General features: G+C 41.3%; 1 protein-coding gene across 1 annotated transcript; it reads left to right on the top strand.

Annotated features, from left to right (window-relative positions):
* The first annotated feature begins 26,310 nt into the window (after positions 1-26,310).
* Eif4e (eukaryotic translation initiation factor 4E) lies at positions 26,311-56,438 on the top strand. Its single transcript, XM_028760396.1, has 7 exons — positions 26,311-26,372; positions 46,105-46,211; positions 47,446-47,541; positions 49,998-50,061; positions 50,632-50,745; positions 52,556-52,695; positions 54,627-56,438. The coding sequence occupies exons 1-7, from the start codon at positions 26,355-26,357 to the stop codon at positions 54,739-54,741; spliced, it is 654 nt and encodes a 217-aa protein (XP_028616229.1). The 5' UTR covers positions 26,311-26,354; the 3' UTR covers positions 54,742-56,438.
* Positions 56,439-72,089: the final 15,651 nt, after the last annotated feature.

Below are 72,089 nucleotides of genomic sequence, written 5' to 3'. Positions count from 1 at the left end.
CCTACTTCTGTGGGATTCTGGTGTACTGAAAACCAGCTGAGACATCTGGCTTCATGCACTGAGCTATAGAGAAATACATATATGTTTTTAAAAGAAAGTCCCAAATGTTCATTTTTACCAAAAAAAAAAAAAAAAAAAAAAGGACTTGGGGCCAGACACTGTGGTGAAAGCCTGCTAGCTCAGAGAGGCAGAGAAATCACCCAGCTGACCTTCCTCCTCAACCATCCTCCCAGAAGGAAGGGGCCAGTTCTCCTTCACAGTGACCCCAAAACCCTTCCAACCAAATGTCTCTCCTTTCTACTTCCAGTTCATCTCTCTATCCATCCTCCTGACTTCCTCTCATTCTCTGTGTTTTTTTCCTACGTTCACTCCCTGTCAACTGTTTGGTTGTTCCGCATCTTGACCTACGATTGACTTTATTCCATCTTGTCTACAATAAACAGAAAAATTTCAGATGAAAGGGGTGTGCTAGGGCTGAGCAACACCACAACTAGGAATGGGTTTTTCCAGTACACAATCTCACAGTGTGATAAAATATCTTGCAACACTCTTGAATTAAAGTGAGAGGACTGAATTAGCCAGAGCCAGGCTGACTTCATGACAGGCTGCAAACTGGCAGTTTGGGAGATTAGGCCTAAGTTTCTGTTTCCCAGAAATGAGAACCTGGATCCAGGAACCTGTGGTAAACCAACCACAGCCTCAGGCAGCCAATCCAAGAACACCTTGTCATTTGGCCTGAAGTAAGAACAGGTAGCTAGAATGAGTAAGCAACCCTCTGGCAAATCTCCAGAGCCTAACCAATTGAAGAGTTAGACCCTGGAAATAGAGCTAACCAATCAAAGTAAAATCAAGGTAAAAACATACCCTCCCAGGAAATTTATTGTCCCCCTAGCTGACAATAAAAGCTAAGCATACAAGTCCACCAGCAGTCTCCATTCCCAAATGGGAAGACCCCTGCATGCAGGAAATTCAGCTGAATAAATGCACTTTGCTTTTACATACTACTTGAGTCTGGTTGTCATTCTTGGACCCTAATAAAAAAAAAAGTGTGCTAGAGCTGAGACATAACACAACTAGACACAGGTTTTTCCAGTATATAATCTTGGGGGTTCACAGTGTGATCAAATATACATATGCATCATATACATGTATTCATTCTATCAGTTCTGATCTTCTAGAGAACCCTAACTAATACAGAGGGACCCTCACATACCAAGCCAGCAATAGATTCTGGAGCAGCAAATGCCAGCTGGGTGTCCTCTCATCTGACTCAGTTCTGACACTGTATTGGGAAAGTGGCAGATGGTACAGTAAAAGAAACCAGTCCCCAAGATGTGCCCTCCCCACAACTTCCAAGGCCAATCACAGCCCTGGGCTTTGTTACTTGTGCTTCTGGCAGATCATAAATTGGGGTCCCTTGAACATCAAATTGTTTCCTCAAGTGTCTCACAGAACAGAGGAAAACACTTAACATCTATAGGTTTATTATACAAGATAATTACAAGTAGAATAGAAGAATTTCATAGGGCCGGGTGGTTGCAGGAGAGTGTTTCCTCCACAAGATCTCTGGGCACATCACCCTGGCACGTTGCTCTGTGTATTAGCAGTCTGCAAAGTCTCAGTCCTGACTGAACGAAGCGCAAACAACTGTGTAGAAGATGACCAAACACAGAGGTATGAGCTCTTATGATCTGACCCCTCCCCCAGAATAGCTGTAGTCAGTTTGTTCCATGCCTGCAAGCTATTTCATATTCTTGCTGTAACAGGCCTGCCAGTCACTGACACAGAGAAGTGACTTGGCTCAAGGACACGCTGGCCACATTCCCTGTTTTGTTCTGTATGTTCTGAATGTTCTGTTTGAGATTTGCTAATCTTAAGAAATTCCACAAAGCTTTTCATATGATCATCAAATCAACGGTCAATATGAACTGGTATGTCTAAAATATCTTGAGTCAGAGCTGACCACCAGGCAGCCCTTCCTGCACCTGCATATGAGCTCACTGTTGTTTTTGTGGCTGACACTGAAGAATGCTATGAATAAGCCAAAAAGTTATGATCATAGCACTCACGCTCTTTTATCCTAATGTTCTGAAATTCCCCTGTCCATCACCCATCCACCAACCCCCTAACCTTACTCAGGACCAATCAGCTGATAAGTACCAGGTTAGCTGATACTTTGCCTAGTAAGCCAACTGTTCCTCAGGACAGGCATTTTATATGAGAAACCAGGTTCAAAAGTTTAAAGGGCAAGGAGGGGAACAGGTGCCACAATTAGGTTTTTTCTTCTTGTGGTCCTGGACATCCAGTATTATGGTGTGCATTCAATACATTATTCTTGCTTAACAAAGATTGGTGTACTTATGGTTTGTGTGGCGATTTCCTGAACCCCATAAAGCGAATGCTGACAAGACTGAGTGGCCTAGCAAGGTTTGCCTGCTCAGATTCTCCCATATGCCTTCTTTCCTGCTTCTGAAATATCAGCGTTTCTCCTTGTAGCCCTGGATCCTGGAGTTTGCTCTGTAGACCAAGCTGGCCTCAAACTCAGAAATACACCTGACGTTGCCTCCCAAGTGCTGGGATTAAAGGTGTGTGGCACCACTGCCCAGCTTTCTTTCTTTCTTTCTTTCTTTCTTTCTTTCTTTCTTTCTTTCTTTCTGTCTGTCTGTCTGTCTGTCTTTCTTTCTTTCTTTCTTTCTTTCTTTCTTTCTTTCTTTCTTTCTATTTCAACAGATTTATTTATATGAGTACACTATAGCTCTCTCCAGACACACCAGAAGAGGGCGTCAGATCCCATTACAGATGGTTGTGAGCCACCATGTGGTTGCTAGGAATCCAACTCAGGACCCCTGGAAGAACAGTCTTAACCACTGGGACATCGCTCCAGCCCTCTGCCGCCCAGCTTTCAAATGAAGCTTTTAATGTCTACTATCAAAATAGTTATAGGGCCGATCGTGGTAGTGCATCCTTTCAGTCAGGAAGGAGAGGATAGAGGATCAAGAGCTCAAAGCCATCCCTAGCTACATAATGAGTTTTGGGACATCCTGGGCTACATGAGACCATCTGTCTCTAACACCTAAGAAAATATTATAAAATATGTTTACCTTGACATGGGGCAGAAGCCTGCAATCCCGTCATTCAGATGCCAGAGGCAAGGAACAAACACTCAAGTTTTAGTTTATCCTGTGTTCTTTTTTTTTTTTATTGCAACCCTTTTTTAAAATTTATTTATTATACATAAGTACACTGTAGCTGTCTTCAGACACCCCACAAGAGGGCATCAGATATCATTACAGATGGTTGTTAGCCACCATGTGGTTGCTGGGATTTGAACTCGTGACCTCTGGAAGTGCAGTCAGTACTCTTAACCACTGAGCCATCTCACCAGCCCTTATCCTGTGTTCTTTAGTGAGTTTCAGGCCAACCAGAGCTGCACGGTGAGACCTTGGTGGTGGAGACAGGGGAGGAGGGGGAGGAGGAAGAGGAGGAGAAGGAGGAGGAGGAAGAGGAGGAGGAGGAAGAAGAGGAGGAGGGGGAGGAGGAGGAAAAGGAGGAAGAAAAGGAGGAGGGAGAGAAGGAAAAGGAGAGGCTAGAGAAAGAAATTCCATTTTTCCCCCTAGGGAAACTTCATTACAGGAGAGAAGATTATAGCTTATATGGTCTGCTTTGAGGAAAAAAATTCTAATTTATTCTGCCTTGAGGAGTGAATTACAGTCAAGACCCAGAGACAAACCCACATATCTAGCTGGTGTATGATGTCACAGTTTGCTTTCTAAAATGTCTGTAAGATTTAAAAAATGTTCCAGATCACTTTTTAAAATATTTATTTATTTTATCTTATGTGTGATATAAGTGTTTTTATCTGCATGTATATTCCCCACAAGCATGCCTGGTGTCCACATAGGGCAGAAGAGGGTATCTGGTCCTACAGAACTGGAATTACAGAGGGTGATGAGCTACCATGTGGATGCTGGGAACTGAACCCAGGTCCCTACAAGAGCAGAAGAGTACTTTTAATAGTATGAGTGTCCCAAAGGAACAAATAGGTGACCAGCATGACCAGCGCGTGTGAACAGAATGTAGACCTCACAGATTTTGATTAGTGTTTCAAGGTAGTGTGACAAAGTGGCTAGACTCTCCTTCAGGCCCAGCTTGGCTTCTGCCCTTGGGGTATGCAGGCACCTTTGTTTGGCTGGACCTGAAGGGTCTGGCCGAATGACAGCGCCACAGGCGGGAGGGGAAGGGGTGTGAGGGGGATGGGGGAGTAGAAGGCGTGTTTAAGGGGAGCGGAGTGAAACCGCTCTTCTAGACGGTATTCAGTGAAACTGCTCTTGTTTGTTCGTGGTGAATAGGGACTAGGTAAACCTTGGGGAGTAGGTAGGGGTTTCCAGGGACCGTGTACACTATTAGTTGTGGCTGAGGTGCTGGGAACGCTTTGTTTGCAGAGGAATTCCAGGTCCATCAGGTGGTGGAGGAGGAGGTAGAGTGCCCTCGGGCTACATGAGTGCAGACCTACAACAGGGAGGGAGTGATCCTTCCCCTTCCTCCTTCCGGTCTCAAGATGAGATTTTCCAGGCTTGGACACATCTCCACTCTTACTCCAGGCCCATCCGTGTGTGTCGTGCCCCTCTCAACACACTTACCCCAAAGCACCTACAGACACGGATTATCTGTGTTCAAGTCATATCTTCGCACATGTCGGCAGTGTAGGCGTACACAGTGCGCTTACCTCTCTGTGCCTCAGTTTTCCTATCTGAAAATGTGACCTATACTGTTACCCCATAGGGCTGTGGTGAGGATATTGGACAGAATTTTTCATTCAAAGACCCTAGCAAATTGCCTAATAATAAAACATAAATGATCACTACCATGCTTTTCATTTTAGTTTATTTGAGGCAGGGTCTCACTATTTTCTATGAGACAGGGCCTCCAGGCTGGCCTGGAACTCAGACAGTCTCTGCTTCCTGAGTGCTGGGATCAAAGGTGTGCATCTCTACAGCTAGTCTGACATGCTTTTACTTTTGTATGAATAATCCCAAAGTTAAAAAAAAAAGTTTAAAGGATTTTTAGACTTTCAAAATTATCTATGATTAGCTTATTTTATTTAGAACTACACGTACATGAAAGCACTCCTGTAGAGGTCAAAGGTTAACCGGAGGAGTAAGTTCTCTGCTTCTACCATGCAAGTTCCTTGGACTGAACTCAGGCTATCAGGCTTGGCACCAAGTGCCTTTACCTGATAAGCCATCATGCCACCCTTGAACACAATTTGAAAAAACTTTAAATGTAAAACTGTCATGCATACTGAAGAGAAAAGGTACCCACAAATGTGAGCTTAGAATGAGAGAGTTCCAGGATTTGGGGGACATCCTTGTGGCAAAACATGGTACTGACGGACCTGCCACAAAATCGCAAACTCCTAAAGAAAACCTAAACCAAATACTATGAGGAGACACATCACCTGTCTTCTTATTCCTTCTTCACATCACCACCACCATCACCACCACCATCATCACCACCACCACCACCACCATCACCACCACCACCACCACCACCATTATTAATTACTGAGTGATTGATTCCACTTAAATGGATCTTGAAAGCACACACTTAAGACGTCTCACACCATATCCTTTGGGCCTGATTGTTACCCTAAGGGTGATACACAGATATGCACAAGCTACAACCCACCTCTCATGAGGACTTCTGTCAGTATCATGTTTCTAAATGCAGATAATTGTTCTGGCATTAAACACATCTCTACAGTCTCGAGAGCTTTCCCACACAAATATTCTTGTAAAATGTCACCTATTCACGTCTTTAATCTCAGCACTTGGGAGGCAGAGGCAGGCGGATTTCTGAGTTTGAGGCCAGCCTGGTCTACAGAGTGAGTTCCAGGACAGCCAGGGCTATACAGAGAAACCCTGTCTCGAAAAAACAAAACAAAACAAAAAAAAGTCACCTATTATAGTTGTTCTATGTTTTTGGCTCAGAAAACGTACGTCCTTTGAGGGCTGGAGAGAAAGCTCATGGTTAAGAGTACTTGTTGCATCAAAACGTGGTGGTGCACGCCTTTAATCTTAGTACATAGGGGGAAGAGGCAGGTAAACCTCTGTGAGTTTGAGGCCGGGTCAGGTCAAGTTCCAGAACAGCCAGGAATGTTACACAGAGAAACTCTGTCTCAAAAATAAACAAACCAACCAACCAAAAGACAAAAAGAAACCCCTTGTTCTTACAGAAGACCCTCGTTTGGTTCCAAGCATCCACACGGTGGCTCCAACCATCCGTTACTCCCCCTTCTGAATTCCATGGGCACAGTATGCATGTAGTGCCCATACATACACGTAGGCAAAACATTCATATTCATAACTTTAAGTAAATAAGTTTAAAAAGAAAATTTAAAAAGTGTGTCATGGAATTTCTTTTGGCCAGCTCTAATGGGAAATGGAAAGTTACAGTTTGTTTGTTTGTTTGTTTTTGTCTGCTTATATAGCCTTGGCTGTCTTGGAACTTACTATGTAGATCAGGCTAACTTTTATCTCATAGAGATCTACCTGCCTTCCCCAGCCCCAACCCCCAAATGTTGGGATTAATTAGGTGTGCACCATCATATCTGGAACAAGGTAACAGTTTCCACGACCTGCTTCAGAAACAGAACTTCTAATTTTTATGATCTGCCTTGAGGAGGGAATTATGAACAAGAAACCACTGGTAAAAAATCATATCACATTCTAAATACCATAATAGCATTCTAAATACCTACCCTTACATCTACATATTAATGGTTTGTTTGTTTGGTTTGGTTTTTGGTTTCGGTTTTTTAAAGATAGGGTTTCTCAGTGTAGCTTTGGCTGTCCTGGAACTCACTCCCTAGACCTGGTTGGCCTCAAAACTCACAGAGATCCGACTGACTCTGCCTCCTGAATGCTTTGATTAAAGGAGTGGATTACCACCACCTGGCTCAGAAGCTTGTTTTTACTGCAGAGGGAGCCTCCCACAGAAATCCACAACTGACCAAACTAGAGAGAACAATGTATCGTTTTTAAATTGTTTTTAGTTTTTGAAACAAGGTCTCATTGGAAATTCAAAGGTAGATTAGCCGAGGGTGTTTGGTTTCAGACCCTGGAGACAAGCAGCTGAGGTACATATCTTACATACCAGAGCACAGCTGGCCTTCTGGTTCTCCCAGCGTTCCTCAGTGCCTACCTGGCATACTCTGTCCCCAACCCTCTTTCCCCAGAGGCTCTTTCCTATATAATCCAGATATTTTGCACCCTATCTCCTCCCCACCTCGCACATGCTCTTTCTCTCTTTCTCTTCCCCCTCTCTTCTCTTCTCCCTTCCCATGGTGACTTCCCTGACCCAGTCCCTGGGGCCAGTGAATGCGCTCAGGAGCAGCTTCCCAATAAATCTGTGTTTAATATAATCTAATTTGGCTTGAATTGGCTTATTTTACTGGCGGAGAAATAACTTATCAAAGGGGAGGGAGATAAGACACTATAACTTCCCCTACCCAAAAAGGTGACTCTCCCTCTCCCAAGAACTATCAACTACCAAGTTAAAAGAACATTTTTAAAAAGATTTTTAAAAAAATCTATTACATATATATATATATATATATATATATATATATGTCTTCTGTCTTCATGCACACCAAGGGAGTGATCAAATCCCATTACAGTTTGGTGTGAGACACCATGTAGTTGCTGGTAATTGAACTCAGGACTTCTGGAAGAGCATGCTGGAATTTGTAACTGGCTTGCTCTTGAGTGGGTCTTGGGCAGGTAGCCACAGCTGCTGGGAGGTCGTGTGTAACAGCCATGTCCTGTCCAGAGGACAACATTCCACAGCACTGTCCTCATCATCTGGCTCTCAGTTCTTCTCAGCCTTCTCCCATGGTGCTCCCTGAACCATGACAAGGTGGGGGTATGATACAGACAGTCCTACCACATGCTAATATTCTCAATATTCTCAACACTTTGAACAGGTATGAGTCTACATTATCCATTACTACTGTAGCAATAAGAAGCATCTCGGATCAATATCAAGAGCAGCAGAAATCTACTACTACATTTTTTAAAAGATTTATTTATTTATTTATTTTATGTAAGTACACTGTAGTTGTCTTCCAGACGCACCAGAAGAGGAGTCAGATGGTTGTGAGCCACCATGTGGTTGCTGGGAATTGAACTCAGGACCTTTAGAAAAGCAGTCAGTGCTCTTAACCACTGAGCCATCTCTCCAACCCTACTACTACATTTTAGAGAGAAGCTATGTTTTAAAAACACAATATGGCTTCGCTTGGATTCTTTCCAAGCACTGGGTCTCCTTCACACCACATAACTTTCAGTATTTCTTTTTATTTTCTCCTCTCAGTCCTGCACTCATAAGTTTAGCTTTCTCCCATTACAGCAATTCTTATCTTTTGAGGACTCGCTCCCCTCCTATTCTCACCACGGGGTCTTCTCACAGTATCCTTACCCCGGCCTCGGACAGAGAGAACCTCAGGTTCAGGGTTAGGAAAGTAGAAAGGGAAGCGTCAGTGACACCGTGGGCACAGAGAACTGGCCTTATGCCACTCAATGTCATCCTAATCACAGTGGATGATGACCCAGCGGGGGCTGCTCACCAAATGATCAGCAAGTTGGTGGCATTTGGATGTAGGGACTGAGCTAGCTGTACATAGTAGGGTGTTTAATAGAATCTCTGTGCTCCATTCAGCAGATGCCAGGCACACCCTTTCCCTGAGTTCTAACAGCTGATGGAATCTCCACCTACTGTTGATTACTCTCTAGAGAGGACAAAAATCAAACAAAAGCAAAACCCACCCCAGGTTGAAACTTACTAGTCTGGTAATACTTTGGGTAATCTTCCTTCTATTGTGGTGAATTTAAGACTGAACAGTTCCGAGTAGCCTTAAGGGGATGTCCACTAGAGGGCCACTGGGAAGGATCCCTTATTCCAAGAGAAGAACTGAAGCAAGAGCATCCTTTTCCGACTAGCAGTTGTCTGTATGTAACTATGTAACTGTTGCGGCCAGCGTATGTATACAAGCTTCAGGATGGAGAGTATGGAATGGGGGGGGGAATGGAGAAATGCAGCATGTAAGGTGGGAGACACAGGAGTGTGTATTCTTTACACACCGAAGTGAGGGTCTTGCATGCACCTATAGCAATGTGCACTAACTGCTCTGTGTGTGTGTGTGTGTGTGTGTGTGTGTGTGTGTGTGGGTATCCAGTATATACATGTACTCAAATATACTGTTTACATTTTAGGTAGTATTGCTATTTGCATAATATTTATAAGAGATAACACCAAATACTGTGAGCTGCCTTCTTTAAAATCTTTATTTATTTTACATCTTTACTCTATTTATTATGTGCATATTTAGTATGTAGAGGTCAGACAGCAGCTCATGAGAGTCAGTTCTCTCCTTGCACCATGTGGGTCCCGAGAGTCAGGTCAGGTCGTCAGGTTTGATAGGGATGGCCTTTGCACACTGAGCCATCTTGCCAGCTGAGAACTATCTCACTTTTGTATTAACTACAAATAATTCTGTTTTGTAGATGAAGAATAATTTATGATCAGTACTTTGGAGTCTTCAATGTGCTTAAGAAAACATTTTTTAAGCCGGGCAGTGGTGGCTTGTGCTTTTAATTCCAACACTTGGGGGGGGCCAGAGGCAGGGGGATCTCCAAATTCAAGATCTCCCTAGTCTACAGAGCAAGTTCCAGGACAGCCAGGCCTACAGAGAGAAACTCTGTCTCAAAAACACAAAACCAAACAAACAAACAACAAAAACAAAAGAAGGAAAGGAAGGAAAGGAGGGAGGGAGGGAGGGAGGGAGGGAGGGAGGGAGGGAGGGAGAGAAAGGAAACATTTTTAATGGGTAGAATGGGTACATATGTCATCTTACACATAGGTCTGTTGAATAGATTCCATAAGAACACTTGTTAGATAAAAGTATTTGTGTGCATATAATTTTCAGAGACTGTAAAACACCCTGGGCAGATACTGTACCTATCAGTACACTCCCTATGGCTCCATTCTCAGGCAAACACAGTTAGGTCTCAGCCTCTTCATACTGCAGTAATTTCATGAAATAATGTCATTTTAGCCTTTGTATTTTTGATGGATGAGGTTCAGTCCTTCCCAGTGTTTAAGACTGTGTAATTTCTCCCCTCCCCGGGGGTCTTATTTTCTCTTTCTCTCCATGTCTCAGTCTAGTTTTTAAAATTACATTCATTTATCTATTTTCTGTATGTGTGCATTGTGGTGCCACAGCGTCCAAAAGTAGGTCGTCAGGTAACTTTCCGGAGTTGGTTCTTTCCTTCTGTCCGGTGGGTCCCAGGGACCAAACTCAGGTCCTAAGGATTAGAAGCAAGCCCCTCCCCCATGGAGTCATCTCGCCAACCCAAGGTTATTCTATTTACGTTTGAGTATTTCATTTCTTTGCCTATTTTTCTTTTTTTTCTTTTCTTTTTTTTTTTTTTTTTGGTTTTTCGAGACAGGGTTTCTCTATGTAGCCCTGGCTGTCCTGGAACTCACTCTGTAGACCAGGCTGGCCTTGAACTCAGAAATCTGCCTGCCTCTGCCTCCCAAGTGCTGGGATTAAAGGTGTGGGATTAAAGTTTTTTTTTTAAAAAAAAACTTTGATTTGTTGATTCTGCAGGTTGTTGGTGAGTGCCACAGTGTTATGTGGTGGTCAAAGGACAATTTGAAGGAACCAATTCTCTCTCTGTTCTGGGCATCAGACTTGGTTTTGATGCATCTATGGACAATTCTGTACAAGTCTGAGTTTTGTAACCCACCCTCCAATATTGCTGGTGAATTCTTGACTTGCCACTGTCTCTTCTTGTTCCATGATATCAAGAATAGATGCTTTCTTTCTCATAATGGCCACTGAAGCATATTGCAACATATGGTGCACAAAACCAACTTCTAAAACCAGAATGTCCAGTTATTCTGTTACCTGTTAGTTGTATGCCCTTGGGCTTTTTAATGTCTCTGTATGGCTCAGTTTCCTTATCTGTAAAGTGAGCCTGTTAGGATTAAATGAGTTAATCCTTGTAGCAGGCAGACAGTGGAGCTTGACACTCAGCTAAGGCTCTGAATCCACAGGGCCAAGGCTCGGCCACCGTGGGCTATTAGCATAATTGCCTCTGGAAGAGACTAAAAGAGACAGAGCGATGAGACACTGGTCCATTTGACAATTCTGTAGGCCTTGACATGTAATTTAGAAGTCCTCTCAGACAGTCTTGCTTAGAGATTGGATTCACAACCTCTAATGCTTTTGCTTGCTTTTTCTCCAGTTTAGTCTATATTTGAGAAATATTTTAAAAGTTAAAAATATTATTTTTAATGTGGAAATTTATCTAAATATAAAAGTGCATATAAAACAACAATAAGTCATATTTACCATACCCCAGTGGTTACCTATTATATTCTGATGTCAAGCAACAGTTTTTTGAAGAGTGTTTGGCCTCTATGGATACGTGCTCGATATGTGCACTTGCCTGATGCTGCAGGTCAGATGAGCACATCAGATACCCTGGAACTAGAACTACGGATGGTAATGAGCCTCCATGTATGTGCTGGGAACCAAACCCAGCTGCTTTGTAAGAGCAGCAAGGGATCTTAACTTCTGAGCCATCTCTTTGGTCCCTGTTTTTATTATTTTAAAATGGTGTGTGTGTGTGTGTGTGTGTGTGCCCATGCACGTACGCTCTTGAGTTCGGGTGTCTGTGGACTCCAGAAAAAGGCATCAGATCCGCTGTAGCTGGAATTTCTGTGAGCCTCCTGGTGTAGGCAGTGGGAACCCAACTCTGGTTCTCTAGAAGGACAGTTTCTACTCTAACCTCCAGTCGCCTCTCCAGCCCTTCCTTCATAGCCCTTGGAGAAGGTTGATGAGATCCCCAGAAAGCAAGAGAAGGGAGGTCTGGGGCCAGCACTGTGCGTTCTGGAGTCCCTGCACCCCTGAAGCAGCTCCCGGGCTGTTCTGACTCAGCTTTTTATTGCAGCAATAACAGCCTGTGATATCTGCCCTGTCCTCTTTATTTCTTTTCTAATTGTACTTTGGGATCTTCATCACTTTGTTCATCTAAATTATAGCAACAGCAGCCTAATTGGCCTTCCTGCGTTCAGTCCTGCCTCCACACTGCTGGGAGTGTGTTCTTATATCACAAGCCTAATTATGACACTCTTCATGGCTTAGCGATTGCTCTCCATTGACGATAGAATAAAATTCAAATTGCCTATATCCTACAGAATCCAAGGTAGGTTTTTCTCACTAGAGTATCTTTTACTACATGCTAGATGCCACTGCTACATGCTAGATGCTAGAGATGAACATAATATTGGCTTAACATGCAATTTTGGATCAGGGACCAAGAGACAGGATGGAACCTACGAATATGAAAAAAATACATTGTGATTTCATAATTATTAAACTGTAAATCTATATTACCGGATGCTCACAGTCACTACTACAGTATCAGGGTAACAAGAACCAGATGGAATGGTAACCTGAATAATTAGGGTAGATGGTAATATAAGGAGAGGATTTACAGACATGAGCAAAGCTTAGCAAGCAAGCTGTGAGGCTGGCTTTGCAGAAAGTTGGGGAGTATTACAGCTTCTGTGTCCCAGAGGGAGGAGAGAGGTGAATCTGGTTCTTTTGTCATTGTTGTAATAAACTACCCAGCAAAACTCACTTAGGGTAGGAAAGGTTTACTTTGTCTCACCAGTTACATTGGAGGTTCTCAACTGCAACTGTGGGTTGTGACCCCTTTGAAAGTAGCATATCAGATATTTCTATTACAATGTATATAATAGTAGCAAAATGACAGTTATAAAGTAACAAGGGAAAATATTCTTATCATGGGGGGGCCATCAGCACAACATGAGGAACTCTAAGGAAGGCTGAAAACAACAGATTTACATGTATACAGTCCATCAGGATAGGGAAGGTGTGGTGGTTCGAATATGCTTGGTCCAGAGAGTGGCACTATCAGGAGGTGTAGCCTGATTATAGTAGGTGTGGTCTTGTTGGAGGAAGTGTGCCATTGTGGGGGTGTGCTTTGAGACCCTCCTGCTAGCCACGTGGGAGCCAGTCTTCCCCTGTTTGCCTTCTGACCGAGATGTAGATCTCTCAGCTCCGCCAGCATCATTCCTGCCTAGACGCTGCCATATGATGGCATACACCTTTAATCCCAGCACTTGGGAGGCAGAGGCAGGTGGATTTCTGAGTTCGAGGCCAGCCTGGTCTACAGAGTGAGTTCCAGGACAGCCAGGGCTACACAGAGAAACCCTGTCTCGAGAAAAAAAAAAAAAAAGAGTAAAAACACTGGTGAGACGACCCAGTCTGTCTATACAGGCATTTGCCACCAACACTAAACTTGGTGATCTGAGCTTCATCCCTGTGACCCAAATGGACAAATGTCCTCTGATCTTCCCCCCCCCCCTTCTCTCGTTCTTATATTTAAGTACTCTTTCTTGCTCGTTGACAATTAGAAGAAAGACCTTCACTGTTGGAATGACAAGAATTTTTTAGAAATAAAATGTGGTTTGAATCTTAGGTTTAAAAAAATCACAAAGATAAATAAATAAATAAATAAATAAACAAAAAAAACCAAAAAACAAAAAACCCCAAAAAACTAAAAAACAAAAAAATCACAATTCAATTGTGCCTACCAAAAATTCTAGTTATTAGGGGCTGGAGAGATGGCTCAGTGGTTAAGAGCACTGACTGTTGCTCTTCCAGAGGTCCTGAGTTCAATTCCTAGCAACCACATGGTGGCTCACAGCCATCTGTAATGTCTTCTGGTGTGTCTGAAGACAACAACAGTGTACTCACATATATAGAATAAATAAATCTTTTTAAAAAATTGCAGTTATTTTTAACTGAATTTTGGTAATTCCTACTTATTACTAGGGAGGAGGCTTTTAAGAAAATTTCCCATAAATTATTGAAAGACTACAGACTTACCAATACAAGAAGTGCTACTTTTTTTGAAAAAAAAATTAAAAATTTATTTATTTATTTATTTTATATGAGTACACACTACAGCAGCTATCTTCAGACACAAAAAGAGTGCATCAAATCACATTAGTGATGGTTCTGAGCCACCATGTGGTTGCTGGGAATTGAACTCAGGACCTCTGGCAGAGCAGTCAGTGCTCTTAACCACTGAGCCATCTCTCCAGCCCGAGATGCTGCTTTAACTCCAGGATATTCGCTGCTCCGAGAGAACTGGGGAAGTAGAGCCATTCAGTAGCACCCAAGACTGTTGTCTGCCTCTGCGCCAGATCAGTCTTGCCATCCTGAGAGATATGGGGCCCTAAAGCTGTAGCATTCTGACTTATATCGGGGAACAAATCCCCAAAGGCAAGTAAGATGTGAAGTGGTGGACGGCTTTTGGACCTCGGAGTGCTAAATCACTCAGCCTTGCCACGCCTCTCCGGCTGTTTCTTAGCGGTGAATTCCTGTGGATTTACTGCTCTCTTCTGCCCCATCACATCCTTTAGGCCCATCCAATCAGATAGATCTAATAAATTGGAATTTCCAGAAAGGAAGGGTCAAGGTCTTGGTTCCTTTTCACCCAGGGGTCTCCGTGCTTTCTATAACATTTGCATGCGGGGAGATACCAGGAGGAGCAGTCTTTGCCAGACACATAATAAGGAGCAAGGGGAGCCCACTCACTTAATGAAAGGCAATCACTTTAGTGATTCTTAGGAAAAAGGAAGGAGGGAGCCACCCTGGAATGAAATTTTGTCTTAGGTTGGAGTAGCAACTGACAGGCTGGCTACAAGCTTGTAAAACAAAGGTCATTTCCTAGTAACCAGGCAACACAGTTCCTTATGCGACCCTGTCTCTTCGCAACATGCCTTGTTCTGTAGCTCTGTAAATGCTACATCTTCGCCCTCAACATTTCCGTGGCAATGACTTAAATTATTTGTTATAGGTCTATCTCAAGAACAGGGCCATAGTAATATTATTACAGGCTGGAGAGATGAAGACTCAGTGGTTAAAGAGCCCTAACTGCACTTCCTGAGGACCTCGGCTCAATTCCCAGCATCCACATGGAAGCTCACAACTGTCTGTAACTCCAGATCCAAAACTTTCTCACAAACATACATGCAGGCAAAACACCAATGCATGTAAAATAAAAAATGAATAAATCATTAAAAGAAAAGAAATAGTTTTACTGTTTCCTCGTCAAAATTTTTATTGACTGGAATTCCTCTCATTGTATATTTTTCTCTCAGACAGATCACATAGAGCCACTTTACTTATGGTATCTGCTTGGATGTTATTTGTGTGTTCTCTTCTTTAATGAGTAGAACCCCCCCACTCCCCCACCCCCCACACACCTCAATTTCAAAGACTTAGAATGCATGACATTACATTCTGTAGATTCTGGTGTGCTGTTCATTACATGTGACATTTGCTCTATTCTCAGGACACTATGTTCCCATTACTGCTGCTTACAAAACTTTGAAAGAAATTTGAGCCTTGCTGTTTACTTGTCTTGATACACTACAAATGCATATATCCACATATTTCTAAAAGTTTCAAACACCGATAGAAACATAAAATGTCAGCATCCTTCCGTGGCCTGCTCGTTTCTCAGACATTATTGTTGCTGATACGTTGATGTGTATCTTTCCTGGGTTCTCACATTACCCCCGGAAAACAGCCGTCTGTTACGCCCTGTTGTCCGAGATCATTCATTTTACAATGTCTTATTGGGTCGTTCTGGCTAGTTACTCCTCTCTGCACGATGTTAAGCGCTTGTCTGGGGTCATCTTTTGTAGCAGACACTACTTTGCTGACAATGTGTCACTCCTCCGCTTTCCTGTAACCGGCTCCTCCCTCCTCCAACTCTCTGACTCAGAGAGAAGGCTTTCTGTTAGTGCAAATGTCGGGTCTCACTTTCAGCCGGGAGTTGACTGGGACAAAAGTTTGGGGGGTCCTCACACCCATTTCTGCCACCCGTCATTGATTGGTCCAGGTGTGAGCACTCTGAGCTATTCCTTTCTCTGGATGGCTCTAAGGATTTACTGTAATGTGAATCAGCATAAACGTGGTGGCAAGTTATCAAGATGGAAGCGAGGTTCAGAATCCTTGGCGGTCATGACTTCTTCCAGTTTGGAGAAACTCAGTTTTCAGTGAGAGAAAGAAACCCAGGGAAGAGGGGAAGTTGCGTAGCCATTCGAGTTCTCTGTCTTTGATTATACCATTGTCTTTTTTTTTGTTGTTGTTATTCCCACTAAGAGACTCTGAGTAATTCGTCTTCTGCTTATGCTGTACCTCTGAAGAACAAATCTTCAGTTAAGGGAGACTATCGAACGCCTCTCATCTTTGACACATTGCTTTTCTTAGTCATGGTAACAAGATATTTATATTTGTATTATTTTATGCTGTTGCAGGAATCTTTCTGTAATAAGCATTTTCAACACTATTGGAAGAGAGAAGATGTCACCAGCGGAGCTGTGTCAGGAGCCAGGACAGCTCCTGAAAGGCTTCCACCCTGGGTCCAGTTTATATTCCAACATTATACTCTAAAACTATAAGGTTGGGATTAGGGGGAAGAGAGAATTTACAGAGGCTTCCCCGGACCTCAGCAGGTTGTTAGGGGCAACTATCCATTGTTTCAACTAGTTCTCCAGGTCATTGTGTTCCAGGTAGCAAGTGAAGCCATGCTTGGCAAACAGGCAGTGCAGGCAGTGCTTTGAGTGAATCACTAAATAAATAAATAAATAAATAAATAAATCAGTAACTAAGGACTTTCTACCTTCTACTTCAGTGTGTGTATGTGCACATGTGTGTGTGCTCACATCCCAGTGTGTACATGTGAGGGACAGAAAACCACTTTTGGATGTCAGTTCTCTCCTCCATCCTTGTTAAGGAATACCTTCTGTTTCTGTGACTTTGTGTATGGCCAGACAGCTTTGGGCCATTCTCTTATCTCTGGCTCCCATCCCTCCAAAGGAATGCTAGAACTGCAGATGTAACCTACCAAATCTGGCTTTCTGTGGGTCCAAGGATCCAACCCAGCTTGCACAACATGTGCTTTTATCGGCTCAGCCACGTTGCTGGACCAGTGACAAAAAATTGTGTGGTATGTGGTTCAGTTTCCATAACTGCCCAGAGCTTTGTTTTTCCCACTTGACCCTCAAAATCTGTAAACCCAGAGTGGGGCTTATTCAGAGGCTACTCATGCACGATCAGGAGGGTTAGACCCAAACAAGGAAACAAGGCTAATACACAGTGTGCAGGGAACAGAGTCACAACCAGAAGATCTTGTCATTTGGGTCAGAAGTAAACAACATTGGCTTTAAAATGTTCTATTTTCAATGAAAAAGAGTAACACATAGTCCCTCCTTCTTGTATGATGGCCATATTTTTTTTGTTTTTTTGTTTTTTTTGAGACAGGATTTCTCTGTGTAGCCTTGGCTGTCCTGGAACTCACTCTGTAGACTAGGCTGGCCTTAAACTCAGAAATCTGCCTGCCTCTGCCTCCCAAGTGCTGGAATTAAAAGTGTGTGCCACCACTGCCCAGCTGATAGCCGTATTTTTATAGCTTAAGATACATCTTTCATCAATTCTGCTTGCATTCTCTTGGTAAACTCCAAGTCAAATTATTTAATATCCAGAGTATTAATTTTGGTTTTACTCAAAAAAAATTCTAAGAAACTATCTCAACATTAATTTCTTTTTTGTTTATTTTTTGAGATATCCTCAAAAAATACAACCTTGCTATGTTGTATGTAAGCTGGCCTTGAATTTCTGATTCTTCTGACTCCTAAATTGGGATTATAGGTGTACATCATCCTGCCCAGCTGTACTACTTCTGAAAAGCTCTAACCATTATGTCTCTGAAACACACAGGGCCATATCAGTAGGTTTTGAGTATTATCTTAGTTTTTAAAGAGATGTTATGAATACATAATAAAAGGTAGTGACTCTCAAACCCTGAAATTAAGGATATAGGCACTCATTGTGATGGATAGTTTCACTTGTCAGCTTGACATATTCTAGAATCACCTGGGAAGAGTCTCAATGAGGGATTTTCTATATCTGGTTGGTCTCCAGGCATGTCTGTGGGGGGTTGCCTCGATTACTAAAGTCAAAATGGGACACCCCAGTCCACTGTGGGCAGCACTACTCCCTAAGCAGGGAATTTGGACTGTATAATGGTAGAGAGGGGTTGAACATGCACACCTCCTTCTCATCCTGCTTTTGACTGTGGACATGACTAGTTGCTTCAAGTTCTTTTCTTAAATTCAGCACATGACTAGTACCGAGAATCAAGAATCATAAGCCAAGTGAATCGATTCTTCCTTCAAGTTGCTTTTGTTAGGGCATTTCATCATCACAATAGAAATGAAACATGGACACTTGTGAAGCAAACATTAATACAATTCAACAGGAGTCATCGAGCAAATTTTAGTAGTTTAACATAATTATTATACATGTGTTACTTTTTTTCTAGATAACATCAACATTGAATTCTTTCAAAAAGGTCTTATGCCAGGCAGTGGTGGCATGGCACACCTTTAAATCCTAGCACTCGGGAGGCAGAGGCAGGTTCATCTCTGTGAGTTAGAGGCCAGCCTGGACTACAGAGCAAGTTCCAGGACAGCTAAGGCTACACAGAGAAACCCTGTCTTGAGAAACCAAAAAGAAAAAAAAAGAGGTTTTTATGTATATGAGTGTTTTATTTACATGTATGTAAGTACGCTACATGTATGCCTTGTACTTTCAGTGGCCAGAAGAGGGCATCCATCCCCCAAATGCTTGTAAACCACCACACAGTTACAGGGAACTGTATCTAGATCTTCCAGAACAGCAAATGTTCTTAAGTGCTGAACCATCTCTCCAACCCTTGGCTTCCTTTTTAATAATAAAACTTCCTATGAAATAAAACCATTTGACATGGTATTTCAAAACAAAAATGACAGAAAACAAAAGCTGTCTTCTGTCCCCCACATGTACACACTGGGATGTGAACACACACACATGGTGCACATACACACACTGAAGTAGAAGGTAGAAAGCCCTTAGTTACTGGTTTATTCGTTTAGTGATTCACTCAAAGCACTGCCTGCACTGCCTGTTTGCCAACTAACTCATGGGTGTCTACTGAAAAACCCAGAGTAGACAGTATAGCATATAGCAAGTCCTGGTAAAGCATGATAACCACCCAGACAATTCCCCCAGGATGGTGTTTCCTCAGGGAGTCATCCCAGTCTTGGGGTACAGAGGACACATAGTCCAATGGGAAGCCTTTCTTCAACCTCTCCCACAGAAGAACAATTACAAGCAGATAATCCCAGAAGCCAAGTACCCTTTTAGAAAGTGACAAAAAAAAAAAACCCTCAACTACTGTTGTGTGTATATTTGATTTTCCTGATGAGCCCTACATTCAAATAAATGTGGGAATATAGGTTTATCATCATGGCTGCTAAACAAGTCGAAAACAACAAGGTGAATTAGTTGGGTCCTGAGACAGTATCTCCAAGGACTGGATTTCTGTTTCCACACCAGGAGAACTTGTCTCTGGAACAGTTAGACACAGACGAAGTATTGCCAGTCTACACTTCATATGGATGTCGGGCAGCTGCTCCTAATGAACACGCGTCCAGTTTGAGTGCTGTGTTGTGAAGGCAGTGGGTGAAGCAATGGAGACTTGTGTCTCCCTCACCCAGATCTCGGATTAAATTGTGGGTACATGAGATGAAAATTAAAGAAGGCCATTGTTTTGGACCAAGTCCCTCCACTGGACCTCAGTGACTGTTCCACATCACCGTAATGAAACTAAGCTGCTTAACCTCTGGAGAAATCAGGACCAGAGAGATGAGAGCCCCAGTTTCCGAAAGACCAGACTGAGGTCGTACAATAGTGAGATCTTTCTACTTTAAGCCTACCACTGAAATGGACTGATGCTTGTCAATTCCTATTACCACTTCCTGCCTCACGTGGAAGATGACTCTGAATGACCAGTCTGCCTCTGCTTCGCTTCTGTTTACGTCAGCCCATGCCTACGGATCCAACCTCCTTTGCTTGGCTCATGAGAGCACTCCTGGTTTGTAGAGCGAACTGTTATCTGACGCTAGCATTGAAAAGGGACTCAATTAAGACCCTGAAGTTCAACTTTTGTATTTTGTCCCTTGACAAGTGTTTACAATCTTGATTTCTTTCCTAAGGTTACTGATTTTATCCCATGCGTTTTTATTCCTTCCAGGTTTCAGTCGTATAAATTACATTTATTTAACCTTATTGCCAGGCTAATATAGTACTTACGTGATTTTTTTTCCCCCGTTACCCAGAGATTATTTCTTTTCTCATTATTTTGGAGTGTGGTCATCATTATGCAGTACAGTTATACTCTGGTCAATCTCATAGGCTGGTTATCTATTGCCCTATATGTCATCTATCTCTCACAGCTCTCCCTCAACTGAAAACCAGACATGCGCACCTCAGACTGCTGTTTTGAATGAGGTATTCAAGTCCACACAAATGCATTAGCATAACAGCTAGCATACATAGTAGGATTTTTCTGATATTTTTTATTAATCATTTAATTTGTTTACATTTCAAATGATATCCCTCTTCCTGGTTACCCCTCCACAACCCCCCATCCCATTTGCCCACCCCTATGCCTCTATGAAGGTGCTCCTCCACCCACCCACCCACCCACTCACCCACTCCCACCTCACTGCTCTAGCACCTCCCTATGCTGGTTGGTGGTTTAGTCTCTGGGAGCTCTGGATGGTCCAGTTAGTTGATATTGTTCTTCCTATGGGGTTGCAATCCCCTTCAGTTCCTTCAGTCCTTCCCCTAGCTCTTCCATTGGGATGGTTGGCTGTATCTGCATCTGTATTGTGCTGGTAAAACCCCATGATGATGCGAGGCATCCAGATGATGAGTGACACAGTCACGTAATTGCTTCCCTCATTTCATTCAAGCCTCTGTCCTGTGTCATGGAGAGATGCCCGCCTTGCTCACCCCTGTAAACTAGCTTCCCCATTGCTCTGTCCCACCCCTGTTTTATGTTGCACTTACTTTAAGCTTGACATCATACCAAACATTCTTTAACTGTTGATCACCCCTGCTCCAAAGACACTAGCTTTTAATGATCTGTGGGTATAGTGTAATACTTAGAGTAAACCCAAAAGTCATTTTTCTTAAAAAGCTTAGCCTTGGGGCTAATTAAGTAACTATCAGATGCCAAGAATCGCATGCTGACAGGAGCCTGGTATGGCTGTTCCCTAAGAGGCTCAGGGCTAGAACACTTGCTTAGCATATTGTGAGGCTGGAGAGCTGTGGAACTCGAGGAGGCAACCCAGAGCAGGAGTTGGTGGCTGAGTTGTGTCTAAACCTAGAAGTCCTGTGTCAAGAGTGATAGGAGTAAGACCACTCCCTCCCTTGCCGCACACCTTTGCCACACCAGAGGTCACATAGTGGCAGACAGGTTAAACTACCCCTCTCCATGTAAGGTCATGTCCACTAAGCACCTGGACTGCTTCCTTATGCAAATGAGTCATCCTCAGCCAGCACCGTGGCCCTGACCAATGGTGTACACCTGCCCTGATAGCCCCTACTCATCTCTAAAGGTTTACAAAGCCTTTGTCCGCCGCCCCTCCCCCACCTCTGCCCCCAATTAAATGAGCTGTCTCAATTGCAGCCTGTCTCTGGTACCTCACTTACCGAAGGTCTGATTAACCCCGATGACCCCCACCTCACTCTCTCTGCCTTACTCTTCCTGTCAAGTCATCAGTCCTTTTCCCGACACGATATTATGGGTGGGCAAGCGAAGCAGAAACAACAGCATATCACAAAGAAAATTAAATGAAAAAAGTTTATACCAACGTAATATTTTATCACTCTAATGATCAGTATGTTGAATGTCCTGTTTGAAAATCTATTCCAAACACGCTACATGAAACAGTCAGTATTCTTCACTGTAACCAAATAAAACAATGTTATTTCCTTATCTAACTCATGAGAAAACCAAAGCATAAACTGACTAAAACATCTGGCCAAGATAGTAAGCAGCAGATTTGTAGAACGAGAACTGACACCACCTAGACGTTCTTAGCTGTAGAAGTAATTTCTAAGGCTATTTTTTATGTAGAAGATACTATCTTGAATCTTTCCTAAAGGAAAATTACCATAATAAAAGTAGAAGATAAATTACAGTACAGGCAGTCATGTCTCAGGGAGAGTGAGCAAAGAGATGTGACTAGAAGTTGGTTTAGATTATTTTTAGATACTATTCAGCTTATAATATTGAGGTCATTTATTTGATTATACAACTTTGTATCTTGTATCTCAAAGTCTGCTTAGGACTTATGAGGAGCTATGGCTGTCTAAAGTTTTGAAGCTCGCTTAAGTAAAAACAACGAAAACCCTAGACAGCAGGCAGAAGTATATTTATATAGACCATAGCAGGCATGATCATTTCCAACCATAGTTGAAAAGTCTAGCAAAGCAATCACTTCAGTAATCTAAATCAGGGAAGTAGAACTCCAAAGATAAAGTATACGATAGAAACAACTGGCGTGTTCTGTCAAATTATTTGAAGTCTTAACATGAGTTAAAACTATAAAGAATGGTAACGTACCCGTCTGAGGTATGTATTATATTGAGAAACTATCCTCATTATTTACTAAAGCTTAGTAACATTCAATCAGGTCATAAGGAATAGTTACAGTGACACTACGCTGGGCCAAAGTTGTTGTGTGTAACCTAGACAACACCATCCTACAGGCCAGCATTACAGCATCTCTCATTCATTCATTCGCCTGATTTTAAATTACACTTTTGTTTTCTTTTTCTTTTGGCATGAGATCAGGTTTCTCTAGCCTGATATTTTTGTTTGTTTTTGTTTTTGTTTTGTTTTTTTTTGAGACAGGGTTTCTCTGTGTAGCCTTGGCTGTCCTGGAACTCACTCTGTAGACCAGGCTGGCCTCAAACTCAGAAATCCGCCTGCCTCTGCCTCCCAAGTGCTAGGATTTTAAAGGTGTTCGTCACCACTGCCCGGCTCTAAAACTTATTTCAAGCTATAGCTGGGTGGTCGTGACCAACACCTTTAATCTCAGCACTTAGGAGGCAGAGAAAGATAGATGTATCTCTGAGTTTGTTGTTGTTTGTTTTTTTCTGAGTCAGGGTTTTTCTGTATAGCCCGGGCTGTCCTGGAACTCACTCTGCAGACCAGGCTGGCCTTGAACTCAGAAATCCGCCTGCCTCTGCCTCCCAAGTACTGGAATTAAAGGCATGCGCCACCACTGCCTGGCCTCTAACCTGATTTTTAAAATAAACTTTTTTCTTTTCTTTTTTTTTAATTAAAAAAATTATTTTTTTATTATTTTATTTTGGCTTTTTGAAATCAGGTTTCTCTGTGTAACAGCGCCTTGGTAGTCCTGGACTTGATTTGTAGACTGGGCTGGCCTCAAACTCACAGAGATCTACCTGCCTTTGCCTCCTGAGTGCTGGGACTAAAGGCATATGCCGCCATGTATACATGCATGGATTGGTAGTAAGGTGATGGCTGGGCACAGCTGCCTATGCCTTTAGTTCCAGCTGCTTTGTAAGACTAGGTGGGAATATCCTTTGAGTGTATGAGTTCTAGACCACCTTGGACAACATAGAAAGGCTTTGGCTTACAAATAAATGAATAAATAAGTAAAATGAAAGTGACTACATACATACAGACATAACATATGAAATCTAGCCTTCATATATTTGACAAGATGAAATCTTAAGTGTTGACACTAGGCAAACACATGTGAAATGTTAAAAAATCCAATAAATAATATATAGATATAGAGACCAACTAAAATATAAAGAATGGGGCATATATATGAACTGTAAAAGCATAAGTCTTTTTGCAGGGGCACAGGGGTACTGGGAATTGCATCCAGAGTCTTAAAAAGCTAGGCAAACATTCTACCCCTGAGTTACACTCCTAGCCCAAAATATGAGTCTTCACTGACAGTAGAGAAGGAAAGTTGAAAAAATAAAACAATACAATTGAGTGTTATTTAAAACAAAAATTTTATATTGGTGGCTTTCAGGCCCGTCAGGATATTTTCTTACCAATGGATTGGTTTTTGTTGTAATCTTACAGCTCCAAACAGGATATTTATGCTGTTTTTTTCTTTCTTTGGAGAGAGATTCTTTTTTTTTTCTTTTTTCTTGTTTGGCCTGGAACTTGCCATGTCACTGAATTTAAACATTTAAACTCCCGATCCTCCAGCACGCTGGTTTTATGTTGTGTTGGGGGAATCTAAAACAGGACTTCAGGCTGGGTGAGCACTTTATCAACTGAGCTACAACCTAGCACCCTATCAACCTAGCACCCTAATGCTGTCTTTTCATAAAAACTAACCAGACATCACTTTACAGACAACAGAAAATAAGGGTCAATTGTAATTACTTTGGTTAGTGTAACAGATTTGTACATAGAAATTCACCCATGTGTTTACTTTGTGTCTACTTTAGACTCTACGCGCTGACTAAACAGAAGCTTTCATTTAAATCACTTCTGCCATCCTGGTAAACAAAAACAGGATCAGGCACTGGCTTTGAGTTCTTACCCAGCCTCAATTATGTGTTAGTCAACCCAAGCATCCATTATGTACTCAATAATAGCTATGACACAGTTCTGGACAACAGCAACACCATGGCAGGCGCAGAGACAGCCTACATACACTGCTTTTCCTGGTGGTAGCCTTCTTAAGCTGAGTGGAAACAGCAACGAGGTCTTCATTAGAACCTTTACTCAGCATTGTCTTGAGATGTCCCAGTAACTTAGAAGAAAATGTAGCGTGCCAGTGTAGGGCACATAAATAACATAAACATAAATAACATAAATAATTTCATGAACACGAAGTTTCTGTTGAGAGCGGCTACATTCGTAAAGGAAAAAAAAAAGTCTTGAAACTTTAAAACTGCATTGGTGTACGTAACAAAGTAAACAAAAGAAAAATTGAAAACGTTGTTAAGGCGTGGGGATATAGCTCAGTTGGTAGAGTGCTTGCCTAGCACCCAGGAAGTCCTGAGTTCCATCCCTATCTCAGCAAAAAAGCTCTCTCCCTACCCCCTACTCCCAGCATGAGCCAGTAAACTTTGTGGCAGGAGGTGGAGGCAGGAGGACCAACAGTTCAAGGACACTCTCCCCTACATATTAAGTTCAAGGCCACCCTGAGCTACAGGAGACCCGGGTTCAAGAAAAAAAAATTGTTAAAACAGCAGCGGAGGCAGCTGGTCCTTAGGAAGGCACGCGCTTGCTTCTAGATTCCGAAGCGTTTTCAAAGCTGGTTACAGTCCTTACCACAGCACACCCTTGTGAGGTAAGTGTATTATCATCTTTGGTTCATAAATGAAAAAGTTGAGGCACTGAGCGATTAAGTCACTCGCCTAAGGAGTATGAGTCAACGTCAAGAGTCATAGTTGACCCGGTTTAACGACTCCTGACCTTCAGTCCAGGGCTGAGTCAGCGGAGCCCCGAGTGGCTTCCCTGGCTGGCACCTGGACGTAGGCTATTTCCGTTCACGTCCAAGCAGAATACTGGAACCGATTGGACAGAACTTCCAAACTTTTACGTCCAGCAAGATTCACCCCTGACTCCTTCATCTCAGGGCTGGGAACAGGAAAAGCCGACGCGTGCACTCCCCTTCCCCAAGCGTGTGAGTGGGTACCGTGGGCAAGCCCGCCCACCCGCTTGGGCAGCGATGGCAGCAAGGGACCACCGGCGTTAGTGGATCGGGGACGGGGGAACGCAGACCGCATCAACGACTCTCCATCGCCGCCTCTTTCTGAAACCAAGAGAAAATGGTGGGAGGCGAAAAGAAAACTAAATAAAAACACAAGCAACTTGTCTTAGGACCTCAGCTAAGCAAATGAAGCCTTCTTGCGTGTGCTGAGCCTGCAGTTCTCAACCTTCTAGGAAAGATGGGAGGACTGGGTGACAGAGGGCACAGCAGGAATGCCCCGCAGTGAGTGCAACCGGAGCTCTGCCCGCTGCACCGCAGAGGCCTAAAACCTACTCTGCAAGGAAGCGCCCGCGGCGCCGGGAGCCGCGCACCCTCGCCAGCGACCACGTGATCACTTTTTTTTTTTTTTTTTGGGGAGAAAAAAAAAAAACTTCTTTGCCTTAAGAAAAAAAAAAAGACTCCACTTCCCAGAAGCCTCTCTTTCCCCAAGCAGCTGTAGTCTTGCGCAGGCGCCGCCAGGGCCAAACGGACACGTCCGTCACGTGGGCAGGAGCTGGCCAATCCGGTTTGAATCTCATTTTTTTCCTCTCGCCCCCCCTTCAGGAGCGGTTGTGCGATCAGATCGATCTAAGATGGCGACTGTGGAACCGGTGAGTATTGCCTTCGGCCCCCACCCCCGAGGTCCCCGCGCTCTGCCTTCCTCCGCTCAGGGACTCCGGCAGGACGGCGTTCTCGGCGCGCACGGCGCCTCCGGACCCGTCCGGCCCCTGTCCCCCCCGGCCTGACCTTCTGCGGGCAGCCTCGGCGCCGGGAGGCTGGCGGCGGCAGCGTGGAGCGCACACGCTGTGTGGGGGCCCGGGCACCGGGGCGGTGGGGGAGGGGCGCCGCGCGGCCCCGCGGTGTGGCCGGCGGAGGGAGGCTCGGGCCGGCGGCGCGGGGATCGGCCTGGGGTCCCGGGGGGCGTGGGGCGGGCGGTTCCTAGCGGGCACCGTGGTTGGCGGGGCGGGTGGGCGGCGAGCCGGCCTGAAAGAGCCGGAGAGAGCCTGGGGCAGCGGCATCTCGCCGTCGCCCGCGCCCCGCCGCCGGGGTCCTCGTGCCGGCCGCGCTCTCGAGCTGTGGAGGAGGGTGGGCTTGGGGGAGCCGGTGGGCGCGCGGGGCCGGGCGGGCAGGCGGGCGGGGCGCGGCAAGAGGGCGAGCGCGTCCCGTGGGGAGCCGAGAAGCTGGAGGCTGTGGCGTTGAGTGGGGAGCACGCCCAGGGATCGTGTCGCGCACCTCCCGGGGCCGGGGAAGGGGGCCTGCTGAGGTGGTGATCACTTTGTCCTGGCCCCTCCACGCCGGGACTGGGCTGTCATGGAGGAGGGAAGGGGGAGGAGCGAGGCCTACAGATCGCGGCCGCGGGTCGGCTGGCCGTAGACCTGTATTTCACACGCGCCGGGCTTCCATTCATTCATCCTCCGGGGCGCAGCGCGCACGCCTCCGAGGACCGCGTAGATTCTTCTGCTCTTAGGCGACGAGATCGGCAGGGAGATATCTAACAAACACTAATTTTGGAAATAGGAACTTTCAAGATTATCTTTTTTTAAACTAAAAGAAAAAAAATTAAGCATGGGGCCAGCGGCAGGAGCCACGTCTTGTGTGTGCGGTCATAGGACCGCTTTTGGAGTCCCGAGAATCGAAATTCAGGCGGTTTTTCCGAACCATCACTTGCTTTTCCATTTGATGTTTCCTCCTCACTGCTTCCCTCTTAATTAAAGTGCTATTTTGAAATTAATTGAAGCAAGATGCACATAGAGCACCACGTTGGTAACTCCGGTAGCCAGAAAGTGGTGATTTTTTTTTTTTTGTCATGGTTTGGGTTTACAAGCAGCTGCCTCACTGGTCATCTATCCCAGGTTTTTTAACGAATGTCACACCTGTGTGATAAAGTCTCAGGTGCATAAAGGCATAGAGTAGCAACCAGAAACCTTTTTAGGCCACCTTTGCCAGCTATTTTTAAAACTCACCCAGAGACTGAACAACTTTGATTAGTTTGCAAAACGGTCATATCTTGGCAAAATTCAAGACAACTTTTGGGGGGGGGGGTGTGGAGGCCTGATTTACTTGTTCTTTATTAACATGGCATTTATTTCCTGGCATTTTGCAAAATTGCCTCATAAGTTGTTAGTGAAATTAACTAACTTTAGAATATCAATGTAAGAACCAGTGTAAACTCTTGACAAGTTCTGCTGTCTCCTTCTGACTGAATCTTCTACCTTTCTCTAGTGGTGTTAGAGGAAATATTACAGGTAATGATAGAGGCAAAACTGAAGAGGCTAAGCAATAAAACAGCAATGTGTTCTATGATATCTCAGTTCCATTTAAGACTTGGGCTGTGCTAAAGCCGCAATGTAGTCATTGGATTTTGTTCTGAGTCAGTAAGTTGCTGATAGTTTCAGATGGGCACCAAGTGGTATTTAGGATACAAAGTTATGTAAAATGTGGTCTGTGCTTTGTTCATTGTGAGCTCTTAGGGAGCCTAACTGCCAGTGTCCAGGCCAGGTGAACTACTCTTCCTAGTGCTGACCCCGTTGATGTCGATACTGTTTGTAAATTTAAGGACAAGAGAAAGCTAGAAACCTAAAATGTGGGAAGGATGAAACTTGGATTGAAACTAGTTGGAGACAGTATGCAAAATGGCGTTGAGGTGCTCATTTTCTTTTCACTGTTAGTACACCCTTGCTTATAGGCAATCATATAGTATTCTTTTTAATATTTGTAAGATTTATTTTTGGAGCTGGTGGTGGCTGTGGGCTTCTTTAGTCCCAGCACTCAGGAGTAGAGTCAGCAGTATTTCTTTTGAGTTTGAGCCCAAACTACAGAGCTAGTTCCAGGATCTCCTCCAAACTAAAAGATTTGGTTTGGGTGCTTGATTTTGGTTCAGGGCCTGGTGCATTTACTAAGTTCATTCTACACTAAGTTTATACTAGTACTTTTTCAGTTTTAAGTAATTTAAAAAACATGATTTATTCTACTATTGGATTACAATTGAAGCTTGTAAAAATTAAAAATCTTATTTGGTCATTGCTATTTTCATTTAGCTTGTGAGCTTTTGTTTGTTTGTTTTCGTGTGCCTAATTGTAAACACGTATAGCAGTGGTTCTCAACCTGTGGGGGGTGACCCTTTTGGGATCTAAGGACCCTTTAACAAGAGCTGCCTAAGGCCATCAGAAACACAGATGTTTACGTTATGATTCATAGCAATAGCAAAATTAGGAAGTAGCAATGCAAATGATTTTATGGTAAGGGGCCACCACAACATGAGGAGATGCAATAAAGGGTCCCAGCGTAGGAAGGTTGAGAACCGCTGACTTTGAGAGTCATGAGCTGTTGGTTTTTCTCCCCCTACATATCCAACCTTTTATAAGTACGTGCCAGATTTAGTCTATGGAATTTTCATAAAGTCATTTACAATTTGATACCACATGGTTTTAAGTATTTGAGCTTAGTTATATAAGTAATGGCTTACAAATATAAATTGAGAAGTTCAAAGGGGAACATTAAGGGAAGTGTATTGTTTCACCGAACTTGTGGACAAAGGCTACTGTCCTGTTAAGCTTGGAATTGTGGCAAGGTCAAAATTAGACTCAGCAAAGATGGCAAGACAGTGTCCTCCACCATGTTTCTAGTGCTTTGTGCTTTTCTTTAGATAGCTTGCTTTTCTTTTGCTCTGTTGTTTTCTTGTTGTTAGAGAATACTTTTTTTTTAAACTTTATTTATTTATTTATTTATTACAAATACACTGTAGCTGTCTTCAGACACCCCACAAGAGGGCATCAGATCTCATTGCAGATGGTTGTGAGCCACCGTGTGGTTGCTGGGATTTGAACTCATGACTTCTGGAAGAGCAGTCAGTGCTGTTAACCACTGAGCCATCTCACCAGCCCCTAGAGAATACTTTCATTAGAGAATAATTTCTTGAAGTTTTCATTTTTGGTTTTTTGTAGCCATCGGTGGTTTGGAATTTATTATTTAGACCAGACTGGTTATCCAAAAACTTGAGGTGGGGGTGGGAGTTCTTCTTGTCTTCCCAGTGTTGGGATTTACAGGTGTACACCACCATACCTAGTCCAGTTCCTTTGTTTATGCTTAGAAACCTGCTTTTAAAATAAGACTTAAAAACACAGGAGAAGCCTGCCGTGGTAGTATATGTCTGTAATTCGAGCACCCAGAAGTGGAGACAACAGAATTTTGAATTTAGCTTGGCCTACGTGTCAAGACCTTGTCTCAAGGCAAAATAAAATCCAAGAAAAAAGGGTCCAGTGAGATGGCCTAGGGGTAAAGATGCTTGTTCCCAAGCCTGAGGGTCTGAGTGCTGAACCCTCATGGTGCAAACTCTCTGACCTCCAGGTCTACACCAAGGCAAGCACACACACATAGAAAAATGAGTAAATAAATATACATTTAAAAAGCTTTTTTTTTGTTTGTTTGTTTTTTGTTTTTAGAGACAGAGTTTCTCTGTGTAGCCCTGGCTGTCCTGGAACTCAGTCTGTAGACCAGGCTGGCCTCGAACTCAGAAATCCGCCTGCCTCTGCCTCCCAAGTGCTGGGATTTCAAAGGCATGCGTCACCACTGCCTGGCTTAAAAAGCTTTAAAAGGGGCTAGAAAGGTGGCTCATCAGTTAAAAGCAACTCTAGAGGACTCGAGTTCAATTCCCAGCACCCATGTAGCAGCTCACAACTGTCTGACCCATGTTCCAGCTTGAGTTCCAGGAGCTCCATCATGCCAGGCGTTTGTGTGTTGTGCATATCTGTGCTTGCAGGCAAACTGCCCATACACAAGGGAGAAAAACGCTTTGAAAGAAAATAGTAAAAGAGCTAAATGCTATAAAATGTAATGTGTTTATCAATGAAAAGCTGATGGTTTGGTATGCAGATTTTGATGATTTTTTTTTCTTTAGTGAGGAACCCATTTCTTATTTTATTACTAAACCAAATTTCGTTTGGGTATTTATTTCAAATTTTACTTCACTTTATACTCTGAATTTGTATAATTATGTGTCTTAGCGAAATTAAACCTGAATGTACAGTTTACACAGTTATCTAGAATCATGTAAGATGAGTCGGCTTAATCCATATTGAACATAGAAAGTCCTGAGCAAATAACACTTTCATGAAACACTTAATTTCTAGAACAGCAGTTCTCAAACTGGGGGTTGAACACAACCTTTCATAGAGGTCCTAAGGCCATTGGAAAACACATTTACATTATTTATAACAGCAAAATTACAGTTATGAGGTAGCAAGGAAATAATGTTATAGTGGGGGGGTCACAACAATATGAGGAACTGTATTAAAGGGGTCATGGTATTAGGAAGGCTGAGAGCCACTGTAGAAGGTTAAGGATATACAGTTGAGCTGAAGTACCAGCAGCCCTGGACTTACAGGGCATGTGCAGTAGCTGTTCTGGCCTTTTTCCATGCTCACCACACTTGGGATGGATCTTCTCTGACACTGTGAGTTGTTCCGTCTTTCTCAGGGAGATGGCTGAGAGGTGGAAATGAGCTCGGCTTATATAGTCTCCTTTACATTTCCCTGTGATGGAGAACAGTGACATTTCTCAGTCCTGAAAAATAGAAATCAAATGTCCTAAAATGATCCTGATTTTTAAATGTAGTATTTACAGATGATACTTTTCACTTGTGTGGACCTAATGTTTTTTATATTCAATCAAGGTTCTGCAAAATAGGCACTTCTGCATACACTGATCTTTTCTGCTGGAAAATTCATGACTCTTGTAAGTCGTTGGTTAATAGTAAGCAATGGGAAGCTTGTGATCACAGCCTCAGGTACTGTCTCCTTTCCTGTCCTTACCATAAAAATCACTTCTAAAGAGTCCAGTCACATCTAGAGGAGAAAAGATTGCTTTTCATCTCAAAAATAATCATTTTTGTCTTATAGTCAGAAGCAAGTAGTTGTCCATGTGTTTGTGTGTTTGTCTGTGCCTCTTCTCCGCCTATATTGTAATTTTAAAAAAAAAAATGCATATTCCATGGAAATTGGTGGGAAGCTGAGTTACATTGTGTTGAGTGAATTTACATGTAATCATGACAAGCCAGACTATTTCCAGGAATGTGCATTTAGTGTTTGGTGCAAGTAACTTAAAGGGGAAGGGGGTAACTACTGTTTGTAACAACTGTTTACTTTTGTCGTGGCTTTTTAATGTAGGCAGCTCTTTATTAGTTGCTAACATAGTGTGTGTCATGCATCCCAGCAGGTACTATATTCATTTTAATTTAGTTCTATAAGATAAGTGGAAGTGTTTGTGTTTCACAGATGAGGGAACCAAGGGATCAGAATGACTTGACTTTAAGGCAGCCACTTCCTGGTGTGTGTGTGTGTGTGTGTGTGTGTCTCCTTCCTTAAGTATCCCACCACCATCTGTCTCCTGGGGGTGCAGGGTAACTTCAGAAAGGGAGCTTGATAACAACAAACTTACAGGGACTTTGCTACAGCTCTAAACTGAAAGTTGTGTAGCCAACACTTTTTTGATTCAACATGTTGAATCAAAGCATAGAATTTTAAGAAAATAGCTGGAGACAGGCCTCATACGGTCGAGTAACTGCACGTAACCTGCATACCCTGTTGTATACTTGGGATACTAGCCAATACAATACAAATGGCACAGGAAGATATGTCCTGTGTTAAAATAATGGCAACAGTCATGTACAATTTCAGAATGGGTTTTACCTTCAGCGTCTTCTGTTTGAAGTCTGTTGAATTGGTTGCTAATAAACCCACAAATATGAAAGAGAGAGAGAGAGAGAGAGAGAGAGAGAGAGAGGGAGAGGGAGAGGGAGAGGGAGGGGGAGGGAGCGCGAGCGCAAAAGAGCGCAAGAGAGAGGTGGGGGGAGAGCTCCTTGTATAGTAGTCATGCTTTATTTAGTCCTTGGTTGTCTTCTCCTGGCTTCTTGTTTGCCTCTTAGGATATTTTACTAGTGGAACCAATTTCAGTGAATTATAAAAAAAGAAAACAACCCACAAACTGGAATTTACATGCTGTAGACTAAGCAATTTTAATGAGAGGTTCGATAGGGTGAAACAGTTATATTTGGGAAAGTTTCAGCCGTAGTGCATATTAGCATTTATTTAAGCTTGTTATTGCAACGTACTTAGCAGAAATTAGCTATAATGCTCTTTGCTTTTACAGTGGAAGATTTTAATGCTTTGTCAATGTACTAGTATTGTCCATATGAATTCTTAGGGACAGTCACATGCCACTGTAATGTCTGTTCAAGTGTCACAGAAGGAAAGAATATCTAATTCCTTAATAGAAAGGTGAAAAGTACATATTTTTCTCCTTATATTTTAGATAGGTTAAGAAGTTTGTAGGTAAGGAATTTACATTTTTGTAAATTTTATTTTACCAAGGTTATATAGATGATAATTGAGTTAGGACTCACACCAAAGCAAAACTTGTATATTAAGGATAAAATTGATGCTCAGGTCATCATTAAACATGAATATGTTAATACAAAATTATTCCTCTGGAAGTCTCTACCATGTAGTTTGAATGGTAGGGTTATGAACTATATATACATCTAATGCATTTAATGCATATGCTACATATAGACAGATATACACAAGAATATATTTTTTGAACTTGTATAGTTTTTTATCATTCTGGCTTGTGAACTATGTAGTAGTGTTTAGCTTTTATTTTGCTTTTATGCTTTTTCTTAAATTACTAATCCATGCTCATGGTCCAAAATTCAAATAAATTCCTTTAGCATTCTGATGAAATTTGTCATATTCCCTAGATTTTTTTTTTTGCTTTGCTCTATTATGGATATAATCCATCTCAATATTTTTAAATGCATTATATAAAATACACACAGTTACAGAAAAAATACCAATTATTTCACTGTATAAGTTGCTGTAAAATGCCTAGGAGTATAGGGAGAAAAACCCAATTATACCGACGTATGTTGGTTGAGTTAATGTGAAACATTAAATATATTGACTGTCACAGCCTAAGTGCTGTCTTTTGTATCATTATTACTTTGATTTTTATTTTATTTATACTTTGTGCATGTATCTGTGAATGTATGCCATATATATGTGGGTGCCTATGGAGGTCAGAAGGTGTTAGAATCTCTGTAACCAGGGTTAGAGATGGTTGTGTGCCACTGTGTGGGTGGCCTTCTACAAGAGCAACAAGTACTAAGATATCCCTCTAGCAAGCACCCCTACCCCACGCACATTTTTGTTGTTCTTTTGGTTTTGTTTTTGTTTTTTCCAAGATATGGTTTCTCTTCGCAGCCCTAGCTGCCCTAGAACTCAGGTTGGTCTTGATCGCAGAGATCCACCTGCCTCTGCATCCTAAATGATTAAAGCTGTGCACCACTACTTCGAGGCCTTACTTCTGTTATTGAGACAAGGAAGGTCTCACTGTATCTCTGATGACCCAGAACTCAAGACATCCACCTGCCTTTGCCTCTAAGTGCTGAGATTAAAACTGTGGAAGATTATCATTTAGTGCTGTATGAAATTGATATTGTCCTCTGACTTAATATTTTTCTTCTTCTTTTAACTAAATGGGCAGTTAAAAATCCAGATTTTGTACAGGGATGTAAAGTGGAATATCAAATTGAGTTGGAGTTAATCCATTCCATTCTGAACTGGTTTGGATGCTTACAAACCAGTACAATATCTTTAATAGATGTTAGCCATGCACACTCTTCTGGCCTATTATTTTTTTTGTGTAGTAGTTATTGTGAAAGTTTTATTACATCATATTTATTACATTGCATATTTATTACATCATATAGCTTTAAATTATTTTTGTATTGATCAACACTGAGGCTCTTTCCAACTATTTATGATTTCTAATATTGCTGTGATGAGTAACTTCCCTATTATGAGGTTTTATGTAAAGTACATGTTTTAACGACAAATTGAAAAGTTAAAAATGGTGTTGGCCAAGTGCTCTCTATTATAGTTGGTTGTTACCTAAAAATCATTCAGCTCACCTTTAAAAAGTGTAATGCTTAACCTGGAGACTAAGGGTAAGAGAGGTAGCTCAGTGCTTAAGAGCACTTGCTGTTTCTGCAGAGGACCTGAATGGGATGTCTTCATTAAAGCCTTCTTTCATTAAAGGCCCAGGGATCTATGTGGAAGAGGCAGAAAGACTGTAAGAGCCAGAGGTGAAGACACTCCAAAAGTGTCTTCAGCAGGATTGATGCATGTATGAACTCAAGGAGATTGTGGCAGCATGTACTAGGCCTGCACAGGCTCAAGCTGGACGGGGTGCCTCCAGCACTGAGATGGAGAAGCAGACATTGGCTCCTACCACTAACCAAGAAGCTATCTGCAATTGATACTGGTTGGCAATGGGAAAATCAGTTTTCTCCAAATGAATGTCAAGAAGGATGGATGGATATTCAGTCATATATATATATATATATATATATACATATACATATACACATACATATACATATTCCACGCTCCAGGGCAAGAATAAGTGACCAACACAAAACAAACACAGTAATTTTAATTAATTTTTTGTGTGCTTTAGACATTTTTTTTGTTTGTTTTATAGGTCAGTCTTGTTTTGATTTTCATTTTAGTTGAGTTTTTGAAAGAGGAAAGAGATGTAGTGTGGGCAGGGAAGTGAGGTGAATCTGCAAGGAACCAGAAAAGGAGAAAAACATGATCAAAACATTGTATAATGATTTGTAATTGGGGCTGGAGAGATGGCTCAGGAGTGTAATGGCACCAACTGCTCTTCCAGAGGTCCTGAGTTCGATTCCCAGCAACTTGTCCAGTTGTGAATCTCTGTTAACTCCCATCTACTGCAAGAAGAAGCTTCTCTGATAAGGGTTGAGTAAGGTAGTGATCTCTTGATAGCATGCATAGTACCTTCCTGTACCCTGATGCTAGTCAACAGGGGTGAGGCTTTTAGTTAGGCATCAGCTGGACTTTGTGTTCAGTGACTTTCAAGTGTTGTGTTGAGCAGTAGAGCAATAAGGTTGTGGAGAGCAACCAGGAGAGCCTTGGCAGCAGCCTGTGATATTTGGGGTGGGAGTTGGTTGTCTTTGGGATTCCTTTGGCCAACAGCTCAACAAGATGTAACCCATTCCTCTCACTGGAGGTTTTATTTGTTGAAATAAGATCTATTTTAGGTGTTGTCTCCCTGTTTTATTCCTCTTCTTTTTTGGGGAAAGGGTTTCATGACATGGTTTCTCTGTGTGTCACTTTGTAGCACAGGTTGGCCTCAACTTCTGCTTCCTGTGTGCTGGGATTAAAGGTATATGCTACCGCTGGAGAGATGCCTCAGTGGTAAGAGCACTGACTGCTCTTCCAGAGGTTCGATTCCCAGCAATCACATGGTGGCTCACAACCATCTGTAATGGGGTCTGATGCCCTCTGCTGGTGTGTCTGAAGACAGCTACAGTGTACTCACATAGCATAAATAAATGAATAAATCAATAAATAAATCCTTTTTAAAAATTATTATTATTATTTTGGTTTTTTTTTTTTTGAGACAGGGTTTCTCTGTATAGTCCAGGCTGTCCTGGAACTCACTTTGTAGACCAGGCTGGCCTCGAACTCAAGAGATCTGCCTGCCTCTGCCGCCCAAGTGCTGGGATTTTAAAGGCGTGCACCACCACTGCCCGGCAGATTTTTTTTTTTAAAGATATATGCTACCACTGCCCAGCCCCTTAGTTTTTTTTAATAGTAAACTTCATGTTACATATCTTTCTGCTTTTATTAAGACTAATAAAATGGAATTGAGTCTAGGGTACTTGTAAGCAAGTAGTCTACCACTAAGTTCTGATTTTTATTTTAAAACAGGATATGTGATACCTCAGTCTGGCCTTGAACTCACTCTAGGCTAGGCAGGCCTTAAACTTGACATTTTTCAGTTTCTGGAATTACAGGCCTGTAAAACCAGGTCTGACTTAGTTGTTTAGCTCTGGGGTTAAAAAACCAAAATCCTGAAAACCTACATAGTATATAAGGAGAAGGTGCTGCCGCCACTGTTGGGTAGGAGTTTTGAAGGAAAAAAAAAAGAATACTTTGAATATAATTTTGAGCTTATAGTTTGGCTTGAGCTTCTGGATAGACTCTAATATTATCTGACTGGTCTGTCTTATGGACCAGGCAGAGTCTTCAGTAATAGAGAGTAGTCAGTCTATAAAATGGACCACTCTTACCTTTTTTTAAGGTTACACTAAAGCTAGGTTGTTTTAGTCTAAATGTACAGGCCAGCTGGACAGAAAGAAAAGGGCTCCATTTATGTGGTCAAAATAAGTGATGTATAAATTAAGATGTGGACTGGACAGGCCACAACAGTTGTGTGTTTCAGGTTTTTGTTTTGTTTTGTTTTTTTTTGAGACAGGGTTTGGTTTCTCTGTGTAGCCCTGGCTGTCCTGGAACTCACTCTGTAGACCAGGCAGGCCTCGAACTCAGAAATCCACCTGCCTCTGCCTCCCAAGTGCTGGGATTAAAGGTGTGCGCCACCACCACCTGGCTCAGTTTTTTTTTTTTTTTTTTAAATATTTCACACCACTATTACCTGAACCTAGGGCCCCACAGATACTAGGCTAGTGCTGTGCCATTGACCTGGTGTTTCTCTTGTGTTTTTTAGATAAGATTACACTATAATGGGCATGTTGGCATTATATTACATCATTTGCCACTTTCACCTAAATTACACGCTGCTTTCTTTTATCTAATGCCCTGTGTTCCTGGTTCCCTTCCTTCTGACTATATGAGTTGCAGTTTTGTGTGACCCGTTGTTGTCTTCCTGTTTGGTTTCTTGTCTCACTTTGTTAGCTCAGCATCTCTATTTATTTATTTATTTATTTATTTATTTATTTATTTATTTAAAAGAAAAGGTACGTGAACTGGCAGAGGTGGGAGTCATTTTCTTCAGTGGTATAGCCACTGAGATTCCCTATGTTCTAGCAAATAACCACACCCCACCCTCCATGATCACGCAGACAATTCTAATTAAACTTAGTGTGTCACAAAACATTAGGCAAAAAATAGGAGGGAGATTGGGAAGAACAGCTTACTCACTGGGAGTGGGAGATAAGAGAGGGCAGTGGGGTGAAAATGTTAGAGTAAGTGAATAAATAAGTGTACGGAAATGGCTTTTACGACCTTGGTAACTAAGCAGTAGTATACCTGTACTTTGTTATTTCTTGAGAAAGTGGGAGCCCTTCTGTGGTCAGCTTCTGTTGTAGCTGTTCGTAAGGCTTCATTCAGTTACTGTAATGGCTCGTTTTTCCCTTGCATAAGTGTTTTCATCCATTGTGCTAGTGCTTCCTGAACTTTTTATAATTTCAGTTATTTATTGTTGATAAATAATCCTTTTTCCCTTGTAATTCTCAACTATTTAACTGTTCTGCTGTTGGTCTCTCGAGGGTGGTAGCCAGCAACATTACAACCATAGGCTTTATGTTGATTCCAGAAAGTTCTCTGGGATAACTTAGTTAATAATAATCTCCTGTGTGATGTCTTTCTTTTGAGGGGTTTGGTGATCCATGCAAAATCAAAATCCCCTCTACCTTGGTCAGTTATGTAGTGCTCATAACTCCTAGACCACCAGTCTTGTATCTCTGTTTACTTATTTTTAGTTTTGATACAGACGCAGTGGGCAGAGCAGACTGACACTCACCTCCGGCGTACTTTAGACACAGGACTTTGCTTGAACTTGGGTAGCATGGTAGAGGTGGCATGTGTCTGATAGGCTGAGAGATTGAGGACAGAAGATAGATTCACTTAGGCTGCCTCAAGCCAACCTGGTGGAGACTGGGATCGTGACAGCTCAAATTCATCACTTCTGACAAGTCTATTAGTATTCATTCATTCATTCATTCAATTCTCTTTTCTCTTTATTTTCTTCACTTGGATTTCTAATTTTTTTGGGGGAAATTTTATCTATTTCTAGTCTTTTAGATACTAGTTTTAGTTTGAAGGTGTTTTTTCTCTTCTTTTTGTCTTTTGAATATTTTTTGTTTTTGTTTTGTATAGTCCTGGCTATCCTAGGACTTGCTCTGTAGACCAGGCTGGACTTGAACACAGAGATCTGCCTGCCTCTGTTTTCCGAGGGCTGGGGCTAAAGGTGTGCACCAACTGTTACCTGGCTGAATGTTCTTTTTCTTACAGCTTTCTGTAATTGTTTTATGTGCATGTAAAATCATCTTTTTTTCGGGGGGGGTGTTTGTGTGTATGGGGGCTGCGAGAGGGAGCAAGCCTGCACACACTTCTGCCTGTTTCCTCTAAGATTGTTATTTTATTTTTGAACTCAGGGTAGCAGTTCCAGTAACTTGAGGTAGGAGAGGAAATTGAGGAATCTAGCTTCTTTAATCAAGTTTCCTTTAACTAACCTTCTTTTCTGCAGTTCTAAACGTACTGCCAGTTAGATCTCCATTGATCTAGTTAACATTTGTCCATCTGCATTCTCAGGTCTCTCTGTTCTTTTTATATTAGTGTATTTTGATCACTTTGTACTATAGTTTTTAAGTGTGTGTGTGTGTGTGTGTGTGTGTGTAGACATGAGTGCAGCTGACTACAGAGGCTAGAAAAGGGCTTTGGATCCCCTGAAGCTGAACTTACAGGTGGTTTAACCACCTCACATGGGTGCTGGGTACCAAATTTCAGTCCTTTGGAAGGTCTAAATGCTCTTAATTGCTGACCACCTCTTCAGCATTGTGAAGGTTGAGTATAAAGAGATAATACACATGGACATAGCACATTGCCTGATAGTAACTGCTTAATAATGATTAGGTAAAAAGTTTTCAGGAGGCTCGGTATGGTGACTCATATTGTAATTCCAGCATTCCAGAGGAAGAGGCAGGTGCATCGCCATAGTGATACCCTATCTCAAACAAGAAACAACAAAAAGTGAAAAGTCAGTTTTCATGAGATGTGAAGTTGAAGTTCTCATTTTTAAAATCAAAGTGTGGTTTCTCTGGTGTTCACCTGTCCTCATTCGCCTGTTGGGATGTTGAGTTTGTAACTTAGGTGTCCACGTCTGTCTGTTGTAATAGTGTTTCCTTTCTTAGCGTGGCACTTGAAGTGAAGGAAGAGGGAATGCTGGGGGATTGGAGCTAGCCTGTCAGTCATGCTTTGTTCCGTTAGTTACTACTATGGCATTGAACTTAAACTCAAGTTTTTTCGGGAAGGGAAGTGTTGGCATCAGAGTCATTTGAGTGTGATGATTATTCGGGTCACCAGTTTTAATTGTTTTTCCTTCGTGTATCCACACTTGGTGTGTGCCTGATTAAGCTGGAAGAGTTGGTGAAGAATTGAGGGTAGACAGAAGAAGCTATTGAGTCAAGGACTGTCATTTAGAGGACATGCTCCAGGCAGGTTAGGTCTCTACTCCCGTGATACGTTACTGAGATATGAATGCTAATGCTTCAACTTCTGTAGTTTAAATTTATTTTTCCTTATGGTAAAATTGATAGGACTAGTCAGACCACCCCAGCCCTTGGAAATCTTGTTGGGTATGCCTCCTTTACTCATCTGCTGCCTCTTCCAAATTCGTAGCACCTGAAGCTGCTGATGACTAATTGTAGTCAGCTGTCCATAGCTTTCAGGCCAGACCATTGGATTATCACTAAAACCTGTCTTTATTTTGCAATTAAGGAAATTGATGCTTATAGGGAGTTTTAGTCACTTCAATCCCTATTCTAAAAAAGTTTCACACTACTAATTAACATGAAAAGAATTGTCAAATAGGGCCTACAACTGGATGTGGTCCATGGACACCCGTGTACACACTTTGTAATGTCTCCTCGTAGTCCATCAGAAATTGGTAGATCTGAGATTGCATGTGATGTTACCAGGAAAACTGTAGTAGTAAGGGCAGAGCTTGGAAAACAGAAGTTGTTGTAGCATTGCTTACAACCACAGAATGAGAGGTGAGCAAATACATCAGACCACAGTTTGTTTCTTTTTCTGTCTCGTTCAATCTTTAATTTAGTGCTTGACTCTAGTATCTATTATATTCCTCATTAATAAATAGTTCAGCTCCATATTACATTCTAGCCATGAATTAATTTATGACGGCAAAAAATACAGAATACAGGGTCAAAAGTATTAAAGCTTCATTACAGAAAAGACAGGAGCAGGACTGCTACAGTAGAGTGACTTCAGTGTTGGATTTTTGCTCTGGGAGGGATAAAGTGATTCCATCTACTGGCTGGCTACCCAGAGGTAGTAAGTAGACATGATATAGAGAGGAGAGCAGAGCGGAATGTATCATACAGTCACTACAGGCTCCAGAAATACAGCAATACTCCAAATATTTGCAGAATAGAAAGCTATATGTCTGACTTAGGGTATTACTGCTGTGAACAGACACCATGACCAAGGCAAGTCTTATAAAGACAACATTTAATTGGGGCTGGCTTACAGGTTCAGAGGTTCAGTCCATTATCATCAAGATGGAGCATGGCAGCATCCAGGCAGGCATGGAGTAGGAGGAGCTGAGAATTCTACATCTTCATCTGAAGGCTGCTAGCAGAAGACTGGCTTCCAGGCATCTAGGATGAGGGTCTTAAAGCTCATACCCACAGTGACACACCTACTCCAACAGGGCCACACCTCCTAGTAGTGCCACTCCCTGGGCCAAACATGTACAGTCCATCACACCATGAAATCATACAATTAGTTTTTGTTTGTTTGTTTGTTTGTTTATATAAGAAATGTAAAGGAAGGGGTGGAAAGGTGGTTTGGTGGTATAGACTATTCTTCTGGAGTACCTGAGTTCAGTTCCCAGCATTCATATTGATACCATTTGTAACACCAGCTCCAGGAGGGATCCAGTGCCTCTGGCTTTGGTGGGCACTACAAGAGACCTTGGCTCCAAAAAAAAGGTACTGCTTTTACAAAATCACACATACTATGAAAAATGTATGCAATTCAGTAGGTATATAATTACTGTAAAATGCAGTAAATGTTTCCAAATGTTTATTTTACATTTTAATAGCTTAACTTCCCTGTAGACCATCACAAGTACGTAGACAAGCAGTAAGTGTAGTGTGCAGGTCACACTTGGAGTTACTGCTTTGAATCTGTATTAGTGCCAGGAAAGCCTTGTGCTGAACCGAGGAATTTTATACACTTCAAATGAAGATTAAGAGTTGCATGATCTTCCCTAAAATGAAAGCGAAAGCATCAGTTCTTTGTGGCATGAAGGTAGTACACACAAATAAGGGACTTGGAGGGCTAATATTCATTTCCAGAAGACATGTTTTAAATGCATGTTCGCATTGCAGGTTGGTGACAGTTTGAATATTTAAAACTTTATACCAGGTTTTCAGCATACCAGGATTTTGTGAACTGACACAACAAAATTGATGTGATGAAAGTGAGACTTTAAAACTTCATCACATTTATTAGAGAAAACAGCTGCAGGAAACACTTAGCCAGATGACAGTGGGACTGTGTGCGACACATTGATAGCATTAACTTGTTGACATGTTAGTTTTTACAGAATATTGAAAAGGCTTGAGTTTCTGCAGCTAGTTGGTCTCTTTTATTTGGCCTGCTCTTGCAAGGCCTTTTCCTTTCTTCTACAGTTTTCTGCTGTTAGTACAGCAGCCTACTAAAGTACAATACTGATCATTGTATTTGGCCCATATAAACTCAGCTGATCTAAAACCAGACTAGCCTTTGCATTTGAACTGATGATCATTTTCTCTTCCCTTACTTGCCATTGATATCTAATCTCTTTGACCTTCTAGTTAGTGGCTTCTTCTACTTACCCAACAGCTGAGGTCTACTTCTTTAGCTTGACGTCTAAGGCCTTCATAGTCACTGCAGTCAGTATACCACCCAAACTCTAGTTTTGTAAATCACCCCTACTTTCAGGGACTTTGGTTATGATCTTCTAGATTAAACAGAGCACCATCCTATGATTTTATTCTTTCTTAAGGTCTACCATTGTATAATGCACTTATTATGTGTTCTGTGGCCTTACAAGGGCAGGTTCTTGGTTAGGCTAAAAATGTGTTAGATTAGTTTGAGAATAGCCATCTATTAAGTTAGCCTTTAATTTTGTCCAAATGATTCACTTTACTTGAAAAAAAAAACCACATTTTTTATGATTTATTTTTTTTAATTTTATGTGCATTGGTGTTTTGCCTCCATGTATGTCTATGTGAGAGTGTTGGATCCCCTAGAACTGGAGTTACAGATGATTGTGAGCTGCTTTGTGGTTGTGGGTGCTGGGAATTGAATCTATGCCCGCTGGAAGAACAGCCAGTGCAGTGCTCTTTACCCCTGCATCATCTCTCCAGCCTTGGATACATTTGTTTTTGAGACAGGGGTTCACAGAGTTGCACAGACTGATCTCAGAGTGGCTGAGCAGCGTAGGCTGACTTGGAACATTGAGTCTTGGTTTAGCCTCCCAAGTCTTTCAATTACAGCTGTGAGCTACCATGCCCATTTAAAGAAGTTTGTTTTTAAACATTATATAAATGTAATACAGTTCTATCATCTGTACCCTGTAGGAAACAACCTTAAAAATAAGTTTGTATTTAGCTGCATGTTGTGGCATATAATTTTAATCCCAGCATGCAGGATGTAATAGTAGGCACATCATCTTCCAGTCCAGCCAGAGCTACCCTGTCTCAAAAAAAAAAAAAATTTAAATTAAGGGCTGGAAAGCTGATTTTTGTGGTTAGATGCACTGGTAGGTCTGCCAGACGACCTTGGTTTGGTTCCCAGCACACATACAGTGCACATACATATGGTGCATATACATACGTGCAGCCAAAGCACTTGTATAAAATACATGTAAAATCTTTAGATTGGATAGTTTGTATCTTAGTGCTAATTGTGGTTAAGTCTTTGACTGGTAACTTATCTGAATTGTCTTTAGACTTAAAAATCTTTTGAGGATTAGTCATTTAAATTCTTTACCATATAATATTTGATTAATTGGTAGATCATGAGCATAATACAGAGGCTCAAGATTGTATTCTCTTTGAAGAATACAGTTTTAGTTTTGGAGGCTGTTAGTCTCTACACTATCAAGATTTGCTTTTAGTATTTAAGACCTTACTCATAATGCCATGACTTTTATTCCTAGGATATGACTTTGTTCTGGTTTAATCTGAAAGCTGAAAGGCACTTTGACTATATAGAGTTGTTTCCCCAATACTGTGGCCTCTGAGACTCTGACTGTTCTCTGTAAACTGCCCAGAGTCACACTATGAACATGCCCTCAGAGTCACCATAGGACCGAGGATTTATCTATACATGGCTTTTTGTGGCTCACTTTTCTGTCACTCATTCTGTCTACTGCATTGTTAGCAAGTCCATCCATCTTCGATATCCTCTCTTCAAAACCATGGAGCCCCACTGTTTGTCTACACAGCACTGTGATTCTAAGCTAGTCAGTGATTATGCTCTGTTTGAAGATGTAAATTGGCTAATGAGAACATGGTAAGAATGATTTTGTTTATTAAGGAGTTGACTACATGTAAATTTTAGGACCTTGGTTAGTCCATATAGATGTTTACATTAATTCAGTTACTAATTTATGGTTAAGTACCATGGCCACTGGTAATGGAGTTGTGAGCAAAATCAAGGATAGTTGATGCCACATTATTTCTCTATATTTTTTATGTTTATCTATGTGTGTGAGAATGGGGTGAATGTCAAGAGAACTTGTAGGAGCCTTCTACCATGTGGATACCCAGGGATTAATACCAGATTCACAGACTTGGCAGTGAGCACTTTTACCTCCAAGCTATCTGACCAGCCTCTTTACTTATTTTTAAAATGGTGTCTCTCTTAGTTATTGGTGTGTTTATTGTGTGTATGCATGTGATGGTGTATGTGCCCATACATGTTTAACTCACTCGGTCTCAAAGCTAGCTGGCCCATAAGCTTTTGAGTGGTTCTTCTGTCTCTTGTCTCTCATCTCATCATAGAAATACTGGACTCAAAGATACTTGCCACCATGTCTGGCTTTTATGTGAGTTCCAGGGATAGAACTTTGAACATCAGGTTTGGGTTTGTAGTACCTGGTCCCTGAATAATTTTTGTGGATGCAGAGAATAAAGCTTCTGAACATATTACAGGCTGCTTAAAAAAGTATGCCTTAAATTGAGTAGTTATCATTTCTATCTTCTAGCACATGCATCACTTGTCATGGGTCAGTTTGAAGCTGATAGTTGGGCTGGGAGTCTAATTCAAGTGTTGTTTAGACATACAAAACAAGGCTTTAGGTTTGATGCCTAGAGCTGAAGATTCTATAAATTAAATACAAATATTAAAAGTGGAAGCTGAGAGATGGCTGAGCATTTAAGAACTATGGCTGCTGCTCTTTCAGAGGACCCTGGTTCAATCCCCAGCTTTCACATGGCTGAAAATAATAGCTTGTTCTGGCCTTTAGTAAGCATTGCACTCTGGGGATACACAGATATACATGGAGGCAAAGCACTTATACATGTAAGAATAAATCTTTAAAAAGTTTTTTTTTGAATCTGATAACCAAGTATAGTTGGCGTGTGTATAGAAGGTGTTCGCACAGTCCGTGTTCTAGCGTTTGCGTTAGCTTTGAATATGTATAGAATATGTATAGAAGGTGTTCGCACAGTCCGTGTTCTAGCGTTTGCGTTAGCTTTGAATGCCTTTCCTTGGCTATTTGTTAAGATCAGTTTATAGCAGGCTGAGCAAACGGGAAAAGTGGTAAATACTTTAAATTATTCCCAGACTCCCTTTTCATAGTTTAGGTGACTATTATGCTTTGCCTAAAAGAAGACTGAAGATCAAGTCAGTGTCTACATTCTTTCATTATTGCCTGTTGAGAATTCCAGACAGTTGTTCTTTCAAGCAGTGAGTCTGATAAATTACCAAGCACCTCTGTATTGCTGGCTTGATCACTTGAAAAATGACTTTTTTTTATTTTTTACCGTTTCCATGTAGTTGCTAAACTTGTCAGAGCATAGCTTTAAACCTCTCCCTACCCTACCTCAGTAACATAGAGTACTTCTTTATCTTTGGTGGACCTGGGACTGGAACACACTGCTACATGAATGCTCGACATATGCTTTCCTATTGACCTATGTCATCAGCCTTTACATAATATTGTAACATCTGTTAAGAACGTCGTATCACTGAACTTTATGCATACTCTGATGATTTTAAAATGTGCAAATAAGAGGGTGGTGTACATTTTACAAAATCACTTTTAAATTTGAGAAACCTTTTTGTCATGAAGAGGTAGAATAGCCTGATTCTCTAGAGGTTGGTTTGTAGTTTGTCTTATGAAATCAACTGTTCTTATTTGTTGGATCAAATTTGTTTATGGTATTGCTGTCATGGTTATATTTAAAAACTTAAAATCCTACTTTATATTATTTTCGACTAGGAAACCACCCCTACCACTAATCCCCCACCTGTGGAAGAGGAAAAACCAGAGTCTAATCAGGAGGTTGCTAACCCAGAGCATTATATTAAACACCCTCTACAGAACAGGTAAGCTTTCTGCTGAGCAGTTTTTCTGACTTAAGTAATAGGGGTATGGTAACAAGATAGGTTTACAGAGAAAAGGTATAACTGGTTTTAGATATGCTCAGTTGTCAGCCTGTAGAAGATTATTGTAAAGGAGAAGGAAAGCCTCTGAGGAATATAGTCTTAAACATAGGACAGAGTAGGGCTGTGGGAACCAGGAACACGGCTTATTCAAGGTTTCAATTGTATGTCATAAAATACAACTAACAATCTATCTTACCTGTTTTAGATTTGTTTTTATGTGTATGGGTGGTGTTTGGCCTGTATCTGTGATTGTTCACTGTCTGTGTACAGTGGCTGTGGAGGCCAGAAGGGAGCATTAGGTCCTCTGGAACTAGTTATAGAGGGTTGTCTGAACCGCCCTGTAGTCTCTGCAAAAGGAGTCAGAGCTTTTAGCTACTGGGTCACCTGTTCAACCCCTCTTGCTTTTCTTAAAATCTTTACAGCTTAGTAATGTTAATTACATGTACATTGTTGTATAATGAAACCTATTTTCATCTTCAAAAAGATATGCATTTTAGAGCCTGGTGTGGCAGCACATGCCTTTAATCCTAGCATCGAGGAAGATGGTGGTCTTTAAAGTCCAGCCTGGTCTGTAAAGAGAGTTCCAGGATAGCCAGAGCTACGAAGAGAAACTTGTTTTGGAAACCCCCATCCCCAATGTATTTGATAAAAATAATTTTTGTGTGTATATATATATATATATAAACAATTTGAAGGGTTCATGTGCCATAGCACATGCTTGATGAGGTCATAGGATAAACCAAAGCTGGCTTTTACATGGGTTCTAGTTGTCCAGACTCAAAGTTACCTTGTTCCTATTGCAAGTGCTTCTGCCTGTTCTGTGCTGTTTCCTTGGTACCATTTTCCTTGTTTAAGCTAAAACTAGATTAGTTGCCAGCATCACCCCATCCAGTCCTCAGCACCACTTTTGACTGCTCCAAATCTGACTACCTTAGGAACCTCATGTCAGTAGAACCATGTGTATGTGTGTGGGAGTATTTCACACAGCCTCATGGTCTTAGACTTCGTCCTTGTTATACTATGTCAGATTTCCTCTTTAAGGTTCATTAATTTTTTATTGTATTGTTCTATATTTTAGACCGTTTTCCTACTGATGGACACTTCTACTCTTTGGTAAATAATTCCGCTATGAATATGGGTAAACAACTGTTTATATGCTGGCTTTTATTTTCAGGTGGGCACTCTGGTTTTTTAAAAATGATAAAAGCAAAACATGGCAAGCAAACCTTCGATTGATTTCTAAGTTTGATACTGTTGAAGACTTTTGGGCGTAAGTAACTTTAAGATACTTATACTTTTAAGTTGTATAATTTTTTTTATCTTACATCATTTACAAAATGGAAGGTGAATATCTTCACAAATGTTTGAATTGGTAATTATGCTTTACTTACATTGTTGAGTACATACAAAGCCCTATGTTTGATCTCCAGCACCCTACTAACAGCAAACAAACACGTTCATTACAGTCAGCCTTTAGGTTTGATTACTCTGTATTCCTCATCTTCCCGTGAGAATCCTCTATTTTGGTCCTCCTCCTGTGCGGTCACCTACATACAGTTATGTCAGAACTGAGTACTAGAGAGCCTTACTAAATGTTCCCATTTCTGCAGACAGTTTTTAGTATAATATCCGGGACTTCCCTGCTCAGTACATCAAAAGGTGAAGTTTACTAAAATTAACTTTCAGAGATATAAACTCAAAGGAATATCAAGACACTGATAGTGTCTAGTTTTTTAATTTTACTGTAATTCATCAAAGAGTAATCAAAATGTTTTTTAGGCTTAGTTTTTAGTTTAGGAAGAAGATAACTTGGATCATAAACTTTTTAAGACTTACAAATAGAATATAAGCTGAAAGTTTTTTTTTCGAGAAGTGTGTGTTTGTTTGAGACAGGCCGTAGCTGAGTTGTTGAGGATGTCCTAGCATTCTAGAACTTGGGATCTCCTGCTGCCTTTACATGGCAAGGCATAGCAGATAAAGACTGCCCCTGCCTTAGATGTTTTGAAATTGTTTATCTTAAAACAGTAATTTTTTTGTTTTCTGAGGATCAAATTTAGGACCTTGAACATGACAGGCAATTGGTGTACCATTGAGATTCATCCTAGCTCATGCAAAGTTGATTTGTCTCGATTTTTTAGAGAACATTTAGGGAATATGAGAATGTTTGAGAATGTGAGAGGCAAAAGTTGAAGAAGAGTTTAGAGTTGCCTCAAAGTTACTATTCTGTATGTTTGTATTAGGCTCGTACATACTGAATTTAGTCACTAACATTTTCATGTAACTCTGAGTCTATTTTGCTCACACAAAAGAATAGATTGTAGTCATTAAATTCATAGCTGTATATTTTTTTAAGGGCACAATTAGTATTCAGTGTGTTTCTAATACCTGTACAGATATTTGCCTGTATCAGATATTTGGTATTTATTGCATCATTGAAAAAGGCAACATATAGAAAAAATAAATACACTTTTTTCTAAGAATATTCTGGGTTTTTTTGTTTTTTTATGAAACAAGTATATTTCAGCTCTTCTAATTAGTAGAGGTAGCTGTCTAGTTAAACTGGAGTTCTTGAAAGGGTCGAGTGGTTTTTCTACTCTCAATGTGTTTACTTTTTAAACAAGTAGCATTTTTAAATGCAGGACCTTTTAATAACCCTCAAGCCTTCTTTACACACACACAAAGTTCTCCAGTTTCTTACTAAGGAAAAAGAAAGGGTTCGAGTCTCACGTCCACTCACATGTGCACTTAGACTGCATTCTTGGCTTTACCTGTTTATAGAAGCCTGGTTCCAGGGTTGGTCTAATGGAGCACGGCCCATTGTGGTAGTTAGTGTAAGCAAAAGCGTTGGGAACCAGAACTGAGAGATTGGGAAGAACCTTTACCTTTCTGGACAGATTAGGCCGCTTCTTGATTTCTCACTCCTTTCTAGAAGATTTTATTGAAACAATCCTTTTGTCCTTTTGCTTTAGTCTAGTGTACTCTTGAGATTCTTAAGGTTGTGGTTTGGGAACAGTCATTCATTAGGTACCTTATACTATCTTATTCAAGGTAGGTTATACTGTGTAATGTGATAAGAAAGATGTAGTATTATTTCTTAAAATTGTCTACTGGAGGTGGGCAAATACGGTCACCAATGTATAATTCAGTTTTACTACAAGAGATCAATGATACAGCCTTCTGCCTTTAATAAGTGGATAGCAAATATCTCAAAAACCATTCCACGGTTTAAGTATCTGGAAAATAGCTCAGAACTGCAGATCCCCCTGTTGGTATAAGCCTGTGATCCTGGCCTGTGCCTGAGCTCCCCACAGTCAGCTGCTGGCCCATAGGAACCATTTGGAGTTGGAGAACCACTGCTGTGTTTACACTTGAACACTCGCAGAGGTGATGCTGTTGATTGACTGAGCCATGCAGTACTGATGTTTGTTTTCATTTTCTTAAGTGCACATGGATGCATTGAGTTAGCAAATGTATCGAAATATTTTTGTTAGAATAGTCATTTGAGATGATTGTTTGTATTAATTTACATTATAAATTTCTTTGAATGTAATCATTATTTAGACCTGTTTTGTCCATTTCAGAAATTAACTACATAGAGTCAAAAAAGAAAAACAAATCTACATACTTTTATGTTTTTTTGTATTTTCCAAATGTGTGTGTGTCTGTGTAAGCACCCAAGCCCTGCATTACATATTATGTTTTTAATTATTATTTTCTTTTACCTAGTCTATACAACCATATCCAGTTGTCTAGTAATTTAATGCCTGGCTGTGACTACTCACTTTTTAAGGTATGCATAATCAATGATTGTTTATATTTATTACAGGACCAGACCACTCAGGTATTTGTAAAAACTGGCCACAAAGTCAGACAGTTGGCTTTACCAGGCTTGAGTACAGTGCTCTGTGGTATGACTTTGTTACTACTCATGGGAACATCCTGGGATTGACTTCGAGCCTTGCTAATTCTTTGCAGCCCTTCCTGGATATACTTGAATAGACTGACTTTGTCAGCTAATTTTAAACCCACGAGATATTTATAAACAGACCTTTTGTCAGGTGCTAGGATAAGACATTAATTAGCTCATATTACATAGTTTTTAATGTAGCTTCAAATAGGTTTCTGCTCGGGAATTTTCAGAACCTTTAGGTGACATGAAGCCTTGCAGTTTGATAGTTCAGTGAGGAGGTGGGACACTTGTGCAGTTGCATGCCTCTGGCATGTAGTTCTTGTGTATGTTTAAAGGCTGTGCCAATGGCAGGGGTACAGGGAATGAAAGAAAAGTTGTCAGTGTTGCTTGTTGATTCTAATGTTGTCTCTCAAACTAAGTATTGTCTAATGCTGTGTTCTTATCCTGCAGGATGGTATTGAGCCTATGTGGGAAGATGAGAAAAACAAACGAGGAGGACGGTGGCTAATTACACTGAACAAGCAGCAGAGACGAAGTGACCTCGATCGCTTTTGGCTAGAGACAGTAAGGCTTTAAAACTAACAAACAGCTTTAGGTGTAGTTTCCTTTCTCTTACTTAAGGCACCTGTTCTAAAGAAGTCCTTGTGCTCACATGACGTCACATACACTGAAACCAGAGCAAAATAGAAATTAGTATGGGCCTTGTGCAAGGATGCCATGTAAATTCCTGGAGCATTTTGGTTTTTAGACATAGCTGGAAAGTATGTTAAGGAAAATCAACCAGACTTGGGAAGACGACTATGGCGTTTTCCTTTCATATGTGGAATTCTGTATAGCCCTGGCTGACCTGGAACTCACTCTGTAGACCAGGCTGGCCTTGAACTCAGAAATCCGCTTGCCTCTGCCTCCCAAGTGCTGGGATTAAAGACGTGGGCCACCACTGCCCGGCTAGCACTTTGGTTTTATCAGCTTAGAGTAACTGTGAAATCATAGGTGTTTTCTGTGGTCAGATTCTAGATGATAATTTTGGGATCGAAGTTCATAGTTAATGCTTTTTTTTTTAACCACTTGGACTCAATACTGATTTACAGCTAGCACTTATTGAGTGAATAAGTACTTACATGGATCAGTAACATTTTAAAGCAAAGATTTAATCATGGTTTTGGAGGGAGAGTATGAATAAATACCATTTTGGAATGCCATAGGCCAGTGGTCCTCAACTTTTCTAATGCTGCAACCCTTTAAAACAGTTCCTGTTTTGTGTTGTGGTGACCCTCAACCATAAAATTATTTTTGTTGCTACTTCATAACATAAATTTTGCTACTGTTATGAATTGTAATGAAAATATCTGTTTTCTAATGGTCTGAGGCAGCCCCTGTGAAAGGATCACTCAACCCCCAAGGGGGTACATTCGACCTACAGGTTGGGTGCTGCTGCCATAGGAAAAAGGACATTGCAGCTCTGTAGGTTGAAAAATAATGTGATGCATTTTAGTGACAGTTGCTCAGTGTATCTAATGCCATTGAGCTCTACTTTGAAACTCTTAGAAAATGGCAATTAATGGGAGCATAAATACACTTCAATCATTTTGATAATTGTCAACAAGCTAAGCATCCGAATAGATGAATATTAATGAGATTACTTTTGTGTGTGCCTAATTTGCAGAAAGAATTAAAACTATTTTTTTTAAGCCAAGGGAAAAAAATAATGTAAACAAATAAAATGTAGACATTTTAAAAGCCGGTTCTGGAGAAATGGCTCAACGATTAAGAGCACTGGCTGTTCTTAACAGAGGAGATGATAAATGTTCAATTCTCAGTACCCACATGGCAGCTCACAACTGTCTGTAGCTCCAGTTCCTGGTGATCTGAGACCCTCACTCAGACATACGTGCAGGCAGAATACCAATATACAGAAAAATAAATACATTGGGTTTTTGTTTTGTTTTTTTGTTTATCAGTTCTTAAGCCTATCTGGGATTCTGCAGGTAAAGGTGCTTGCTTCCAAGTCTGACTACCTGAGTTTAATTCCCAGAACCCACATGGTGAAAGGGGCGAGCGAGCCCACTGCTGCAAGTTATTCTCTTACTTGTTTTGGTTTGCCACAGCATTTTCTCCTGTCTCCATTCACAGCAAAACAGCAGCAAGAACAAAACTGAGTCAAATCTTACTCATTTTTGTTCTTTTTTTGTCTCTAGATCAGAATGGCTTCAAACTTGGCAGTGCTGCCTCTGGCTGACCAATTTAAGATGTCAGTTCTCGATTTAGAATCCGATTTAGTTTTATAACTGTACATAGAAGAGTCCTGTGCGTTCTTCTAAGTTGGTGATGTATATATCCAATGTAATTAGTTATTGTTTTGTTTTGTTTCTAGCTGCTGTGCCTTATTGGAGAGTCCTTTGATGACTACAGTGACGACGTGTGCGGCGCTGTTGTCAATGTTAGAGCTAAGGGTGATAAGATAGCGATATGGACTACTGAGTGTGAGAACAGAGACGCAGTCACACACATAGGGTGCGTTGTGCTCTCCTCCCTCCCTGCTTCCTCCCTCCCCGCCTCCCCACCTCGTCAGTAACTACTGTAGACGGCCTTGTGTGCAGCTCTAGACACTTGCCTTTATAAACTGTTACAAGTTTGGATCTTGTTAATGTTGAATGATGTTTGTCTGTTTTTCATTTCTGTAAAATGGTCTTTGCAACAGTGGTGTGTGCACTATCTAGAGCAGGTGAATTTCCATGAAAGTAGCGTGTCTTAGTTTCTGTCCATATTTAGAACTCAAGTGTTTATAAGTTTTTCTGTTTTGTTTTGGTAAGTTGTTTTTTACAATTCACACACACATATCAGTTTTGCTAGAAAAAAGAAAAATTCAGTTTGATTCTAAGTGGGACTTACAAGGATTTATTGTTAGTTTGTCATTTTTCATCTTTTAGTATTAACATTAACCTGTAGCGATGTAGCAATTTCTTCAAAAAAAACAGAAATTAATGAATTTGTTACAGAATTTTTGGGTCAGTAGTAGATGTTCTGAAATCTCTAAAACATTTTAACCTTAGTTTTTCTTTTTTTCTTTTTATAAAGATTTACTTATCTTATGTATGTGAATACACTATCGCTGTTTTCAGATACAGCAAAAGAAGGCATCAGATCTCATTACAGATGGTTGTGAGCCACTATGTGGTTGCTGGGAATTGAACTCAGGACCTCTGGAAGAGCAGTCAGTGCTCTTAACCACTGAGCCATCTCTCCAGCCCTTAACCTCAGTTTTTCAAGGAAATATTTTTTTTAATGCTTCCAGTTGGCACAGTTTAACTTCTTGTTGCTGTGTGTATGTGTGTGTATGTGTGTCTGTGTGTCTGAATGAGTGATGTCCGAATACATTTTTTAATAGTAAAGAGTTTTTAAAAGAGCTGTTACAATGTCATCTCATACTGATTGCCTTTAAACAGTAACTCTTTGGAAGAACTGATGGGGGGGCGTGGTTAAAGCTCTGTGAAAATGGGTCTTCCTTTATTTAGTTTTCATTTTTGAATGTTCGCATTGTTTCTTGAGAATTAAACATTCAGATTTCTTTCTAAGATTAAACATTAAGTTCTCTGCTCTCTTCTTGGGTATTCGTCAGTCTTATTTCACACTGACTCACAGTCTAGCCACACAGCTTTATTTCCTTAGAGCGTTTGTTGTTTTTCTCAACCTTTAGATGTGTTCCATTCCCTGAAAATTAAACTATTAACACTTGACATCCATCCATCCATCCATCCATCCACTCATCCATCCATCCACTTAAGGGAGGATCTCTGCATACCTAGCTCTGGCTGTCTCAGAACTCCCTATGTAAACCAGAGATGTACCTGCCTCTGCTTCACAAGTGCTGGGATTCAAGGCGTGTGTCACAATGCCAGTTCCCTTTTGGTCTTTTAAGGAGAGATTTCTCTAATACTGCAGATGAGCTTTAGACCCTCTGAATTGTAGTTGATAGTCATATACTTACACCCTGTGTAGTACACATCACATTTTATTTTTAAAGTAGTCACAACTAATTTGAAAATTAGTGTGTGAAGTTGGTACATAAAGCAAAACATAATTCATATGTAAGTAAAATTTTTATTTTTTGAGATAGGATCTTTCTATGTTAACCAAACAATTACTGTGAGCCCATGAACTGATCCTGATTTGCTCCTGATTGACTTAGTAATAATCATACCTTTTCATTATTAGTACTAATAAAACCAAACAAACCTGGTGGGATTACAGGTGTTTGTAACGTGATTAAAGTATGGTTGTGAAAGTAAAGACTAATTTTTAATTTTGCTAGTTATACTGGAAGAAAATGAACACATTTTGATTTGCATTTTTTAATGTAATATATGATGGATTTATAAAATACATTTAAAGGCTTTTCCTTTTTTAAAGAAATACTAATGTGTCTTGTCTCCCATGTCTTGTAGGAGGGTATACAAGGAAAGGTTAGGACTTCCTCCGAAGATAGTGATTGGTTATCAGTCCCACGCAGACACAGCTACAAAAAGCGGCTCCACCACTAAAAATAGGTTTGTTGTTTAAGAAGACACCTTCTGAGTATTCTCACAGGAGACTGCGTCACGCAATCGAGACTGGGAGCTGAACCAAAGCCTCATCAAAGCAGAGTGGACTGCACTGAAGTTGATTCCATCCAAGTGTTGCTAAGATATAAGAGAAGTCTCATTCGCCTTTGTCTTGTACTTCTGTGTTCATTCTCCTCTCCCAACCCCAATTTTTGCTAGTGTGTCCACTATCCCAATCAAAGAATTACAGTATACGTCACCCCAGAAGCGCAGATGTGTTCCTGGCCCGCTCTGTAACAGCCGGTTAGAGTTACCATGACACACACATTTGCCTTTCCACAGTATTTGAAAAAGAACTTGCGTTTCTATTACCTTAGCAGGAAAAGATCTGGTTTTGTTCCACTCCACGCAGGAGTGGATTTTGCTGGTGTGAGAGTCTGAGTACAGCTTTCTAGCAACCTTCTGTTTCCTTTCACAGCATTGTCCTTGCTGTCCTCTTGCTGATGGCTGCTAGATTTTAATTTATTTGCTTCCCTCCTTGATAACATTAGTGATTCTGATTTCAGTTTTTCATTTGTTTTGCTTTTGTTTTTTTCCTCATGTAACATTGGTGAAGGATCCAGGAATATGACAGAAAGGTGGAATAAACATTAAATTTGTGCATTCTTTGGTAATTTTTTTGTTTTTTGTAACTTCAAAGCTTTGCTACAAATTTATGCATTTCATTCAAATCAGTGATCTATGTCTGTGTGATCCCTAAACATAATTGTGGACTATAAAAATGTAACACCATAATTACATTCCTAACTAGAATTAGTATGTCTGCTTTTGTATCTTTATGCTGTACTTTAACACTTTGTATTACTTAGGTTATTTTGCTTTGGTTACAATGGCTCAAGTAGAAAAGCGGTCCCATCTATATTAAGACAGTGTACAAAACTGTAAATAAAATGTGTACAGTGAATTGTCTTTTAGACAACTAGATTTGTCCTGTTATTTCTCCATCTCTAGAAGGAATCTGTACTTCGTATTGCAAGGCAGTCTCTTGTGTCTTCTTAGAGTGTCTCCCGTGCACAGCCTCAGTTTGGAGCACTAGTTTATTATGTTTATTACAATTTTTAATAAATTGAATAGGTAGTATCACATATGTAATTAAACTGATGTGGCTATCTTTTTTAATAAAGTTAAGGCACAGTTTTTCAGTCTTAGGTTAAATAATGTACTTTGAATATGTTAAAATTCATGAGAATTGGGATTTTGGTGTATCACCATTTGATAGGAACGGTGGCTATAAACTGTTGAGTTTAAGATGTTTTTACTTAAAGGACAGGACATTAGCATAAGGAAAGTATAGGACAACACGCTTAGGAACATTAGTGTTACTCTCTGAATAAACCGTAAACAAGTATTAACAACTATTTATACTGGTCAATTGTTGCAGTATGCTTCTCTGTAAACTTGAAACCTTGATCTATTCTTTGTATCATTTAAAGCAAACAGGACAACATTTTGTCTGCAGTACATAATTGTATAGTTCAGGTCCTGTGAAATGAGGTGTGGCTGTTACATCAAAGGACGAGCTGAACTGTGGGCAGCAGAGTGGAAAGCACTGGCTGAGAGAAAAATGCTCTTTAAGTGGTTGTTATTATGAATTCATCCTTTTCACACTGATAACTTTATAAAGATCCTTAAACAATAAATATGGAATTAATAGCATTGCTCTTATGTACTTCAAGAATGTACAACTGACTGCTCTTGCTGTTGCAAACACTCCCTGTTTAGTGCTTTGGAAATAGCAATGTTCACAATCTCAGCATTCTGTACCTAATGTCTACTGTGTGAATCATTCAGGGATGTTCCATCTTTTGACGTTGTAACAAGATGTAGTCTGGGTTGGGCTGCATTCCTAGCTGTCTTGTGAATATGAGGTCCAGGTTGGATACCTGAAGCTGATTGATACAATGTATAGTCATGAGAGTGGCTGGCTATGCGATTCTGTTACCTGCAAGTGGGATTCCAGTGTTGTAGCCATTAGAGGTTAGTGCTCATATTCCTTCAATTCTAAAGTGTAGTTCAGTTGTAAGAAATGAAATAAGAATCCTAAAATACAGTTCTAAGGTTAAAAACTTTCAGTAGGATGTATTTTTGTAATAGAAAATTGAAATAATTTATAATGGATGAATAATTATAATGGAGAAATGAAAAAACTGGACAGAAGGATTTAGTATATATACTGTCTAGTAGGAGTTTAACTACAGTACTTATGTAATAAGTTAGGCAGTGTTCTAGTCATGTCATATAATATATGTAGGTATTTCTCCTTTTTATAAATGAAATAGAAGCATTAAGATTTAAATAATTATATAGCTTCTGTCAGGTACAAAGTATTAACTTGAATCCTAGAATTTGCTTCCAATAATCCTTAATCACATTCTTTCTGAAGATGAAAGGCCTCATAGGTTGTAGTAAATTACTTCCAGTTAGATTCAGCTAGTAAGCTAGGCATATAAACAAAACCAGCAAAGCTAGTCACAAGTAGCCATGGAGACTAAGGCACATGGTTAAAAGTATAGAGGAATATTTTCATTGGCGCTCTAAATTACCATCTAAGATAGATGGCAAAGTGTTCTAATTGACAGGGATAGAAGTTCTTGAATGCTGGAGTTGCATTTAAGAGGTTAAATTGAGCAAGTGGCGTCTAGTGGTGGGTACATGTCTATAATCCCAGTGCTGAGACGAAATGACCATATGGCCAACCTGGGTTACAGAAACTTTTATCAAAAAGACAAGGGCCATTGAGAGTTTGCCAAGCATGTGCTATGTTCTGTGTGTGATTGCCAGCATTGTCAGAAGAAGCTCAGGTGTAGTGTTGGGTCTGCTAATAAGTGTCTCAGGCTTCTCAGGACTGTAAGTTAGGGCGAGTGGGTGTTCTCATTTGGCACTGGTCCTCTAAAGTGAAGAATACGCATCAAATTGGTTACTACACCATGAGGCCAGCCTGGTCCATAGTTCTAGTTCCTGTACAACTAAGGCTACACAAACCCTGCCTAGAAACATTGAAAACATGAGTCCCACTGTGAGAGCATCCCTGAAAGCCAGTACATGCAAATGCCAGTTTGTCCTCCCTCCAGGTCTAAGTTACTAAACTTAAGCTCTGGTCTGGTCATGCCAGTTGTGTGTTTGGTTTTGGGTTTTTTGATGTGTATGCATGTTTTGTATCCTGTGTGGTGCCTGAGGTGGTCAGCAGAGGGCATGTAATCCCCTGCAACTGAAGTTCATGAGCACAATGAGAGCCAGCATGTTAGCGCTGGGAACCAGCTGGATTCTCTTCAAAGACAGTAACTGCTCCTAACTTCAGAGCCATTACTCCAGCCCCATGGCTTTTGTTTATGTGACAGTATGTTCCTTTGTTTTATTTCTCATGACAGGCTTTCTCTGTATAGCCCTGACTGTCCTGGAACTCACTAGGCTGGCCACCAGTCCTCTAAATGCTGGGATTAAAAGTGTGCGCCAGCACTGCCTGGTAGAATCTGTCAAGGGGAGCTTGGTGTGGTGGTGGTGCACACCTTTAATCCCAGGGCTCAGGAGCTAGAAGCAGGCAGAGTGAGTTCCGTGACAGCCAGGGCCATACACAAGGGAAAAAAATACATTATACATACATACATACACACACACACATGTATGTATGTATGTATGTATGTATGTATGTATGTATGTATGTATGTATGTAGTGAGACAGGGTTTCTCTGTATACTTGGCTGTTCTGGAACTCATTCTGTAGACCAGGCTGGCCACCTGCCTCTGCCTCGAGAATATGGGGATTAAAGGTGTTCACCACCACCACCCAGCTTGTATTCTCAAATTAAGGCTCCCTGGCCCCTGGTCCAAATGGCAATAAATATATAAATCAATGGTTCTGCCTAGCAACCCACTTGTAAAAGAAAAAAAAAACACTATCTTAAAACTTAGAAAAATGATGAGAACTTGCTTATTACCTGTTTTGTTTGTGGGTTTTCTTTCTTTTGAGCTTAGGTTTTACAGAGCCCAGAATAGTCTTGAACCTGTCTTAGCCTCCCAAATGTTGGGGTTACACCTGTGTACTAGTACACCTGCCTGCCTTGGTCTTCATGTTTGTTCCTTTTGAGACCTGGTATCATTTCATAGCCCTAGTAGTCATGGAAGTCAGATCTTTATTGCAGAGTGTTGGGATTAAAGGCATGCACTACCAACCTTGCCTGCTTTTTTTGGGGGGGTGGGGTGGGGGGTGTCTTTAATTGACAAAGTAGGGCTTTAATAAGAGTTTAGCTCTGGCAAGTACATAATGGAGTCTTCTGGTAATAGGAATAAAATGTAGGCTACTCTGAAATGGCAAAAAGGCATTTAGAACTTGTGCAGTGATATACCTCTTCTCGACTTACATGTAACAATACTGGAAATTTCAGGGAACAAATTGTGCAGAAAATCCTTGGTATATGTGTGATCCCAGCTGAAGAGGCTGAGGCTAGAGGGTTGACATTTCCAGCACATAGCTAACTCTACTACATACTTACGTAATATATAATATGTATATACATAGCTCCTGTCTCAAAACAGAGTTCAGGTTCAGATTCTTTCAAGGCTACTTACTAACAGTCTACATTTCTGAGACAATACTTAAATGCCATTTGTCTTTTTGCTGTTTAATGTTCAGTAAAAATTAGAAAATTAGTCTACCAGTGACTTCTAATGAATCTATGCCTTTTAGAGCTTACCATGGGCACAAATCTTCTGGTGGCTTCACTTGTGACTGTGCCTCAGATGTTGCCATGTGATTTGTATGGCAGTTCTTGGGATCCAGGTACTGCTTTCTGAAGTGTGATAGGTATGATGTTGTGTCAGTGGTGTCCAGCATAGAAGTCACTGACCACGTGTGGCTATTTCTGCCACATCTCAAGTGCTTGCTATTCCTGGGTAGTGGCAGTCCTGCACACTTCAGGTGGCGTAATCCCACTATCTCCCAAAGTTCTGTCCCACAGCTGTTGCGACGTTTGTCAAGTGGGCTTTTAAGGTCTTGAATGACATTGAGTTACTTTCAGACAAGGATCTGAAAACAGTTGTTTCAGAGCAGTAAAGAGTCACTATTTGTTTTGAGTCTGGTAGTGAGATGCACCTGAGGGTTGCCGCTGGCTGCAGAGATGAAAGAGCATAAAACATTGTTCTGCAAAGTTTTTCTGACAATAAAAAGTACGCTTTGTTTCATGATCCCATTAATATACGTATATACTAAAAAGGTATCAGAGGTGACATGTAAGTGAGTTCTGAGGTTTTCTATGCCAGTCTTTCTCCCTTCTCGGTCGGTCTCCATTGATATCCATGTGGTGTACCATAAAAAGTGTCCATGTGGTAATGGGGCTGTGGAAGTTCTACAGAAGTCTGTCTTAGTGTTTCTGTTGTGGTGAAGGAAGTCCATAACCATGGCAAGGCATTTCATGGGACTTGCTTGCAGTTTCAGAGGTTAGTTCATTATCATGGCAGGTAACATGGCTGCATGCAGGAAGAAAGAGACACTTAGATTCCAAGTGCCCACCTAAAAGCCAGGTGTAGCAATGTACATGCATACTTGTAATCCCGGAACTGAGAGGTGGACACCCTTGTGCTGGCCAATCAGTCTAGTTGAAACAAAAAGACCCTGTATCAAAAAATAAAGACCTCCTAAAAGGTTGTGGCAAAGAACCTTCTGGGAGCTGACCTCCGACCCCTCCCCCCCCAGAGGCCTGCACTTACACAAATACAAAATAGTTTTAACAGGAACAACTTATGAGATTTTGGAGCTATTGTGAAGGAAGGACTTGTCTGAGTCAGTGGTGTGGACAATGGTGTATTATTCCTTTGCATTGGCATCCTACCGTAACAAAGCATTCATACTAGAGCTGGAGAGATGGCTTATCAGGTAAGGGGACCCAGGTTCTGTTCTGAGCATGTTGTAACTCGCAACCATCTCCAGCTCTAAGGAATCCTGTCTCTTGGCCTCTGCATGTGCTTGGTGTATTTACATGCATACAGGCAAGCATTTATACACATCAAAACACTTTAATAAACGTTTTCTTGTTCCATTTATTTCAGAACAGACGTTTCTGTTTTGCCTAACGATCACCTTGAACTGTCACTAACTACTTTGGTCCTTGCATTGTCCAGGTTTGATCAGTGTGAGAGCCTTCAAGCTGGCTGGCTTCCCTTTTGACATCTTTGGCATCATTCTTTGAGTGGAATGTACTTTCAGGGTCCAACTGGGTTTCCTAGGCTCACCTGGGCTCATCCTGTGCTTTGCCTACTCCAGCCCTGAGACTGTTTCTATGTAGAGGTCTCATTCCTTGAGTATACAGAATGCAGGCCACTGATGTACTTAAGCCAAGTGTCACTGCAAGTTTTCTCTGCAGATGGAGCTAGATTGAAGTCTATATTTGTACAGACCCATCGACACTACTGTTCCTATAAGCCTTTATACATACATGTTGGTAGCTACCCCTGTCTTCAACTCATTAATGCAAAGTCGTGTAATTTATTTCTACCTTGTGTTAGGTAGGGCCCATGACTGCATTCCTGGTCCCCTTTCCTCTTATTTTTTCTCTTCCTCTCTGCCCCCTCCTTTCTGTAGCCGTTTTCTGCTTCCATTTCTCAGATCCTGCTTTATGATCCTCAGATCCTCTTTTCCCCTCCCCTTTATCTTGAGATGAGTATCAATTGCTAACAGACTAGCTTGATTAAAATAACCATTTCGCCGGGCAGTGGTGGTGCATGCCTTTACTCCCAGGACTTGGGAGGCAGAGGCAGGTGGATTTCTGAGTTCGAGGCTAGCCTGGTCTACAGAGTGAGTTCCAGGATAGCCAAGACTATACAGAGAAACCCTGTCTCCAAAACAAAACCATTTCATTCCTTGATTATAAGTTTTTACACTCTGGAGGAGTGTTCATCTGTCAGTAAGTTTTCGCTACTTTTTCATTTGCTTTTTGATAGTATCTTTGTGCAGTTTTCAACTTTGCTGTTTCTAGACTTGTTGGTTCTGTGTACACTATAGCAATCTTGCCTACTACTGTCTTGTTCATGCATCCCTCTGAAGTCTGTCTGGGCTGTCTCAGCTTGTTCTCTGCACATGCTGGTTCCACTTTACTTTTGACTTTATGTGGGGCAAAGGTAATACATAGTCTATGGGAACTACTTGGAATTCTGATCTCCTGGGCTAGTGATCTGCAGTGACAGGCCCTCTCAAAATACTGGCCATGCCACAGCTCATGCTCTGCCACTGTCACACAGTTCTGTGTGGCCACCCCGGGTTCTAATATGGTGGTCAGTTAGGTTAGGTATATTTATGAATTCTGGAGATGTATCATGACAATTCTACTGTGCATTAAGATTCTATACCTGAGCCGGGCTGTGGTGGTGCATGCCTTTAATCTCAGCACTTGGGAGGCAGAGGCAGGCAGATTTCTGAGTTTGAGGCCAGCCTGGTCTACCGAGTCAGTTCCAGGACAGCCAGGGCTACACAGAGAAACCCTGTCTTGAAAAAAACAAAATAAAAAAAAAAGATTATATACCTGTCTAGGTTTTGGTCCAGATAATGTTTTCTCTAGGTCACGTTTGTTCAGTTTCCAGAGGAGAAATGGAACAGTGGGTTGCAGCTTTCTCACTAGAAGACCCTTTTCTCTCTCATTGCTTTATGGCTTGAGGAAGGAAGGGGCTCACTTTGCACCTAGTGTACTAAATGTTCCCTTGGAGGTCAGCGCTCCTAAGAAATGCAGCCCCGGGTTCTAAACGTAGGACCACACAGTAGGAGAGCACTCTACCCTGAGCCTCAGTTGTCATTTTAAACCTCTTCTAAGGTCATTTGTCTTTATTACTGAAGACAATTTGCCTTTGTTGTTCTGTGTAGGCACGTGGCACATGGGGGCGTTGAGGAGTGACTGATACTGTGCCTTTTCACACAGGTTTGGGTTTTTTTGTTGTTTTTGTTTTTTATTTTGAGATTTGAGACAGAATCTCCTTTTGTAGCCCTGACTGTCCTGGAACTCACTGTAGACCAGGTTGGCCTCCCTCACAAGAGATTCCTTTGGCTACCATCACTTTAAAGACTGTGCCAACATGCATGGCTAGAGTTTTTACATGCTCGATTTCTAGTTCATTTTTTTTTCTGTATTTTGCTTAAAACTATTTGGGTTCATCATTTAAAATATATTTTTTTCTGAGTAAATATTTTAAATCTTTAAAAGCATTTTTAATCTTTTCTATTTCAATCAATCAATCAATCAATTAATATTAGAGCTGTTCTAAAACTCATTATATAGACCAGGCTAGGCTTTTTTTTTAATGATTTATTTTATTTATGTTAGTACACTCTCACTGTCTTCAGTCACACCAGAAGAGGGTATCAGATCCCATTACAGATGGTTGTGAGCCACCCTGTGGTTACTGGATATTGAACTTGGGACCTCTGGAAGAATAGTCAGTGCTCTTAACTGCTGAGCCATCTCTCTACACCCCCAGGCTAGTCTTGAACTCAAAGATCCACCTGCCTTTGCCTCCACAATGCTGGTATGTACCAAATGTATGAAGTGCCAATGGAGGTCAGAAGACGACATAGGATTCCCTAGGGATGGAGTTACAAACAGTTGTGGGCTGTCTTGTGGATGCTGGAAATGGATCCTGGGTTCTTTGGAAGAGCAGCCAGTACTCCTAATGACTGAATCGTCTCTCCAGCCTCTGTGGGCGTTATTAAAGCCCCCATAAATGCAGGCAGTGGTTCATCCCCAGGCTACAGGGGAGACTGTCATACATACGTGTAACTTCACACAGATTCACAAGTGTCATTCTAAATCTGTGCATTGCCCCAGAAGTAGAGATGAGTTCCATTTTACCTTCGGCTTCACTGGTTGTCGTCTTCTCATTGCCTGATCATTCACTGATGAGTCTGCTCATTGCCTGTTTGTTTAGTCAACAAATACATGCCACATGTATGTATAAGAGATATGCTAGAGTGAACAGGTGCCTGCACGGCCTGGAATGTAGGGCCTGCTAGGGGAACAGTCTGTAAATGAACACAGTAAGATAAATGGTTCCTAAAAGGTGCATGCTGTAAAGGCAACCAGAGCATGATAAGCAGCTGGAGCACCGTAGAAAGGGATCTGTCCTCAGCTGGGTGAAGGCAAATTTCAGAATGACTAGTATCTGGGCAAAGATGAATTAAACCCTGTGCTGCTGTTGTCAGAACTGTGATGAGGCGTTAACTGATGCTCTTAGTTCCTCAAGTCAAATGGACGAAGAATGATTTGCTGGTTGGAGAGGCTCCAGAGGACCTGCGATCGGTTTCCTGCAGCCAACGTCAGGTGGCTCACAACCTCCTGCAACTCCAGCTGCAGGGCCTCTGATGTCCTTTTCTAGCCCCTGTGGGCACCCACACACATGTGGGCACACACACACATAACTAAAGGACAAACCTTAGAATGGTGAGCTATTGTTAGCTAACATGTATGGGTGTGTGGTAGTGTTTTGAGCATTCTTGCATAGGTGTGAATAGATTGACACTTCTGCCCATTATTACTTGGTTTTCTTGCACGTTTATATTCTTGACCCATTTTTCTGTTTGTTTTGTGTGTGCACATATGTGGCATGTGTATGTGTTCGTGTGCGTGCACCTATGAGTGTGTACATGAATGTGTGTGCTTACAGAGGTCCAAGGTTGCTGTTAAGTCTTCCTGAAACAGTCTCCTCACTGACCTGCAGAGCTTTGGACTCGAGCTAACAGAAGTGATGAGAGGATGAAGAAAGGACAGACACACAGACAGAAAAGCTGAGATCAGATGTACCACGCACTCTGATGGAGATGCCCCAGGAGAAGCCCAGAAACTCGGTGTTTATTTTATATAGGTTTTTATTGTATATAAGCAAAGGAGGAAGCAGGTTTGGCTAATGGGGGGGGGAGAGTTCTGTGGGGGAACAGTCTCAGGCTGTAAGCACCCAGGAGGCAGCTGCAGAGCACATCTGTGCACACAGTGTCAACGTGTACAGGTGGACCAGGGAAGGCTCTGTTAGGCTGTTATTCCCACGGGTCTGAGGCGTTGACAAGACAGTGCTCAGGCCAGTGTCAGGACTGAACTGGGTTCTTACTCAGGACTTCATGCATGCCCTACAAATCTGACCTGTTGAGAAGGATCTCTCATCGAATCTGAAGCTCACTAATTCAGCTAGTCTAGCTGCTTAGAGTTCCAGGGACTGTTTGTTTCTAAACCTGCCTTCCCACCAAGTCCCCAGAGCTGGTGTTACAGCCATACACCAGCACTCCCGGCTTTCTCATGTGAGTGCTGGGATTTGAACTCAGATCCTCACGCCTGCACAGCAGTCACCTCCCTGCCAATCTGTTTCCTCAGCACTGCAAATCATTTCCTTTCTGTTATGTTTAAGAGCTAATTCATTTTATGTTTAGCATTATACTTTTACTGATCTATCACATTTAGTTAGGGAGTTTTTCACTCACAAATTGTGGATTGTGTGAAGTCAAATATCCGTGTCAGCAGAGGATATAGATTGATAACCACTGTGTCTACCTGTATTTCTATTTTTCTATGTATAATGTCTCTCTTCTGTTTATGACTTTTGAATAGGATACACACATTGGCTGAGAGCAGCAAAAACCACCTTATACTTGAAGAAACACTTTTTTTTTTCTTTTGTGACAGTTTCTCTGTGTAGCCCTGGCTGTCCTGGAACTCACTCTGTAGACCTGGCTGGTTTCAAACCCAGAGATCCACCCGCCTCTGCCTCCCGAGTGCTGGGATTAAAGGTATTTGCCACTAAACCCAAATAGAAAAGTTCTTAACTTCTACACTTCCATTACTCATCTATAAAATGTGATTATAAAAAGAATATGATGGACTTGCAGTAAGCATGTGTGTGGGGGGTTAGCATTCTAAAATGAGGATCTCCAGCTGGATGGTGTCGCTGGAGGAGATGATCAGACCTGGAACATTTTAGTAGACTGGTGTCTGCTACCAAGCCCAGATAGCATATCTACTTGCTGAGTGAAAAAAAAAATTCAGAAATGAGTGTTCAGAGGCCATGGCAGCCGCTGACACAGGACACCATCTTAGCAAAATAGAGTACTTAAGAAAGGACTCAAGCTCGACTAAGCAGACTTTCCCTTCCTTCCTTTTGATTGTTTTTTATTTTATCAAACACCGTCCTTTTTGCTGGTGGTGGTCTCCTTTTTCTCTTTGCCTTTTTTCTGCTTGCCTCCTGCTTTTTTCCAGGAGGAGTTTGTATGATCTTATTTTGTTTTTGGATACCGGTCTCCATAATTAGTCCTGGCTGACCAGGAATGCATATAGATCCTCCTGCCTCTGCCTCTCCAGTGCTGCAAGCAGAGGTGTGTGCCATCACATGTGGCAAAGCTTGTATGATTTGATCTTTGGACCATTAAGAGGTTGTGTGAAACTTCGGATGTGTATTTTCTCTAGGCGCCCGAGACTCGGTTTTCAGGCATAAGTCTTTTTCCTCCGATTTAACCACTGATGTTCTTTCATCTACACGTCTTAAACTTCTGGAGGGTTTTTAAGTTTTTATTTAAACTGCCCTTAGGTTTGTTTGGGGGCAGTTTTCATCTTTTTCTAGTGGTTCTAGATTGCCTTTGGTTTAACCTTTAAATAAAGTAATTGGATTTAAATACATCTCCACTTCTTTCCTCCTTTTTTGAAGTTTAAAAAAAGAAATGCTTGCTTTGTGGTTTGCAGTCATTTCCTTAAGCATGTCCTCCTGATTATTCAATGTAATGTCTCCTCCCCATGTGTGTCAGTTGCTGGAAGTAATCTATGAATTTGTAGGTGTTCTAGTGGCTACTTATTCTGCCAGGGTGTGTATGTGTGTCTATGTATGTGTGTGTGGAGGGGGTCATGGGACTGGTTTCTCTTGATCTGACCAGAAGTCCCGCTGGTATGGTACCTCTGGTATGACTGAGAGGCTCTGCTGTTTCTGTCTGGGAGCCCACTGGTATCCAAGCCAGAAGACAGTTTATTCATTATTGATATGCTCAGATGTGAGGCAGGAAGTATTCATCAATCTGTCAGTTCCTTGTGGCCAGAGATGCCAAAAGGGATGGTGATGATACCCGGGTGGTCATGTATTACTGTTTCTCCTAGAAAACTATAATCATTGGTGTGGAAAATTTGCTCCATAGTTAACCGAACTGCCTGTTCTGCGAGAGGATCCGGGTTAGCTTCTTGGCACCTACAACCCCAGGTGCAGGACATACAGCACCCTCTTTTGGCCTCTACAGGCATTATAAGCATGTAGTGCACAGACATACACTTGGGACAACTAGTCATACACATTAAATTAATTAAATTTAATAATTGAAAACAGGACTGGAGAGATGGCTCAGCGGTTAAGAGCACTGACTGCTCTTCCAGAGGTCCTGAGTTCAATTCCCAGCAACCATATGGTGGCTCACAACTGTTTGTAATGGGATCCGATGCCCTCTTCTGGTGTGTCTGAAGACAGCTACAGTGTACTCATATAAAGTATATAAATAAATACTTCTAAAAAAGGAAAAAAAAACCAAACAAATAAGAAAACAGCCAAGCATGGTGGCACATGCCTTAACCTGGGAGGCAGAGACAGGTGGATCTCTTGAGTTTGAGGGCACCCTGGTCTATAGAGCAAGTTCAGGACAGCCAAGAATACACAGATAAACCCTGTCTTGAAAAACAAAGCAAAAAACCCCTCAAAAAAAATACTACTTGGTGATTCTTAGCATTTAAAATTACCTTCATGCTAAGGATATAGCTAAGTGGTAGAGCCTTGTATGACATATACAAGGCCCTAAGCTTCATCCCCAGCACAATGTATGCATGCATGCACACACACACACACACACACACACACACACACACACACTACATTTAACTTTAAGTTTTTCTTTTAATTAGGAAAATTTTCAGTCAGGCCTAGCTTTAATGTTTGTAGGGTTCAAAACAAGTTCAAATGAAGACCCATACATAATATGTTCAGTTGTAAAATGTTTTAATAAAACTGACAAATCTAAAACATTTTATTTTCTTACTTTAGTAAAGAAATTTGGTTTTTGTAAGATGAACTATAAATGTCAGGAGACTGAATTTGGCTGTGAACATGTCTGAATTGTACCTGTGGTGTTTGGGTGAGCAAGAGAGACACATGTTTTTGGTTAATGTTTGTTTCTTTGGTACACTCCTCTCAGGATCCTTATTTATTTTGATTCTGTGCTTTATTTATTTAGCCATACTGTGGTTTTTATAACTTTAGAAATTTTTATATTGAGTATTAAAATTATTTTCATGTATTCAAAAAGTTGGCTTTTCAAAAATTATTCATGTGTTTTGTTTGCATGTTTGTCTGCACACTAAAGAAGGGCATTAGATCCCATGAGTCTAGAGTTATACCTGGCCATAAGCTACCATATGAGTACTGGGAATTCAGCCCAGGTCCTCCAGAAGAGCTGTCAGTGCTCTTAACTACCAAGCCAACTCTCCAGGCCCTTCAAGAAGCTGTCTTTTAAATTATTTGTTAAAATTAAGATACATCATGACTATAATGAATGATTTAGTTTTAGATAAAATCTAAGTAAACGTTTAATTTCCTGAAACTCTAGTTTCTCTAAACTCTAAGTGTCATTACACGATTCATATAAATAAAGCTATGTAATCTGAATGGTCAGTGTTTATCTTGTTGCTAATAAAAGGACCAGCAGTATACTTTATACATTCCTTTTCTCCCCAGTTCCCTCCCTCTTCCGGTTTTATTGCTGTGAATAGACACCATGACCATGGCAACTCTTATAAAGAAAATTGAGGGCTAGCTTACAGTTCAGAGGTTTAGTCCATTATCATGGTGGGAAGTATGGTGGCGTGCAGGGAGACACGGTGCTGGAGAAGGAGCTGAGAGCTCTGCATCTGGATTCTCAGGCAAGAGGAAGAAACAATGAGCCTCTAGGCCTGGCTTGAGCTTCTAAGACCTCAAAACCCGCCCCAGTGACACACTTCCTCCAACAAGGCCACACCTGTAATAATAATCCATTCCATACGAGACTCTGGGGACTATTTTTTTTTTCAAATCAGCACACTCCTCTTCCAGCCCCCTTCATCTCCTGCCCTCCCTTCCTTCTTTTCTTCCTTTCTGCTGGTGACTCAGGGGTTTATTCATGCCAGTCAGGCCTTCTATCACTAACCTATATCTTCAAACCATGTGCTGCGGGAAGTATTTAAAAACCGATCGGCAGTTTCCACACTACTGCCCGCACCAGCGGGCCACATGGCACCACAGCTCCAAAATCTCGCCACCCAGCTCACTGAGTTCCCACTGGAGGGTCACTACCATGCCAGCCCTGTGCTTCAAAACCCCCACGACCTTTGTGAGGCACATCAGGCAAACCCATGCTTTGCCACCGTACATTTCTCTCTCGAACTCTGTTGAGTAGACACGAGAAGAAAAACACCACACACACTTAGTGTAGAAACAATGATAACTCAATCTCTGGGCACAACAACTAGAATGCTAATCTTGTAATCCTTATTGAATTTGATTCCTCCGGTGGCTGACCCTGGTGGCTTCACCATAAACACTAGTCTTTTCCTTACACTATCCCTGATCCAAAAGATGCTGTCTCCCTCCGGCTTCCTCTCTCCCTCCATCCAACCCAGAAGCCTCATCCCCTACTCGCCCAGTGATTGGCTCCCTTAGTCATTAGGGGATGGTTCCGAGTATGGGACTCATTCCTTGTTCCCGACAGCCCCTCCCAGGAGAGCGGAATTATCATTAGGATGGATACAAACAGCACCAGGCCCATCCGCAACAACCATGCTCTTTTGGTTTTTTTTTTTTTTCGTTTTTTTGAGACAGTCCTAGATTGTGGTTTAAACGCCTTGAAATTCATTATTTAGCCCAAACTAGACTCAAACTTCTGCTCCCCCTGCTTCAATCTCTTGACTGCCCAGATTACAGGCATCTGACACCATGTTCAGCCACATGTTCTAGAACTATTTACAACCAAATGAGAGTAACCGTGAGTCTTGCAAGGTTCGCGGTGTGAGCGCTGTTGGCAGCTCACGCTGTTTACAGACCTCCTTTCCCTTTTGAGCCGCAGCAGCTCTTCAGCCTCACATTATCTAGAGTCTTCCTAATTCCCTAACTTGTTGCTCAATCATTCCTCTGCGTTTCCACAAGTCACGTGTGTAAGCCTAAGGCTCGGTAAGGGTCCCATTAAGCTGCTTAGTCGATGCTGCCTGTCACATAGTATGTCAACAGCAAGCTCACACTCCGAAACCTTGGCTGGGATAGTGGAGTTGGATGGGTTTCTTCACTGGGACCTTGGACTGTTCTTCGCACCTAACAGGCAATCTGTGGGGTAACCCTTTGTTATATGTCTGTCTTCTCCAATAACTTTTTGCCTAATGCTTGGGCATTCTTGTTTGAATTCTGTCATGGAGACTTGTATAAGAGACTTCAATCCAATCGTTCCCTCTATGTGTCTTAGATGACATTTTTCTACAAAGAATTTTTCTTCATTAATACTGAAAAGTTAAATTTCTTCCCTAAAGTAAAGATCAACTTTAACTATTTATTATTTATTTATGTATACATTATTGGTGCTTTGTTTGCATGTATGTCTATGTATCATACGAATGCCTTGATGATGGTGATGATGATGATGATGATGATGATGGTGTTTGTACATGTACCTTGGAGCCTGTGTTGAGGTCAGAGCACAATTTTGGGGACTTAGTCCTTTCCTTCTGCCATATTGGTCCCAGGAACAAACTCTGGTCAACAGGCTTTCTGGCAAATGCTTCATGTGCTAAACCATCTCACTGGCCCCTTGTTGGAATTTTGCCCCAGTTTGCTTTACTTATAGAATGAGTTTATCTCCGTTATTTTCTTTTGCTGTGATAAGACACCATGGCCAAGGCAAATTAAAGAGAGAGTTTATTTGGGGCTTACGGTTTCAGAGAGTTAGAGTCCATAATCATCATGGCAGGCAGGCAGGCATGGTTTTGGAGCGGTAGGTGAGAGCTTGCATCTTTGTCTGCAAGCAGGAGGAAGAGAGGAACGGTGTAGTCTTCTGAAGTTTCAAAGCCAGCCGCTAGTGACACACCTTCTCCAACAAGGCCACACCTCCTAATCTTTCCCAAGCAGCTCCACCAACCAGGAACGAAGCACTGAAATAGTTGAACCTATGGGGACTGTTCTCATTCAAACCACCACACAATTGCAGGTTTTTCTCCCCTTATTTTCTATTCTCTGGAAGAGTTTGGAAGGTTAGGATTATTTCTGCCTGAATGTTTGAAACAAGTCATTTTGCTACCTCTGGGTTTGGATCCCTTTTCTAGATCGTGTTGATTCCTAACGATGGACTCTTACTCCATTGGAACTGGACCTTTGCTTTCACACAGTCGTTAAATAGTATTTTTTCCCTGTTGAAGTTTGTTCATTGAGTTTCCAATGTATTTGCATAAACTTCAAGCACTTCTGCTCATCTCTTTTAATGTTTCAGACTATGATGTGAGATCATCCAAAATTCTTGATCTTACCGTGCTTTCATCTTGATTTGATCCAACAGATCCATCAATTTTATTAATCGTTACAAAGAACCAACACTTGCCTCATCAACGCTCTTGAATGTTTGTTTCGGCCCACTTATTCTTTTATCTTTACCATTTCTTTCCTTTTAGTTCGTAACTTCTAAAGGTTCGTGCTGACCTGTTTTATCCTTAATCCTTTTTTCCTAATATAAAATTCCCTTTTTTTCCTGGGGACCTTCAGGGCCATGAGACTGAAGTACTGCCTACTGTGCTTAAAAGGCACTGGCTAAATTCTCTTACTTTAAAATATAAAATTCAATGCAATATTAATCAAAATGGAAATTGTGCAAAGTAGCAGTGATTTAATTATGTATGGAAATAAAAATTTAAGGATAGACAAGATAATCATGAAAAGGAACTTCTTAAGTGAACTTGTTTGGCCAAGCATTGAGATTTATTTTTACATGTTGGGAATTTTAAAATGGTGAGTTTTGGGTACAAAAAAAAAAAAAAACACAGAAAATAAACCAATAGAATAGAGCTCAAAGCCTAGAAGTAGACCAATGTGTTTATGAACACTTGATTTTTGACAAAAATAACATTGCATAACTGGAGGAGAGATGGCTTTCTCAGAATATGGTTTGGGCAAATGTGATACTGTGTGTAAAAAAATTGAGCCTAAACTCATAATATTCACAAACAAAAGGCAACTCCAATGTGATAAGGAAGAAAAAGGAAGGGCAAGCAGCAAGGCTTTGAGAAGATGTGTCTTCATGTTTGCTGTCAGTTT

This window comes from Grammomys surdaster, unplaced genomic scaffold, assembly GCF_004785775.1.
Source record: "Grammomys surdaster isolate TR1022 unplaced genomic scaffold, NIH_TR_1.0 126531, whole genome shotgun sequence".
Taxonomy (NCBI): Eukaryota; Metazoa; Chordata; class Mammalia; order Rodentia; family Muridae; genus Grammomys; species Grammomys surdaster.
The sequence above is the reverse complement of the archived record's forward strand: the minus strand, read 5'-3'. Positions and strand labels throughout refer to the sequence as shown.

What these genes read in the sequence shown, in the direction of transcription:
- Eif4e (XM_028760396.1), top strand. An exon ending in AAACACCCTCTACAGAACAG is followed by an intron (nt 46,212 to 47,445) that starts GTAAGCTTTCTG and finishes TTTTATTTTCAG; the next exon opens with GTGGGCACTCTGGTTTTTTA. An exon ending in ACTGTTGAAGACTTTTGGGC is followed by an intron (nt 47,542 to 49,997) that starts GTAAGTAACTTT and finishes TCTTTTACCTAG; the next exon opens with TCTATACAACCATATCCAGT.